The 69,891-nt window shown below is 41.9% G+C and overlaps 5 protein-coding genes across 5 annotated transcripts in view; 2 read left to right on the forward strand and 3 right to left on the reverse strand.

The window, feature by feature from the left end:
* The first annotated feature begins 3,606 nt into the window (after positions 1 to 3,606).
* On the forward strand, positions 3,607 to 7,843 carry ankrd33ab (ankyrin repeat domain 33Ab). Its single transcript, XM_038964786.1, has 3 exons — positions 3,607 to 3,730; positions 4,853 to 4,993; positions 7,032 to 7,843. The coding sequence occupies exons 1-3, from the start codon at positions 3,610 to 3,612 to the stop codon at positions 7,841 to 7,843; spliced, it is 1,074 nt and encodes a 357-aa protein (XP_038820714.1). The 5' UTR covers positions 3,607 to 3,609.
* Positions 7,844 to 13,822: 5,979 nt separating this feature from the next.
* LOC120025260 (activin receptor type-1B-like) lies at positions 13,823 to 32,198 on the forward strand. Its single transcript, XM_038969754.1, has 9 exons — positions 13,823 to 13,940; positions 28,541 to 28,786; positions 29,009 to 29,275; positions 29,511 to 29,741; positions 29,902 to 30,069; positions 30,447 to 30,603; positions 30,707 to 30,831; positions 31,102 to 31,232; positions 31,590 to 32,198. Exons 1-9 carry the CDS (start codon positions 13,850 to 13,852, stop codon positions 31,713 to 31,715), a joined length of 1,542 nt encoding a protein of 513 aa, XP_038825682.1. The 5' UTR covers positions 13,823 to 13,849; the 3' UTR covers positions 31,716 to 32,198.
* Positions 32,199 to 34,808: 2,610 nt separating this feature from the next.
* On the reverse strand, positions 34,809 to 49,334 carry LOC120061295 (5'-AMP-activated protein kinase subunit gamma-1-like). Its single transcript, XM_039011008.1, has 13 exons — positions 49,119 to 49,334; positions 47,115 to 47,166; positions 38,724 to 38,824; positions 38,544 to 38,625; positions 38,369 to 38,427; positions 38,094 to 38,139; positions 37,949 to 38,003; positions 37,676 to 37,802; positions 37,250 to 37,415; positions 37,106 to 37,143; positions 36,798 to 36,944; positions 36,457 to 36,562; positions 34,809 to 36,278 (listed from the first exon to the last, which is right to left on the reverse strand). Exons 1-13 carry the CDS (start codon positions 49,125 to 49,127, stop codon positions 36,268 to 36,270), a joined length of 999 nt encoding a protein of 332 aa, XP_038866936.1. The 5' UTR covers positions 49,128 to 49,334; the 3' UTR covers positions 34,809 to 36,267.
* A 7,118-nt stretch (positions 49,335 to 56,452) lies between these two features.
* On the reverse strand, positions 56,453 to 59,912 carry LOC120061304 (GTP-binding protein Rheb-like). The gene is made up of 8 exons (XM_039011020.1): positions 59,514 to 59,912; positions 58,948 to 59,019; positions 58,460 to 58,527; positions 58,129 to 58,211; positions 57,748 to 57,804; positions 57,594 to 57,641; positions 57,288 to 57,369; positions 56,453 to 57,182 (listed from the first exon to the last, which is right to left on the reverse strand). The coding sequence occupies exons 1-8, from the start codon at positions 59,563 to 59,565 to the stop codon at positions 57,090 to 57,092; spliced, it is 555 nt and encodes a 184-aa protein (XP_038866948.1). The 5' UTR covers positions 59,566 to 59,912; the 3' UTR covers positions 56,453 to 57,089.
* Positions 59,913 to 62,276: 2,364 nt separating this feature from the next.
* LOC120021155 (limb region 1 homolog-like protein) overlaps positions 62,277 to 69,891 on the reverse strand; it is an 18,163-nt gene continuing 10,548 nt past the window's right edge. Inside the window, exons 4-16 of the mRNA XM_038964797.1 lie at positions 69,701 to 69,840; positions 68,939 to 69,042; positions 68,174 to 68,297; positions 67,897 to 67,965; positions 67,726 to 67,790; positions 65,312 to 65,384; positions 65,066 to 65,149; positions 63,524 to 63,600; positions 63,330 to 63,407; positions 62,920 to 63,084; positions 62,766 to 62,832; positions 62,468 to 62,629; positions 62,277 to 62,362 (exon numbers count right to left, since the gene is read on the reverse strand). Coding sequence (XP_038820725.1) covers positions 62,277 to 62,362; positions 62,468 to 62,629; positions 62,766 to 62,832; positions 62,920 to 63,084; positions 63,330 to 63,407; positions 63,524 to 63,600; positions 65,066 to 65,149; positions 65,312 to 65,384; positions 67,726 to 67,790; positions 67,897 to 67,965; positions 68,174 to 68,297; positions 68,939 to 69,042; positions 69,701 to 69,840 — 1,294 coding nt within the window. The remainder of the gene's footprint in view (positions 62,363 to 62,467; positions 62,630 to 62,765; positions 62,833 to 62,919; positions 63,085 to 63,329; positions 63,408 to 63,523; positions 63,601 to 65,065; positions 65,150 to 65,311; positions 65,385 to 67,725; positions 67,791 to 67,896; positions 67,966 to 68,173; positions 68,298 to 68,938; positions 69,043 to 69,700; positions 69,841 to 69,891) is intronic.

Consider the following 69,891-nt stretch of genomic DNA (forward strand, 5'->3'; position numbering starts at 1 on the left):
GGCAATGCTTCAAGACACTCGACTGCATATCAGTCTCTGCTGCGGACATCAAAGACAATGTAAAACAAATCTGATATTATAAAAAAAATGTTTTTGTTGCAAATAGAGTGTCTTTAATCTTGCATAAAAGGATTTGGAACCCCAGGGACTCTGAAACACCTGTCTCCCTGGGTGACACTATGTCCTCAGTGGACCTCTATCTATCTGTTGGTTTCTCAACCCTCCATTTGTTCTTTAACAGTTTGGCATGATGTGGGGTCATTGGGGTCGCTGAAACACTTGCACTAATGTGATTGGCTCAACTGAACCTCTAGTGTGAGGATACATGTATCAAATCAAACCAAATCAAACTTTATTTGACACATGCGGTGGCAAGTGTAGACCGTGAAATGCTTACTTAACCAACAATGCAGTTCAAGAAGAAGAAAATATTTACCAAGTAGGCTAAAATAAAAAGTAATAATAAAAAGTAAAACAACAAGAATAACAATAATGAGGCTATAAACAGGGGGCACCGGTACTGAGTCAGTGTGCAGGGGTACAGGCTAGTTGAGGTAATCTGTGCATGTAGGTGGGGGCGAAGTGACTATGCATAGGTAACAAACAAACAGCGAGTAGCAGCAGTGTACAAGGGGGGGGGGGGGGGGAGGGGGGGGTCAATGTAAATTGTCCGGTTGCGATTTTTATGAATTGTTCAGCAGTCTAATGGCTTGGGGGTAGAAGCTGTTGAGGAGCCTTTTGGTTCTACACTTGGCACTCCGGTACCATCTTGCCGTGCGGAAGCAGCAAAAACAGTCTATAACTTGGGTGACTGGAGTCTATGACAATTTTATGGGCTTTCCTCTGACACCGCCTATTATATAGATCCTGGATGGCAGGAAGCTTGGCCCCAGTGATGTACTGGGCCGTTCGCACTACCCTCTGTAGCGCCATATGGTCAGATGCCGAGCAGTTGCCATACCAGGCAGTGATTCAACCGGTCAGGATGCTCTCAATGGTGCAGCTGTAGAACCTTTTGAGGATCTGGGGGCCCATGCCAAATCTTTTCAGTCTCCTGAGGGGGAAAAAGTTTTGTCATGACCTTTTCACGACTGTCTTGGTATGTTTGGACCATGATAGTTTGTTGATGATGTGGACACCAAGGAATTTGAAACTCTCGACCCGCTCCACTACAGCCCCGTCTATGTTAATGTTCGGCCCTCCTTTCCTGTAGTCCACGATCAGCTCCTTTGTCTTGCTCACATTGAGGGAGAGGTTGTTGTCCTGGCACCACACTGCCAGTTCTCTGACCTACTCCCTATTGGCCATCTCATCGTTGTCGGTGATCAGGCCTACCACTGTTGTGTCGTCAGCAAACTCAATGATGGTGTTGGAGTCGTGTTTGGCCACGCAGTCATGGGTGAACAGGGAATAAAGGAGGGGACTAAGTACACACCCCTGAGGGGCCCCAGTGTTAAGGATCAGCGTGGCAGACGTGTTTAGTTTAGGTGTTTAGTCCCAGAGTCCTTAGCTTAGTGATGAGCTTCGTGGGCAATATGGTGTTGAACGCTGAGCTGTAGTCGATGAACAGGATTCTCACATAGGAGTTCCTTTTGTCCAGGTGAGAAAGGGCAGTGTGGAGTGCGATTGAGATTGCGTCATCTGTTGGTCTGTTGGGGCGACATGAGAATTGGAGTGGGTCTAGGGTGTCCGGGAGGATGCTGTTGATGTGAGGCATCTGTAATGCTTTATGCATCAGTAATAGGTACAGTGGGGAGAACAAGTATTTGATACACTGCCGATTTTGCAGGTTTTCCTACTTACAAAGCATGTAGAGGTCTGTAATTTTTATCATAGGTACACTTCAACTGTGAAATCCAGAAAATCACATTGTATGATTTTTAAGTAATTAATTTGCATTTTATTGCATGACATAAGTATGCAATAAAATAAGTATTCCCCACTGTATATCCAAAAACTCAACATCTCTGAGGCTTATCCTCTTAAGAGAAAAACAACAAGAGTAGTTTCAGTGGCCAGGATAACAGAAATGCCTCATACAGGTGTGGCTGGATTTAAAGCCCAAACACGAGCGGCTGAAGTCCCACGTGTGACTCAGGTTATTCTTAATGTGATGTTGCCTGATTTAGCATTGTGTTCAGAAGGGCTTTCAGATGCTGATCCAGTTATTCAACACTGATGGCACGTTGAGCATGCTCAGCCACGACCGTTCCGTTGCCATACACAGAGATTAAACAGGCAATCTGGGATTCAAACAACAACAAACCGGACATCCCGCCACTTTTTTGGTAAACAGCTGACCGATGGGGCTAGAGAAATGTAACCACTCTCAAAGAGATTAACTATCATGATCCCTGACGGAGCCTTACGTTACATTATCTTCAGTCAAACTGTCAATCATATCAGAGATGTGTTGTTGATCTACAGATCCCTCTAAGAGCTCCTTGAATGGCTGTGTGGGTGTGCCCATAGAGATAGATCGAGGACTCTAGTGCCCAAAAGCTTGTTTGAGCATGTGCAGTGACATCGAGGACTTTCACCATTTTGAAGTAATCAACTCAATGGAACTTCCTATGTGTTAAGGAAGGATCACATAATTCCATCCAAGTCATCAGGAGGGATCAGCCAATGAATTACACTCGTGAGGAAACATTCCATAACTGCAGGTGGCAGTAAATCGACAACCTTGGCTTTATACCTGTTCAAACACACTCCAGGTGGCAATATGCACTCTTTCAGTTTGTTAACCAACTCATAGAAGTAGTAGAAGAAGAAAATTGACTACTTCAAAATGGTGATGGCCTTAATGGTGCTCCCCATGCTCTCACAGACGCCATAATGGGACAGATTCAATGTTGCGTCCTCTATCTATCTTTATGGGTGTGCCTCAACTTCAATGCTAACACAATGAACAAACTGGTCTGACCACTGGTTTAGTTCCCTAGATCTCTAGGTGTGGGCCCATGCCAGACTGTGTTTCAGTCTTTGACCTTTGACCCCTCTGGTTCTATTCCTCAGAGCTCCAGTTGGGATGTAGACTGAGGGTCCAGTTCCGTCTCTTCCACTCTGCTTTCGGGTCTCTCGGAGCCACAAGATGGCCACCGTGAAGAATTCTGTGTCCGAGGACCCCCTCCTAGGCAAAGGGCCTGACGAGGACGCCTCAGAGGTGTCTTTGTCAGAAAGTGAGTCGGATTCTGGGAGTGTCCTCTCAGATGACTCAGTGCTTCCAGACTACCAGCAGGAAGGTGGTTCACGGGGCACAGCCAACACGCTGTATGAGGCGTGTGCTCAGAACAACACCCTGGCGCTCCGGAAGGTTCTGGAGAGAGGGGTTACCAAAGAGGAGGTCATGAAGGTGGACCACAATGGCTGGGTATGGGTCTCTTGTTATTTCACATTTGGGATGCCTTTTGGTGGTGTATGATCCAGTGTGTCCTGAGGGTTACTAGTTCAAATACCAGGAGCACCATGCCCTGTATATAGACACTGAAGGCTTTCATTAAAGCCATGCAGAATTGGTTTGGATTTAATTGCAGCCTTGAATCCGTTGCAGTGTGATTTTTTGAAATATCATTCTAATCCTAATTATTCACCCAATAGACCGGTCTGATGGTGGCGTGCTATAAGGGTTTTTTGGAAATTGTGCAACATCTTCACCACTGTCCCTACCTGGACATAAATCACCAGGACAACGATGGCAACACTGCACTGATGATCGCTTCACAAGCAGGTTAGCCACTCTCACCAGACCTATTACTAAATTCTACACAGTAAAACAAGCCTCACTAGCAAGATTTCTAGGTTGCGTCCCAAATGTCACCACCATTTTTAGAGTACTATACTGAACAAAAATATAAACGCAGCATGTAAAGTGTTGGTCCCATGTTTCATGAGCTGAAATAAAAGATCCTAGAAATGTTCTATACACACAAAAAGCTTAGTTCTCTCAAATGTTTTGCACAAATTTGTTACATCCCTGTTAGTGAGCATTTCTCCTTTGCCAAGATAATCCATCCACCTTACGGCATGATCATTACACAGGTGCACCTTGTGGTAGGGACAATAAAAAGGTCACTCTAAAATGTCCAATTTTGTCACACAACACAATGCCACAGATGTCTCAAGTTTTGAGGGAGCATGCAATTGGCATGCTGACTGCAGGAATGTACACCAGAGGTGTTGCCAGAGAATATACATATGTATTTGAATATACATTTCTCTACCAACGTCGTTTTAGAGAATTTGGCAGTACGTCCTACCGGCCTCACAACCACAGACCACGTGTAACAATGCCAGCCCAGGACCTCCACATTCGGCTTCTTCACCTGCGGGACCATCTGAGACCAGCCACTCTGACAGCTGATGAAACTGTGGGTTTGCACAACCAAAGAATTTCTGCACAAAATGTCAGAAACCATCTCAGGAAAGCTCATCTGCATGCTCATTGTCCTCCCCAGGGTCTTGACCTGACAGCAGTTCAGCATTGTAACTGACTTCAGTGGGCAAATACTCACCTTCTGACTCAGATACTCAGATACTGACTGGTTTTCTGATCCACGTCCCTACCTTTTTTTAAAAGATATCTGTGACCAACAGATGCATATCTGTAATCCCAGTCATGTGAAATCCATAGATTAGGACCTGATGAATTTATTTGACTGATTTCCTTATATGAACTGAAACTCAGTAAAATGTTTGAATTTGTTGCATATTGCATTTATATTTTTGTTCAGCATACTTCAAAAGAAGTGCATAATATAGGGAATAGTGTGCCATTTGTGACAGGCCTTTAATCTTTTCAATGGCATCTCATGATCTCCTAAACCCATTCTCACCCTGTGTCCTTCTCCAGGTCACACCATTACAGTGACCTACATCCTCAACTACTACCCCGGAGCAGACACAGAGATCCGGGACTGCCGTGGCTTCACTGCACTCATCAAAGCTGCCATGCAGGGCCGAGACGATGTGGTGTCTTCCCTCGTCATGGCCGGTGTGTGAGAGGCCTCCTCCACTTCAACACTACTATACACCCTACTGTATACATGAGGGAATATCTTAGATGTGTTTAGACAACCAGACAAATAGATGTTAGAAGTACAAAACTGTAATCTACCTACCTGTGTTTACTGGGTATAAGCCTACATTATATGTTTGTGCATCGTTCACAATAGCAAATCGCTCACATGTATGTATTATCAGAGGCACCTCAGTGTTCGTAGTAAACAGGGGCAGACTGGCCATCTGGCATTTCTGGCCAATGCCAGATGGGTTGGTCCATTTTTAGCCAAGTAGGCCTGTCTAACTTGGGTTTTTTGCTCAAAATTATAATTATCCTTCTAATATGGGTGCCTCAAGGAAAAACATTAGCTGATGTGGTGGGCCTCAAGGAAAAAGATGGGCCGGTGGGGGCATCAAGGAAAAAATGGGCTGGTGTGTTATAGATGCCAGGGACGATTTCTGGTCCCAGTCCGCCCCTGGTAGTGACACACAACAGTTGATTGTGTCCACTGCCATCTATTAGGTCCCACTAGGTGAAGTAATTCAATTACTCCAGATTCCAAAGGGCATACCTCTAAGCAGATTTGGAAAAAAGGACCAGAGAAGGAGAGAGGAGGAAGAGATAGTAGTACACACAGAATAATGGGATTACCCTATGCTTTGCTCCCCAGTCAGCAAATTTGCAATTAGGGTCTTAATTAATTTCTGTTCCATTTCGGGCTTGGCATGAACATACTGATTGAAGGCCTAAGGTTATAGGAAGTATGTAGTAATGTAGTTGGGTTGGGATGGATGGATGTACCTGTGGTGTGTCTACCCATGTTTGAGGTCAGCTTTCCCTGGTTGATTGAATGTGTTATTGATGGCTGCCAGGTTTAAGGGATCAATTTGGGGACATCAGCCTACCTTAATTCACTCTGCCATAATCTTTGATTCCTTCGTCTTGGTTACCAGGGGATTATCCAGGGTTATTTAGCTATTTTGGCCTCTGCGGAAGATCAGTAGTATCCAACGGAGTCACAGTCTCTCAATGCCAGTTCACATTTACCAATATTCTGAAAGAGTTGAGGAAAACATGTTCAGCTAGCTGTAGCCTTCAAATCAAATAAAAAATGTATTTATATAGCCCTTCTTACATCAGCTGATATCTCAAAGTGCTGTACAGAAACCCAGCCTAAAACCCCAAACAGCAAGCAATGCAGGTGTAGAAGCACAGTGGCTAGGAAAAACTCCATAGAAAGGCCAGAACCTAGGAAGAAACCTAGAGAGGAACCAGGCTACGAGGGGTGGCCAGTCCTCTTCTGGCTGTGCCAGGTGGAGATTATAACAGAACATGGCCAAGATGTTCAAATGTTCATAAATGACCAGCATGGTCAAATAATAATAATCACAGTAGTTGTCAAGGGTGCAACAGGTCAGCACCTCAGATGTAAATGTCAGTTGGCTTTTCATAGCCGATCATTGAGAGTGTCTCTACCGCTCCTGCTGTCTCTAGAGAGTTGAAAACAGCAGGTCTGGGACAGGTAGCACGTCCGGTGAACAGGTCAGGGTTCCATAGCCGCAGGCAGAACAGTTGAAACTGGAGCAGCAGCACGGCCAGGTGGACTGGGGACAGCAAGGAGTCATCATGCCAGGTAGTCCTGAGGCATGGTCCTAGGGTTCAGGTCCTCCAAGAGAGAGAAAGAAAGAAAGAGAGAAAGAGAGAATTAGAGAGAGCATACTTAAATTCACACAGGACACCGGATAAGACAGGAGAAATACTCCAGATATAACAGACTAACCCTAGCCCCCCGACACATAAACTACTGCAGCATCAATTGTCCCCATCAACTGAAATATAATTGATTCTCCCCTCTCTCCATCATAAACCAAGAAGGATCTTTGTTTTCTATTATTCATGTAGCACAAGATCATCATTATGATACTATATTACAGGGCTATATGCAATGTAACATCAATGACAGTGTTTCAATGGATAAATATTGTGGCCTGAAAGCAATTGTTTTCCTTCTCTGATATTTCTCTCCCAGGTGCAGACCTAAATGCAGTAGACACCACGAAGCAGAAGTGTGCGAGGGACTGGGCACTAAAGACGGGCCGCTACGAGACGTTGAACCGCCTCCGCCGCCTCAACCTGCGGCCTAGAGCCGAGCAGTTCGCTGAGAGCTACGTCCCCGAATGGCCAGAGCTGAAGGTGCTGGTGGCCAAGGCCATGGCCAACAAGAGCGCCAGCCAGAAGATCACCCAGCGCATCAAGTCCACCTTCGGCTTCAACTTTCCCCGAGATCCCCAGGAAAACGGGGTCTTGGACCACATGGTGCGTATCACCACCAGCATCCACAGCCCTCTAGTGGCCACCGGCTGCCGGCCCCTCTGCCCCACCAGCCCCCCTGAAGTGGGGAAGAGGCGCCTGGCCGTGCCAGAGCTGGTGAAGAAGCATTCGGAGAAGGAGCTGGGGGAGAGCTCTGTGTGCCACAGCAATGGCTCCGTATCCTCCATCATTCCCCACATCCACTCAGCCGAGACCATCGCCACGTCCTGCTGTGTGGACACAGAGCGCAGGGGCAGCATAATCTCTATAGCTTCCACCGGGGTACGCACCTTCATCCCCAGGCACATGGCCCACAGGAACAGTGTGTTCCCCTCTGGCTGCATCCCAAAGATCCAGATAGTCAAGTCTGGAGAGCCCACGCCTAAGAAGGAGAAGAAGAGGAAGAGGCACAAGGGTCATCTGGAGCCGCCCATATGGAAGTACAAGGCAGAGAAGCAGGAGAAGAAGAAGGCAGTGAAAGAAAAAGAGAAGACCAAGAAGGAAAAGAAAGAGAAGAAACAGAAGAAGTGAGGTGTCTAACACTGCCAATTTATTTTAATTCCGCCCACTTCCAATATTTTTTTCCTAGAGTTACACTTAAAACGTTATGCAACGTTCACACTGTGAGCTTGACTGTATCTGAATTCTGAAGTACTGCTCAGTACTAGAAGGGCTGAATTCTTTCCAGATCATTTGGCCAACGCAGTGAAAGTTTTTCTTAAAGCCATATCATTCATACTGCTTTGTAAATATTCCGAAAACTGTTTTAGAAACTTTCTTTGACTTTTAGGGGATGGATGAAACTACACTGCTCAAAAAAATAAAGGGAACACTTAAACAACACAATGTAACTCCAAGTCAATCACACTTCTGTGAAATCAAACTGTCCACTTAGGAAGCAACACTGATTGACAATAAATTTCACATGCTGTTGTGCAAATGGAATAGACAAAAGGTGGAAATTATAGGCAATTAGCAAGACACCCCCAATAAAGGAGTGATTCTGCAGATGGTGACAACAGACCACTTCTCAGTTCCTATGCTTCCTGGTTGATGTTTTGGTCACTTTTGAATGCTGGCGGTGCTCTCACTCTAGTGGTAGCATGAGACGGAGTCTACAACCCACACAAGTGGCTCAGGTAGTGCAGCTCATCCAGGATGGCACATCAATGCGAGCTGTGGCAAGAAGGTTTGCTGTGTCTGTCAGCGTAGTGTCCAGAGCATGGAGGCGCTACCAGGAGACAGGCCAGTACATCAGGAGACGTGGAGGAGGCAGTAGGAGGGCAACAACCCAGCAGCAGGACCGCTACCTCCGCCTTTGTGCAAGGAGGAGCACTGCCAGAGCCCTGCAAAATGACCTCCAGCAGGCCACAAATGTGCATGTGTCTGCTCAAACGGTCAGAAACAGACTCCATGAGGGTGGTATGAGGGCCCGACGTCCACAGGTGGGGGTTGTGCTTACAGCCCAACACCGTGCAGGACGTTTTGGCATTTGCCAGAGAACACCAAGATTGGCAAATTCGCCACTGGCGCCCTGTGCTCTTCACAGATGAAAGCAGGTTCACACTGAGCACATGAGCACATGTGACAGACGTGACAGAGTCTGGAGACGCCGTGGAGAACGTTCTGCTGCCTGCAACATCCTCCAGCATGACCGGTTTGGCGGTGGGTCAGTCATGGTGTGGGGTGGCATTTCTTTGTGGGGCCGCATAGCCCTCCATGTGCTCGCCAGAGGTAGCCTGACTGCCATTAGGTACCGAGATGAGATCCTCAGAGCCCTTGTGAGACCATATGCTGACACATGCACATTTGTGGCCTGCTGGAGGTCATTTTGCAGGGCTCTGGCAGTGCTCCTCCTTGCACAAAGGCGGAGGTAGCGGTCCTGCTGCTGGGTTGTTGCCCTCCTACGGCCTCCTCCACGTCTCCTGATGTACTGGCCTGTCTCCTGGTAGCGCCTCCATGCTCTGGACACTACGCTGACAGACACAGCAAACCTTCTTGCCACAGCTCGCATTGATGTGCCATCCTGGATGAGCTGCACTACCTGAGCCACTTGTGTGGGTTGTAGACTCCGTCTCATGCTACCACTAGAGTGAGAGCACCGCCAGCATTCAAAAGTGACCAAAACATCAGCCAGGAAGCATAGGAACTGAGAAGTGGTCTGTTGTCACCACCTGCAGAATCACTCCTTTATTGGGGGTGTCTTGCTAATTGCCTATAATTTCCACCTTTTGTCTATTCCATTTGCACAACAGCATGTGAAATTTATTGTCAATCAGTGTTGCTTCCTAAGTGGACAGTTTGATTTCACAGAAGTGTGATTGACTTGGAGTTACATTGTGTTGTTTAAGTGTTCCCTTTATTTTTTTGAGCAGTGTATTATCCAGGGTATGCCGATAATACAATGCTGTCTTTTTGTCTTATTGGCATGGGTGTCAATTGAGAAATACGATTTTGCTGTATCTAAAACAAATGTACGACTCAGGGTTTACTGATTTACTATCACAAGGAACTTTCAATTGCCTTTGGTCTCTTTCAACAGTGAAAGAGACAGTCATCCTACTAGATGGTAATTTCTCTTTACACATAGACCTACTGTATGTACAAGTTTATTGCGGAAAAGGATAGGCTTAGTCCCTTTCTGTAAATTCTCAGAAATTCTAAACACACAAAAACACACGTATACTAGACCTACACCTCAGGAATAACTTAAATCAAATCGCAGTGCTAAAATGATCATTTTTGCAAATGTTTAAAGGCTTATGCAAGTGTGCAAAAATATTGTGTTTTGTTGAATGCTTATATAGAAACGAAGGCACTTTGGGTGGTGTTGCAGTTGGACATTTCTGCAGTCTGTATTTTTCCAAATTTGGATGCCATTTTCAAACAATAGCTATCTTACTATTGATATAATGAATTGATTTAGTTGATAAATGTGTTGGTCCTTTTATTTTGTAAATATTGTAAATAAACCATAGTGAGATGATGTGATTTTATGAAGAGATTTGATTATGTGCTGTTTACTGTGGTGCTGGAGATATTTTAAGACAACTTGGGACAACTTAAAGGAAAACTCCAACCAAAAACTATCCTTTGGTAATTGTTTCATTAGTCCATTGTTGATATATTCCCAAAATGTTTTGCATGTCAGCAATCAAGTTTTCAAGATATGTAACTAGAAAATCTAGAAAATCTCAGAAAATCTAGAAAATCTCAGTCTGAGATGGGGAACGAAGTCAAAGGTAATGGGAAGTTAGTTCTGGCCATACCATCATTAAGTATCTAAAAAAAAATCTGATGGATGAGCCAGATATAAGCATGCGCTGGTGCAAAGTTGGCACCTTTTTATTTTTGTCGGTAAAAAAACAGATTTCACTTGGCCTACGTATTACCTCAAGCCTGCCAGCAGAGAGCAACCTTGTTTCTCTTTTTACATTCCTCATTGCTTTACTTGAGACTGTCTCTTGCTTAGTCTGTAAAAACGATCAGGGTAAGAGGGCCTAAGTACAATAAGTCAATACAAAATACTTTGAAGATCAGACTGTAATACACAACACTAATGAAAAAATTATACATCAAACACATTGGCTCTTTGGATTCTGCTTCATAGTTCTCTACTAAGAACTCAAACCCTTACATTTCTATTTTTAAAGTCTTGCATTTCAGTCTCACACTCCTATTCATCAGCCATAGTGTGTCTTTGTTGGTCAGTATGGGGTTGAAGGCAGTGTTTGCTCTCTACCCTTCTCTCTGTGTGGCTATGTGTAGGCCTCCCACATAAAAACATAGTACAGTTTACTATAGAATACTATAGTACTTACTATAGAATTCTATAGTATTCTGTAGTAAACTTTGATAAACTGTAGTATACTGTAGAAAACTATACTACACTCTGTAATATCCTTCGATCATGTGTAGTACTTACTATATAGAATGTTGTAGTATACAGTAGAATACTATACTGCACACTGTAGTATCCCTCGATTCTGTAGTGCTTACAATATAATTTTGTAGTATACTACAGAATACTATACTACACACTGTAGTATCCCTTGATCATGTACTGCTTACTTTAGAATGTTGTAGTATACTGGAGAATTCTATACTACACACTGTAGTAACCCTCGATCGTGTAGTGCTTACTATATAATTTTTTAGTATACTGGAGAATACTATTCTCCACATTGTAGTATCCCTAGATCATGTAGGGCATACTATAGCATTTTACTACAGTAAAGTCCACAAAAACACTATAGTGAATACTATAGTATAATACAGTCAAGTCCGCAAAAACATTCCAGTAAATACTACAGTAGACTTCTGCAAAAACACTACAGTGAATACTATAGCATACTACCGCAAAAACACTACAGTGAAAACTATAGTATATAAATATAGAAATACTAGTATTTAGAGCATAGTATACTAAAGTAATTTGTCTGGGGTATGGCTGTATATATCTGTACAGTATGTGTGGGATTCAGTGAAATTCAGAGAGATAATACCCCTTCAAAGACTCCACCTGTCTGGTCAGTCTGTCAGTCTGGCAACTGGGAGTTGACAGGGAGCCAGGGGCATGCGCATAATGTGCAGACCAATAACCCTATCAAGGTGGAGGACACACTATATTATGGTCTAGAGCTAATTCAAAAGAGTTCAACCTATAAACAAATACTTACAAATGTAATTAGTCTATAGTATGGTCAATAATCATGGATGACATTTAATTAAGCAAAGAGATTACAAACTTTATTTCCAGTAAATTGCTGCACTTTTTATTATTTGACTGCTGGACACATGGAGAGTTATAGAGTAAAAGAGAGTTTCCTTCTATTTAAAAAAATGAGAGAGCGATAAAGATCACGAGTGCTTCACTGTGTTTGTCATCTAGATGGTAATCGTATTTTGGGTTCCAAGAGGCATGTTGGGAGGATACATACAGCAAGACAGAGTTGCATTGCATTGAACACTATACTGTTCTTTATGACTGCATTAAATAGCCTAATACTGGATACTTTCTATGAAGTTAAAAACTATTTTTGAATGTGTGCAGCAATTGTGTGTGTGTGCGTGTGTGTGTGTGTGTCTGTCTGTCTGTTTCTGTGTGTGATAGATAGATAGATAGATAGATAGATAGATAGATAGATAGATAGATAGATAGATAGATAGATAGATAGATAGATAGATAGATAGATAGATAGATAGATAGATAGATAGATAGAATAAACTGGATAAAACTAGCATGGGTGACATACGTGAGCAGGGCCACACCCTCTTCTACTGTCAACGCATACATCAACCCAAGGTGGGGCTGAGTGGAAGGACTGTATGAGGTAACTCTGATGCCTCTACAATGTAACACAATACAATGAGAACGGACTAATTACTGTACTGCATCCAGCCTAAAGGCACGTTTCGGTGTCTAGGAGGAAGTGATGTCTAGGAGGAAAGATGGATTTGGTTTCTGTGTCCTCTTTTCTAAATGTATAGTGTCAATGTCAATACACTCACACTGCTCATTTTTCAGAAGTTCAGTAGCATAGTCTGCTAAGGGATGTGGTATAGGTATCATCAGGGGCACAACTTTGGTTTTAGACATGGGAGGGACATAACTTGGTGTGGGGTCTGGGGTCCTCCCATTTTTGGGGACATCTAAAGCTAATTTCCTGCATTTCTACACAATCTATTATATAATTTAATTATATTATATAATTTAATGAATTGCTAGTAGTTCATTCACTTCAGTCGAAAGGCAATGAAACGTTAGCTGAATTAAAATGTCAGTTACACTACTAGCTCAGCGCTGGGAATAACACTTTTTTTTCTGTCAAATTGCAGTTCCCTTGCCAGCTAGATCAGTCAACTAAAGAGTAGGCAGTTTCTACTCTCCTTGCTTTTTCAACTCGGAGAAAAAGCACAACACAGACAACAGCTGCCACTGTTCATCTCTCCTGTGCTGGTCCTATACGCCAGCCTTTCAGAAGCTTTGCCTTCACACAGGTGGTGTCTGTGCGGTCCTAAATCCATCCCGCTCACAACCTACCCGAGCGTTCTGAGGCGTCCACATGGTCCTAAAGTACACCTCCCAGTTTTGTATCACAAGTGGAATGATATAAAGCTAGGGGGGACAAAAATGCAATTTCATGTGGGGGGTCATTTCCCCCGTTCCCGTCCCCAGTGAAAGTTGCGCCCACCGTCCCCCATGGGTATCATAGAGATCATATACATTTATATTATGTGTGTGGTACATGGTGTATAGCTACAAGGTTAAAGGCATATTCAATATGTAAACCACCAGATTTTAAAAGTCTACGTTTTAAGCCTTGACCAGATAATACAAACTTTACATTGTGCTTTCTAGAGGGCCTACCAACTTTATTTTATCGACATACCTCATAATAAGAACTAGTTAGTCATTACTCCCCTTTAAATCCTCCACTCACCCCCTTTAACGTGTCTGTCTGCCTGTTGTCTGACTGGAGCTGTGTGTTATATGCCCGCTCCGCTGTCAATACCACACCACTAACCCAAATATTAATGCAATGCAATGGGAATATAGCGATCATGGCTAAGAATCTAATTTTGTTAATTATTCTCGTCCTGGTTTGCATATTCGGAACTTATGATGGTAAGTGTAATGTTTTTCCGATTAAGTTTTTATTCCGCCAGTGTGTATTTACTTGTTTGGTTTGTGAATGGAATTTATATTGCTTAGTAATAGCACAACATGGCGCACGGATTTGGTATCAAGCAAGTCGAGTTAGCTAATTTAACCTGATTGTTCACGGCTAATAGTATTGCAATAGAGATGAAAATAAGAGAATCAGCTAGCTAGCTACCTACACTGTTTGACGTTATGTTTAAATATGCTTTATAGCTAGCTAGCTAGCTAACTAACTAACTGTTTGAGAATAGCATAACGTTAGTTCTCTGGCCAGTTAGAAGCTAATTGGATGGATACTTGGATCGCGTTAGTAAACATCTCAAACATAGCACCATTTTTAGGATTTGGGATGAACAGCCAAGGTTGTCTACCAAGGACCTTCCACCATTCCTTGATACAATTCAAGAATCCAACAGCAGTGGTTTAACAAATTGCCTTGAGTCATCTAATCAAAGTTTAATTAATTTGCTGTATTCTCAAAAACGAATATGGAAATATTGGTTTATTTATTTATCATAAACTACCACATTCAATATCAAAGCATTTAAATCTGCTCGCTCAGATTCCTCATCAAGTAAGGTATGAGTTCCTTATTCCCAAATTTGACCTTATGTTTTTGTCATCATTTCCTGTGAAAATCTGTTTTTTAGCTGTTTATTTTTAGTGTGTGAACTGTCAACTCTGCAAACAAGACAGCTAGTGTCGTGGTTTTAAAGTGCAGCTCTAAACGCTTTTCCTGAGACTACAACACAATAGTTTAGCAAGCTGGAGTCTGAGGCTGACCTATTTAGCTTTGAAGAGCTGCAGTACATTGCGAAACGGGCCATTGTGTGTTGTTCTACCAATCAGCCTGTTAGTTTATCATTACTGGATAAAATATTAATTTATGAAAAGCATAAATGAGTAAACAGAACTCGGCCTCAGTTCTCCCTCTCCCTGGCCTTTAGCGTTTTTCGTACATGTAGAGATAAGAGGCTGGAAGGTCTATAAACACTCGGTCCTAGTCTCTTTTAAAAAGCCCTTGATCGTGAATTCATAATGTTTGAATAACATGGATGATATGGTTGGGCGCTTGTGTCTTCAAAAGAGTGTCCAACAGTGTAAATACAGATTGCATGTATATGGACTTTTTTCTCTGGGCAGGGCAGGGGGCTCGGTTGTATCCATGTATGGAGATTAAAAATGCCCAAACAATGGGGTAATGGAGATTTTCCAGTTTGTTATCTAATCTACTGAAATTAATGGTGTTAAAAGCATGGACTAAATTATCACAGCTTCTCTTTACAACTGTGACTTATTGTGAAAGTTTCAGCCTATTTCAACTTTTTAAATCGTGTTTCTTTCTGTGGGCCTATTTGATTGCTCTTCTCAACTTTTGTCACTTAGCCTAATATACCCATTTAAACATGTCCTTTTCTATATGCTTTTTCTGTTGAGTCTGCAAAGTTAAGTAACTAACTCTAGGATGATCTAGTTTACCATTATGAGTTGGATAAACCCATTGTTGATGTGATCAATGACATTAGGCATATTTTTCTCTATGCCTTCTCTGGAAAATAATTTAACTCTGTGGAAGGTTATGCCCCATACACATCGTGATGTATTTCATTATGCTATACGTCATCTTCACGCATTCTCGTTCCGCTACTACTGGACAGAGAGCATAGGGTTTCACAACAAGACAAGATGGAGGAGAGCCTAGTTTCTTGTCAGAGATTGCATTTATTTTGGGACATTGCAAAATATGACCTTTTCATTCAAGACAAACATTGTTTCAGGTGATAATAAAACATGTTTTGTTTAGTTTCCTCAACTTGTTTATCTAATTTTCTAGCAAGTAAAGCTAGTTTACAGAGTTGCTAGCTAGCTAAAGAGCTGCAAGACTAGGGGTGTGTTCGTAAATTCAATCTGGAGTGCCAGAGTGCGCACAGGGTGTTTGTAAATTCAGAGGTTGTCAGTTCTTAAATTCAGAACGTTTCGCTGTTGGAGCGTTCAGAGTGCACACTGGACGCTCTGACCGAGGAGTAGGTTTGATCCGCGTTCTGACCTCACAACAGCATTAAAGCACCCAAGCTAACGTTGTCAATCTGGCAACGCTCTGAATTGACGAACGACCAGAGCACACTCTGAGCACTCTTTGTCACTCCAAAGTGAATTTACGAACGCACCCTAGCTTGCTAGCAGAGCTGGTTAGGCTGTTTTCATGTTATCCAGAGCATTGGTGGCTATAACTGTGCTGCTGGCAACAATTTTAATTAAGCTTTTTTTCCGATGTTTACTGACACCGGCCATATTCAATGGGTGTTGAGCGTTCGTAAATTCATCAGTTATTCTGCACTCTGGCACACTCAGACGAGAGTGCTCTGAAATCCAAGTAGATAGCCAGAGTGAATTTATGAACGCACCCAAGGTTGAAGATACTGTCGCTAGCCACCTCAACCTAATAATCATCATCAAAAACAAATGTAATTACCATCACAAACTAAAACGAGAGGCAACAGTCATATAATGTGTATTATTTAACTTTACTATTCCAATAGGCCTATCCATTCCTATAAGTGAGTACTAATTGTTTACAAGTCACTAGTTATTCCATAAATTCATTGCCTAAAACCACATTTTCATCTTGTTCTGTGGTTTGGTAACCTCTTTTTCTATTGACAGACTCTGGCGGCACTAAATACGATGCAAAGTTTGGAAACATTTTAAGTATACGGCATCCGTTTCGCCACGGAGCCTTACACTGCAAGGGGGAGCTGTGATACCACACCAAGAATCTTTTTAAAAATTCGCCGTCTAGCAGGAACAGTGTTCAGAACCTGGTAATATCAGAATGTAGGATTGGATATAAACCTAACAATGTCAATTACTAATTCCTCTGAACAAGGGGAAAAATTCACTCGGAATAAATACTAGAAACAATACTCCAAGCCGCAGCTCCATACTGATTGGTGTGGGTGGCTTTTGACCATTTATTTGTAATCCCCATGTCTTATCCATTAACCAGGTTTCCATCCAACATTTCTTTAGCCAGTAAAGTACATGTCGGATAAAAAAATTTATGACTGGCCTAATGGTAAACTTTCCAAATGTCGACAAAACAAAACACAGTAGACAAGATGACATATTTTTGTGTCAGTAAAATTAATTATGGGAGAAATGTCGGTGGAAAAGCTTTTATGCGCAAATATTGAAATAATAATCACATCGAAATATAATTAGAGGCATGCGAAAATGTGTGGACCTCCCACTACAACTTGTTGGAAAAGGATGCAGTTTATTAGGCTACAGATGGCACATGTGCTCTAGCCCAGAGTTTCAATACCAGAGTGGGCACACTCACTATATAACAAAACCTTTTCTTTTTTTTAAACCATGAAAATGCGATGGAAACACATTTAATTGCAAAAGGTGTTTGTGTGCACTAGGTCATCACGCAAAGCCTTTTATCCTCAAGTCAATTTGATGGAAACGCATTTCCGGTGGGAAATTTTCACATGAAAATCTGTCGCCAATTTGATGGAAACCTAGCTATTGTTAAATGCTTTGGGTCCAAATCAGATATTATGTACAATATTTATTGAATGTTATATGAGTCCTATAATTACCAATTTGGGTCCAATCAATTAGCTTAATTCCTCAGATCAAGTTATATTTCAACAAAATAATGTTGCAGGAATGCTAATCTCAATTGTTTCTAACTACAGAAACAATTTCAGAACAATCTGAAATGGAGGGGCCTCCCGAGTGGCGCAGCAGTTTAAGGCACTGCATCGCAGCGCTTGAGGTGTCATTACAGACCCGCGTTCGATCCCTGGCTATGTCACTGCCGGCTGTGACCAGAAGACCCGTGAGGCGGCTCACAATTGGCCCAGCGTCGTCCGGGTTAGGGGAGGGTTTGGCCAGCCGGGATTTCCTGGTCCCATCGCACTCTAGTGACTCCTTCTGGAGGGCCGGGTGACATCAAGCTGACTTTGGTCGCCAGCTGGACGGTGTTTCCTCCTACACATTGACGTGTGGCTTTCGTCCTTGGCCTCTCCCGAGTCCGTAGAGGAGTTGCAGTGATGGGACAAGACTGTAACTACTAATTGGATATCACGAAAAGGGGATAAAACAAATTATAATTTCTTTTAAACATCTGAAATGGTGAGTGTCTTTCTTGGGCTTTTTGAGGTGGAATGACCCTAATAAAAGTTCACAGAAGTAACAAGTAAAGGTAAACCTATCAATTAGTTATAGTGTTTTTACTGATATCAGTTGTGTTTATGAATTATTAAGTGATTAAAACTCAACAGAATTTATGAAAACATTGGTAACAGAATTTCTGCAATTGAGTGGCTACAATGGGAAATCATAGTAGTCACAAACCACAGTTGGGTCACTACTGTCCTCCCTTTCACTGGCATACTGTTTTGTTCATATCTCTCTCTCTCCAATTAATGTCACCTTTTCCGGCTCTGACTGACACCTACCTACCCATGAGTCCCATCTTTCCATTTACTGTAACCTGCATCCTCACCCACTGAGCACCAATCGACACCGGACGCTGAAAGTCCTTCACTGTAGGGTGGGGTATTCAGTACAGTACACAGAAGAGCACATTAGAGTTGAGTACACTATAATGTACTGAACTATACACAACTTTACTGTACTGAACTCTACTGTACTGAAGCTCCCTGCCCATTCAGCCTGTCTTTTCAAACTACCTGGTAGTATAGGAAAAAAAGTTATTTTCAGAATGACAGTTTAGGACCTTTAATTTTCAACCCCTACAAAAAAATGTCCTGTTCCTGCATGATTATTTTCCAGGTGTAACAAACTGGCTGAAATGAAGATCCTACATCTGTAGCTGACACCCCATTCTTTCTGCAGACATCTTTGAATCTTAATTCGAAGCAGATAGGCCTATTTAACAGTTTTGGGATAATGTGGTCGCATAAAAAAACAGAGGGCGATTTTACTGAAATTATGTTACCCAACTTTGCATCTGCACAGTTCTTCCAGTAAAAGTGTTGTAAAATGTTCAGTGTAAATTGTTTAAAGTAGTCATTGTAGTCAACAGAGTTGTATTTTTTTGTTTGCCATACATTTAAAGTGAAGTGTCCTTAGGCTACATCACAATGTACAAAGCAATACAATGTGCACAGTTAGCCTTTTTTCTCCTTCTCTCTACTGTACCCTTTTTCTCCTCTCTCCCTCCCCCACTCCCTTCAGAGCCCTGTCGCCAAACAATACCTGTACTGTGCTTGACTTTAGTAACAAGCCAAACCCCCGCTTTTAACACAACCATAGTCCTCAAGGTTTTGTTCTGCCACACTATTTCTTCAACAGTCTTGACACATCACAGCATTCTCTAAAAACTGAGCAAAAAAACATGTTGCTGTTAAACATTTCCTCTCACTTTACTTCTACACCACCTCCTTTCTCCCAAGTCAGGCCTAGCCAGCCTGTCTGTGTATAAATTGTAAGTTGTATAGCCTATGTATTATATATGTTTTACTATAGTGCCAGTGAATAACCTTGCCACACATTCAGCACAGGGCCACTTGACGTGTGTACTTGTGTGGTGTGTCTGTGTGTACTCAGATCTGCGCTCAGATCCGGTACAATAACACAGATGCAGTTTGTGGTGTGTATTTGAAATCTCATCAAGGTCCTCCCATTTTATCTAAAATACTTGCATCTATATTTATATAAGCCATATTTCCTTTTTAAAGTGCTTTAAACTTAATGGCAAAAATACATGTTGTGAAACTTTCATCAAAAATTATACAAATTCAATAACAACATAAAATAACAACCTTGAGTTCATGTGTGCTGGATCACGGCATGTGTGTGTGTGTGCAAAAAAGGTCTGAGGTGTGACTGGATGTCAAATGTCCAAAAGGTGCCATGGCACTGTCCAGCGTCGTAATCACCCCAATGGTAAAATAATTGACAGTACCAGTCAAAAGTTTGGACACACCTACTCATTATAGGCTTTTTCATTAGTTTTACTATTTTCTACATTGTAGAATAATAGTGAAGACATCAAAACTATGAAATAACACATGGAATGATGTAGTAACCAAAAAAGTGCTAAACAAATCAAAATATGAAAGCCCCCCCAGCCTTGATGACTGCTTTGCACACTCTTGGCATTATTTTAACCAGCTTCATGAGGTAGTCACCTGGAATGCATTTCAATGAACAGGTGTGCCTTGTTAAAAGTGAATTTGTGGAATTTCTTTCCTTCGTAATGTGTTTGAGACAATCAGTTATTGTGACAAGGTAGGGGTAGTATACAGAAGATAGCCCTATTTGGTAAAAGACCAAGTCCATATTATGGCAAGAACAACTCAAATAAGCAAAGAGAAACGACAGTCCATCATTATTTTAAGACATGAAGGTCAGTCAATTCGGAAAGTTTCTTCAAGTGCAGTCGCAAAAACATCAAACGCTATGATGAAACTGTATCTCATGAGGACTGCCACAGGAAAGGAAGACCCAGAGTTACCTCTGCTGCAGAGGGAAAGTTCATTAGAGATAACTGCACCTCAAACATTTTATTTAATTTATTTTTTATTTATTTCACCTTTATTTAACCAGGTAGGCTAGTTGAGAACAAGTTCTCATTTGCAACTGCGACCTGGCCAAGATAAAGCATAGCAGTGTGAACAGACAACAACACAGTTACACATGGAGTAAACAATAAACAAGTCAATAACATGGTAGAAAAAAAGAGAATCTATATACAATGTGTGCAAAAGGCATGAGGAGGTAGGCAATAAATCGAATAATTACAATTTAGCAGATTAACACTGGAGTGATAAATCATCAGATGATCATGTGCAAGTAGAGATACTGGTGTGCAAAAGAGCAGAAAAGTAAATAAATAAAAGCAGTATGGGGGTGAGGTAGGTAAATTGGGTGGGCTATATACCGATGGACTATGTACAGCTGCAGCGATCGGTTAGCTGCTCGGATAGCAGATGTTTAAAGTTGTTGAGGGAGATAAAAGTCTCCAACTTCAGAGATTTTTGCAATTCGTTCCAGTCGCAGGCAGCAGAGAACTGGAAGGAAAGGCGGCCAAATGAGGTTTTGGCTTTAGGGATGATCAGTGAGATACACCTGCTGGAGCGCGTGCTACGGGTGGGTGTAGCCATCGTGACCAGTGAACTGAGATAAGGTGGCACTTTACCTAGCATAGCCTTGTAGATGACCTGGAGCCAGTGGGTCTGACAACGAACATGTAGCGAGGGCCAGCCGACTAGGGCATACAGGTCGCAGTGGTGGGTCGTATAAGGTGCTTTAGTAACAAAACGGATGGCACTGTGATAAACTGCATCCAGTTTGCTGAGTAGAGTATTGGAAGCTATTTTGTAGATGACATCGCCGAAGTCGAGGATCGGTAGGATAGTCAGTTTTACTAGGGTAAGTTTGGCGGCGTGAGTGAAGGAGGCTTTGTTGCGAAATAGAAAGCCGACTCTAGATTTGATTTTGGATTGGAGATGTTTGATATGAGTCTGGAAGGAGAGTTTGCAGTCTAGCCAGACACCTAGGTACTTATAGATGTCCACATATTCTAGGTCGGAACCGTCCAGGGTGGTGATGCTAGTCGGGCGTGCGGGTGCAGGCAGCGAACGGTTGAAAAGCATGCATTTGGTTTTACTAGCGTTTAAGAGCAGTTGGAGGCCACGGAAGGAGTGTTGTATGGCATTGAAGCTCGTTTGGAGGTTAGATAGCACAGTGTCCAAGGAAGGGCCAGAAGTATACAGAATGGTGTCGTCTGCGTAGAGGTGGATCAGGGAATCGCCCGCAGCAAGAGCAACATCATTGATATATACAGAGAAAAGAGTCGGCCCGAGAATTGAACCCTGTGGTACCCCCATAGAGACTGCCAGAGGACCGGACAACATGCCCTCCGATTTGACACACTGAACTCTGTCTGCAAAGTAGTTGGTGAACCAGGCAAGGCAGTCATTAGAAAAACCGAGGCTACTGAGTCTGCCGATAAGAATATGGTGATTGACAGAGTCGAAAGCCTTGGCCAGGTCGATGAAGACGGCTGCACAGTACTGTCTTTTATCGATGGCGGTTATGATATCGTTTAGTACCTTGAGCGTGGCTGAGGTGCACCCGTGACCGGCTCGGAAACCGGATTGCACAGCGGAGAAGGTACGGTGGGATTCGAGATGGAATTTATTTAGACATTGCAGCCTAAATAAATTCTTCACAGAGTTCAACTAACAGACACATCTCAACATCAACTGTTCAGAGGAGACTCCTTGAATCAGGCCTTCATGGTCGAATTGCTGCAAAGCAACAACTACTAAAGGACACCAATAAGAAGAAGAGACTTGCTTGGGCCAAGAAACAGGAACAATTGACATTAGACCGGTGGAAATCTGTTCTTTGGTCTGATGAGTCCAAATGTGAGATTTTTGCTTCCAACCACCGTGTCTTTGTGAGATGCAGAGTAGGTGAACGGATGTCTTTTGCATGTGTGGTTCCCATCGTGAAGTATGGAGGAGGTGTGACGGTGTGGGGTGCTTTGCTGGTGGCACTCTGTGATTTATTTAGAATTCAAGGCACACTTAACCAGCATGGCTACCACAGCATTCTGCAGCGATACGCCCTCCCATCTGGTTTGTTTTAGTGGAACTATCATTTGTTTTTCAATAGGACAATGACCCAACACACCTCCAGGCTGTGTAAGGGCTATTTGACCAAGAAGGAGAGTGATGGAGGGCTGCATCAGATGACCTGGCCTCCACAATCACCCAAACTCAACCCAAATGAGATCGTTTGGGATGAGTTGGACAACAAGTGCTCAGCATATGTGGGAACACCTTCAAGACTGTTGGAAAAGCATACCAGGTGAAGCTGGTTGAGAGAATGTAATGAGTGTGCAAACCTGTCATCCAGGCAAAGGGTGGCTACTTTGAAGAATCTCACATATAAAATATATTTTGATTTGTTGAACACTTTTTGGTTATTAGATGTATTTGATGGTTTTGATGTCTTCAATATGATTCTACATTGTAGAAAACACTAACAATAAAGAAAAACCCTTGAATGTGTAGGTGTGTCCCAACTTTTGACTGGTACTGTACATAGATTGCCTTTATGGGTCTATTTGAAGTCATATTTAGGCTAACTCATATTTTTGCCTTTTGAAATGTACACATTGGGGTCGAATTGAAATGCTCATGTATAAGATAACAAAATATATATATATATAATAGGCTCACACCAATGCATAATCTAGTGATGTCCTTTTACAGTGTGTGTGTGTGTGTGTAGTCTGTATGAGTCAAGGCCACATGTCATTAAGAAATGTTTTTTCCCTTCTGACGTAAATGAGAATAGTCCTACCACAGCATAGTAGCTGAAACTGAAAGACCCCTCAGACACAAACAGGCAGGTGGGTGTGCGTGTGTTAATTTCTAAACCACACCAAATAAAAGCCCTCAAATTAATTATTACTTCGCTCAAGCCCAGGGGAAGCTTTAAACCACAGCTGTTCCTTGTGCCAAGGTTGGGAGGTGAAAGGGTTCATTCACTTTTTTTAAAGAAAATATTAAAAGGCCAGGGATTTTTTTATTTGGCATGTACGTGCCTGTTGATAAACCGCATCAGAGTAAGGAAGCTTAAAGGCAAACAGGATATTGTGTGTGAGAAACAGTATGATTGAGATGTTTGATGAAGAGAGGTTACAGTGAGTGACCAACTCACGTTCCCTGGGTTTGATATTTGGAAAGGGATTTAGACAGAGGATGGGAAGGGAGGAGCTGGACAACAAGGGAGCTGGCCTAGGCAGTAAGATAAGAAAACGTAGTTCATGGGATTTGGGAAGCGGCCATGTAATTACATTGAGACATGCATTCGTAAAATGCTTGCAGCATTATCTTTTTACTACATGAGTCATCCAGTCATTTAAAGAGGTCTGTTTTTCCTTGTCTGTTTTTCCTTATCTCATTTCTATGAGTATTATCTATAACTGTATTATCGAATCTTCTGTAGTCACTCATTGATTTTTCAATGTTTTTTTCCCCCCTAAAATTGAGACTATGCATCCTGTCTGAACTCCAAGTACACCTGTGTTAGGGAGTCCTTGGAGTATCTGAGGCCAGACTCCCATAGGCACTATAACTAAGGGGGGAAATCTAATCTGGGTGTCAGGTAGCCTAGTATCTAGAGCATTGGGCCAATAAGTTACAAGTTTGAATCCCCGAGCTGACAAGGTGAAAAATCCACCAATATGCCCTTGAAATAGGACAATATAAACACTCACCTAATAATAATAGTAATTATTATAACCATATACAAGTTTGGGCCTCCTAGCTATTAACTATCAGGTTTTACTGTCTGTTTTAAAAATGGGAACTCTTTGAACAGACCTCGCTATGGCCTTGATTGATCGACATGGAAACATATTTTGTTCCAGCATAGCACTACATGTTCTCACCGATCTAGTATTAGAAAACATTCTAATCAGAGTTTCTCAGGATTGTAGTCTTGCCTCAATGGGCAATCCAACATGTGAACATAAACATGCCTCCAAACATTCTCACGGATTAAGTACTGTTTGAGAAACACACTGCCTGCTTAAGATCACTGAACCTGTGTCTAGAAAGCCAACTAGCTTTTGCTATAGAATCAGAAGACTGGGAGCCCAGATGCAGAAGCATGTGCACCGTGCATGTGCACAAGCACACGCACACACACATACTTCCTGTGTATCGATCGGAGTGGGATAGTCGGGGAGGTAGGGGATGGGGTGAGTACAGTGGTGTGTTTTTTGTCTTCTGCCTGGTGGAGTCTGGGTGTCTTAATCAGTTTTCCCTGTCTGAGTGCTGCCTGCTTCGTGCAGAGCTCTTTCCGCCGCCCTCGTCTAGAGTAACACCTCCAACCTCAACCCCAGTTTACAGAATGTCAGCAAGTAATAATCACCTTTCATTTCTCACTACTTTACTGTAGCTATCCATGTTTTTGAAGCCTTGTCTTCACAGGGATCTGGTTGCTCTTTTAATTAGGCTCCTATCAACATTAAGCCTATTAATCAATCAATTTGCAAAAGGATGAACCTTCTGGAAACCAAAAAGCTCATGTTTCCTTCATTCCTGGGAATGTGTGTTGTGTGGGAAATACAAATGCAACAGAGGGTCTGGTGTTTACATTGAGGTCATTTACAGACTACGATGGAAGAAAACAAAATATTGGAATTTCACACCATGTCAGCCTCGGTGCCCTAATGAAATTCAATTATCCAAAATTTCACTGAGGCAGTCACTGTCTAGACTGGGTTAATGACAGCTGCAGCTGCTCACACAAGTCAACCCCCTCCTCTGTACAAACCACTACTACAACTCGCCCCAAAAGCCACCAACATTTTCTACCCCCCCCAAAAAAAGCCCTCGCCGCAGGGGTTTAAAACACATTGAACGCCCCTTCTCTGCCTTTTTTTTTTTTTTACCTCCCCTGTCCTAGTTTTCAGGACTAGGCTGCCTGGGACTAATCCCAAACCTCCAGTACAGACCACAAACTCCTAAAAACTTTAGAGGTTCCCCCTTTCGTCTTATCACCCCTCCCTGTACACAGGAAGCTGACCTGGAGGATGGCTTATCCCAACAACTACATTCTGGGTTCACTCCCCTACCCCCACTGATCTCAGCTCAGTCTGGGTTGGTCAAATTCCCTGTAATCGCCACACAAAGGACCAATGTGATGTTGATTAAGGATTATGAAATTGTATGGGCAAAGTCCACTTCTGATTATAGTAACACTGTCAGTAGAACACCACTATTTAAAAGCAAGCTGTCTGCACTAAACAGAGAGACCTTTTGTCTTTGAACCTCACTTCCCTCCGTGTATGTCTACCATTATAGAGCCTGTATGTTGAGAGTATCAAATTACCCAGATGTCTTTGAGCTTTCTTGTGATGTCTGCAATGTGCAATAACTTGTCAAATTGCTTCTCATTCAATGTGTGTGTGTCCTCTCTGATCTGGTTCACCCAAAGAGACCTCACTGCCTGCTGTGCTGAAACTTGCTGTCTGACAGAACTGTGAATCTCTCATGCTCCCCATACAAGTCTACTGAACTGGGTTGATATTGTGTGATTTTTATCCAAACACCTGTTTCAGGCTAGGAGTTCAATGTGAAATAGTTACATGAGGTGCAGGTTATTAACAACAGTTTATGGCAGTGAAGGAAAGTCAGTCACAAAAGTAAGCTATCTCCATTTTAAAGTAGTACATTTTCTTATTCTTTTGCTGTTTGGAAAAAAATGTAAAGCTAATATTTGTGATTTACTGGTACTTGCAATACTGGAGTCTTGAACCAAATCTTGTGTGTCACCAGATGGCGGTGATATAGCTTAAAGCCATTTACAAACTAGGCAAACCAATTTTAAAGAAAAATACAATTCTCTTATCATTGGCTGATCACTCACAAGTTAGGAATCCCCACCTAGTTTTCTACTTTAAAATAGTGGAAGCCCTCAATGTGAAATCAAATAAAACTTTATTTGTCACATGTGCCGAATACAACAAATATAGACCTTACTGTGAAATGCTTACTTACAAGCCCTTAACCAACAGTGCAGTTCAAGAAGAGTTAAGAAAATATCTACCAAATAAACTAAAGTAAAAAATAGAATACATTTTCAAAAACAAAGTAATAAAGTAACACAATAACGAGGGTATAGACAGGGGGCACCGGTACCGAGTCAGTGTGCAGGGGTACAGGTTAGTTGAGGTAATCTGTACATGTAGGTAGGGGTGAAGTGACTATGCATAGATAAACAGCGAGTAGCAGCAGTGTACAAAACAAATGAGGGGGAGGTCAAGGTAATAGTCCGGTGGCCATTCGATTAATTGTTCGTCTTATGGCTTGGGGGTAGAAGCTGTTAAGGAGCCTTTTGGTCCTAGACTTGGCGCTCCGATACCACTTGTCATGCGGTAGCAGAGAAAACAGTCTGACTCTCTGACAATTTTATGGGCTTTCCTCTGACACCGGCTATTATATATGTCCTGGATTGCAGGAAGCTTGGCCAAAGGGATGTACTGGGCCGTACGCACTACCCTCTGTAGCGCCTTACGGTCAGATGCCGAGCAGTTGCCATACCAGGCGGTGATGCAACCTGTCAGGATGGTGCCGATGTAGAACTTTTTGAGGATCTGTGGACCCATGCCAAATCTTTTCAGTCTCCTGAGGGGGAAGTCGTGCCTTCTTCACGACTGTCTTGGTGTGTTTGGACCATGATAGTTCGTTGGTGATGTGGACAGCAAGGAACTTTAAGACTCTCGACTCGCTCCACTACAGCCCCGTTGATGTGAATGGGGGCCTGTTTGGCCCGCCTTTTCCTGTAGTCCACGATCAGCTCCTTTGTCTTGGTCACATTGAGGGAGAGGTTGTTGCCCTGGCACCAGACTGCCAATGTCCATGCAAAATCGGGTTATTTCCAAGTAGAGATCTCAATCCATCTCTGGAATGGTTATAATTGTTTCCCGGCCTGCCGCTGAACGTGTCTTTTTGAAATGGCCAGCTTTGGCGCGCAGTTTGATTACCGTTGATACTCTATTTCCAGGATGAACCACCTCTGTAGGGTAGGGGTGTTGTGCTGTCTTGTTGTACTCTTGTGATGTTAAAAACACCATTAGCTAATAGGGTACATTTTGTCACCGTTTGGGTTAAAAACATGTTTGTCCCCATCTGGAATGGTTTCAAACAACACACTGCATCTGCTTTGTTTTGTGAAATTATACCATTTGGGGCATGGTAAATAATTGAAACATTTCTGAGAGGTATAGTTCAAAAGATTGTTAAAGGTTCATCAAACTAAAGGGTTGTTTACCTCTTCAACGACTAGAGATTTGTACAATGTCAACTTAGTCCTAGTCCCTGCGACCCAAAATACTCAAGATGTTGAATCACTCTCTGGTGCCTTCTCTATCCTGATGGAGCATGCTACCAGCTTTATCAAAAGGAGATATATTTCTCTTTAAAATCTCAGGCTATTTTCTAATAAACTCACTGGCTATTATTTCAACGTGTCCTTAGAAATGCAATGTGTGTGGCTCGAGGTCAAAGAACAAAAAGTAGTGTTGACGTCTGTCTGATTTTCTCCAAGAGAAAAGCTGAAATTGTTTGGGTATTCTCTGGGAAATGGTGTTGTTCATTTGGAGGAAAAATGTAATAAACACAGTGAATCTTTTTTTTTTTTTTTTCTGTAGTCCAATGCTTTATCTTACAGGGGTATGATCATAGGACAAGTTGGTGTCAGTATAAAATAAATAGAGCCAGCACACTGAAGCTCCACCACAAAACAACATTTTGATCCAGCAAGGATCTTCATCAGGTCAAAGGGCCCCTGTGTGGTACTGCTGCTGTCTATGAGCGCCCTCTGCTGTATATATACTTGCATCTCATACAGTGGAGTGAAATTGTCTTGAAATGTTTTTTTATGTGGCAGTGCCAGCACAACTTCTTATGAAATTACAGCTTTGAGCGTGTTTTGAGTTTACCCAAACCATTATTCCAAAATATTGAAATCATCTCTCTCTCTGTCTCTGTGTACAGCTTTGTGGTGTAACTGCACCACAGCCCAGTGTGAGAAGACTGGCTCCCGGTGTGAGACAGACGGGGCCTGCATGGCCTCCACGTCCTTCATCAATGGGCTGGAGCAGCACATCCGTATCTGCATCACCCGGGACAAACTGGTGCCCCCGGGCCAGCCCTTCTACTGCCTGAGCGCTGAGGGCCTCCTCTACACACACTGCTGCTACACTAACTACTGCAACAGCCTCGACCTCAAAGTAACCTCTGGTGAGTGTCTCTCTCGACCTCGACCATGGAATATAAGCTGTATACCGCCACACACAAGCGCATGTCCCAGGTTGCACACCCTCACGTTACGAACCACAGGGCTAGGATGTCTGCTACAATAGAGGACAAGGGTCTCAAACACAGTTCAGTGAATTGTGTTATGTTCCCTCATGAAATGTGAAATATGTATTTAGTCTGATTTCTTTCTCTTCCCTCTCTCAGTGACGTCTCGGCCGGGCCTGGGGGGCGTCTTTGGCCTTGATGGTAAATGGGGTCCAGTGGAGCTGGTAGCAGTGGTCGCAGGGCCCGTCTGCCTGCTGTGTGTGCTGCTAATCATGGGTGTGTTCCTGTTCCAGTACCACCAGCGGGCCTACAGCCACAGGCAGAGGTTGGAGGTGGAGGACCCCTCCTGTGACCACCTCTACATGGCCAAGGACAAGACCCTGCAGGACCTCATCTACGACATGTCCACCTCTGGATCAGGCTCCGGTCAGTACTGCAACGCTAGGGCTCTGATCAATTCAAGCAGTCACAAAACAGGAAAAAAAGAGATTAGTGACTGTAGCTTTAATAATATCTTCCATAGAAGAAAACAAAATGCATAGGGGGAAATGTGGTTGATATTAGGCATGTCACAATGTGATTGTCTAACTGTATAGTCCTCTTTCTTTTTGTCTCTGTGTCCTGTATGCCTTGGTCCTCTCCGTCCTCTGTCTCTGTGCAGGCCTCCCTCTGTTTGTCCAGCGAACAGTGGCCAGGACCATCGTGCTGCAGGAGATTATAGGGAAAGGGCGTTTCGGGGAAGTGTGGCGCGGCCGCTGGAGAGGAGGAGACGTGGCGGTGAAGATCTTTTCGTCCAGAGAGGAACGCTCCTGGTTCCGCGAGGCCGAGATCTACCAGACCATCATGCTGCGCCACGAAAATATCCTGGGATTCATCGCCGCCGACAACAAAGGTAACAAAATACTGGCTGTCGTTCTATGACATCACAACAAATATTCCCCTTCGAAGAACACTGCTTGTAGATTTCTGGTGTTCAGGTCAGTTTTTCGTATTAGGTGTAGGGTCTGAACATTGGTCTCTGAACTTATTGTCCAACAATCTTTCTGTCATAGATAATGGCACATGGACCCAGCTGTGGCTGGTGTCAGACTACCACGAGTACGGCTCTCTGTTTGACTACCTGAACCGCTACTCCATCACCATCGAGGGAATGATCAAACTGGCACTGTCTGCTGCCAGCGGCCTGGCACACCTGCACATGGAGATCCTGGGCACACAGGGTGAGGGTGTTCCTCTGTAAATATAGGCCATGCTTCATAGCTGGTAGGAAATGCCAGCTCTCCCATTCAGCCTGGTCAGAGTCTGGGTTATGGATCTGCCCGATATGACTTACACAGCAGCCCCTCTAAACTAAAGCATCTCTGTTGAGTGCACTGACTCAGACCAACAGAGATGTTCCTTGATAGGTCAATTATTGATGTCATTCTGGAAGAACATTGGTATACTGCAGATATCCATGATTGTTTGATTCAAATGAATTGGACAACATAAAACACACGTTTCACATGAACATGTTAATGATCAGTTACATGACTTCCATTGATTGCCAGGAATGCAGTAATTGTCAGGTAGGCTCACTCTCTCGGCCCTCCTCTAGGTAAGCCTGGTATTGCCCACCGGGACCTCAAGTCTAAGAACATCCTGGTGAAGAAAAACAGTACCTGTGCCATTGCTGACCTGGGGCTGGCCGTGCGCCACGAGTCCACCACCGACACCATAGACATCGCCCCCAACCAGAGAGTGGGCACAAAGAGGTGCAAACACACATGTCCTCAACCTTAAGAAGTACTTGGTTTCTCAACTTACAACCCTCATGCCACCCCAGCTTAATAAAAACACACATATTCTCTGTGTCAGGTACATGGCCCCTGAGGTTCTGGACGAGAGCATCAACATGAGGCATTTTGATTCGTTTAAGTGTGCAGACATCTACGCTCTGGGCCTGGTGTACTGGGAGATCGCACGCCGCTGCAACGCTGGAGGTCAGACAGGCTCCACCTCAGCACACTATGGCTGGTCACAAATGGCACCCTATTCCCTATATAGTCAACTACTTTTGACCAGGGCCCATAGGGCTCCCTGTATAGTGCACTATTTTTGACGAGGGCCCATAGGTCTCCAAGTGGTAGTGCACTATATAAGGAGAATGGTGTCATTTGGGATGCATCTCTCAATGTAGTTAAAAGTTAAATTCACAATTGATTAGAAACACAGATATTGGACCTTACCTGACCTTTGACCTCTGCCCCTAGGTATCCATGAGGAGTACCAGCTACCGTACTTTGACCTGGTGCCCTCTGACCCCTCCATAGAGGAGATGAGGAAGCTGGTGTGTGACCAGAAGCTACGGCCCAACGTGCCCAACTGGTGGCAGAGCTACGAGGTAGGGACACTTGGATATGCATGTTCATTTGAGGTCAATCAAACAATCCTATTATGATAACACAGCAGTCACTCACTAATATGAAAGTGTCACTGGTTTCTTATAAGTATTAAATTGTATGCTGGTGTATTTTACATGAAGTATGTTTATTTGTCAAGCTTGTTCTCTGGGGATGCATTGGTGGTTTTGATAAGCTTATTTATCCTTGTGCATATCTGCACCATATTTTCATGTATGACTTCCTCTAACCTCATTTTCCTCATGTTCGCTCAACCGTTGGTCCAATTTTCCTGAGCTTTATATAACACTGTACTTAATCTATCTTCCTATTTTCTCTCTCCCTCCCCATCCCCCAAGACCCTGCGTGTGATGGGGAAGATCATGAGGGAGTGTTGGTATGCCAACGGAGCTGCCCGCCTCACCTCCCTGCGCATCAAGAAGACCCTGTCCCAGCTGAGTGTCCAGGAGGACATCAAAGTCTGAGAGGGCCCTATCCCAAAGAACTGAGGAGAGCACTGGGGACTCTGTCCTGCACTAAAGAATACTGAGAGAGATAGATAGAGGGACAGGGTCTTTTCAAAGAACTCACAAGCTAACGAAAGAAAATGTAAACAAAAAAAAAAACATTACATAACTCTCCTGACAGTTTTTGTTTTTAAAGCCACCACCGCCTGAGTTGTGACAAACCCTACCTCGTCTATTCAGCCAAAACTACTGACAACCCCTGTCCTTCCCTTGCCCCCAACCTATCCCACCATTCTGACCCCCAAACCTGTCCCTGCAGCCCCCCTTCTCCGTTCTGTTCCTACTAAAATGGCTGACTGCAATTACTGATATTACTACTACTACTACTACTACCGATAATGCCCATGTTAATGTCAATGGCAGGATATACACTGAGTGTACAAAACCATTAAGAACACCTTCCTAATATTGGGGAGGAACCCCCCCACCTCTTGCCCTCAGAACAGCCTCAATTCATGTTGACTCCAATGCTTCCCACAACTGTGTCAAGTTGGCTGGATGTCCTTTGGGTGGTTGACCAATATTGATACACACGGGATAAACCCAGCAGCGTTGCAGTTCTTGACACACTCAAACCGGTGCGCCTGGCACCTACTACCATACCCTATTCAAAGGCTATTCAAAAGCCTTTGTCTTGCCCATTCACCCTTTGAATGGCACACATACAATCCATGGCTCAAGGCTTAAAAATCCTTCTTTAACCTGTTTCCTCCCCTTCATCTACACTAATTGAAGTGACATCAATAAGGGATCATAACTTTCCCCTGGATTCAGCTGGTCAGTCTCTCATGGAAAGACAATGTTTTGTGCACTCAGTGTATACTGTATACAACTGTAGTTAGTAAGAGGATGTGTGTAATTTAATTTTATACAATATTTTTTATTCGATTCACAAGTACCTATGTATTTGTTTGCCTTTATACTGTATTGATGCCATGTTAAATCACTGTTGGCAGAGGTCTGTTTTTCAATTGTTTTCTTTTGTCAGGGAGTGTGTGTGTGTGTGTATATATAGGGGGAAGATGAGGTCCGTCTTTGAATACTGTATACTAATCTCTCCGTTGTACATACATACACACTGAGAAGTTGATTTTAAAATCCATGAAGACCAAGTCTTCCTCATTTATGTGGGCATGTTATGTATCATTTATGGGAGCAGTGGTCTGTGAGTCACAGAGATCAGGTTACCAGTACATAGGTTTACAGCAACTATGTTTCCCATTACAACAACCAATGTTGTGTTTTGTAACTCCTATTGCCTACTTAGGCAGGAATGGTCGATACAAACACCTGGCTCTATGGTTTTTCATGACGACGGACTGTATAGACATTTTTTTTTTTGTGTGCGCACATACACACTAATGGTGGGTTGCTGTTATGAATTATATTTTATTTCCTCACAATACCTCCATGTACGTTTCCCCTCAGGTTATATTCTCTCGGGCCAAGCTTAACCACAGTCTCACCTTATGGTTAGTGTGGTTATCTGTATAGATTACCCTTTTTGATTTGAGTTTCCATTGATATTTGAATAATGTTTTAGATTCATTTGCAACAGTTTAACACTGGTAACTGTTCTTGGATGGGAGACAACGGGAGGGGCTTATTTGTGCTGTCAATCATCCACTGATTAACCAATGGAATATATCCTACTGTACTGTACACTGTCATTGAAAGCGCATACTGAGTCCCTCCAATTTGATGTCTCACATTACTATAGAGCAGTATTTGATTTTGAGTCAATATTCCACTCCATATTCTTAAATTCTACTCCACCTATTTTATGTCCTTGATATGCAAATTGTAAATAGTTTGTATAATGATTTATTTCATGTCAAATCATATCACCAAATGTTTTCAGGAAAACTATGTACTGTTAATTTTTGCTTTTTGTTTTGTTGACCACTATCTCAAAAAGGTACTGCGGACCTAAAGCCTCTTTCCTTGTGTTCTTAATCCTGCCAGTTTGCTGTGAGTTCCTAGAAAAGGCTCTGCAGGGCCCATGTGTGCACTACTAACTCCACAACTGTTCAAGTTCAACACCCCTCACTGTTTTACTGCAGATTATACCAGTGAAAGCAGAGGGTGTTTAATATGTTCAGTAAGCATTTTAATCACAGTTCCTCATTTAGTGATAGGTAAATACCTCTCCCAGATTTCACATTTTCAGAAAGCTAAGTAAGAGTGAGGGTTCACCAGACCCTCTGTAAAGGGTGCTTATTCAGTATGGCTATAGCACATAGACAGGGGTTGAACCGTTGAAGAAAGAAATACTACTGATACTTATCACTGCTGTTCCACAGGAAATACTGTATGTATTTATTTGATTTGTGTTAGTTTATGACCATGTCACACTCACCTGTATCTATTTTTTTTTATATATATAGTTCTTGGGAGATGTCCAAGAGGACACGGCCTGTGTACATGTTCTTCCTGAAGTTTATGGCTGTGAGTGGGAGGCAGGACCTGGGTGTTTGTCTGCATACTGTTAGGCGGATGTGTGGTGAGATTGTCTGTCTTTGGTCAGGGAGTGATCCTATGCAAATGTCATAGGCCATGGTTGGGATGTGTCTATGGCCTTGTTTTGAGCACACACTGTTATTAAGGGGTGGTATGACATGATATGCTGTTGTATTGCACTGTGTTTAATGAAGCACTGAATTATGAACACCCAGACATCTGGACAGAAATCAAGCTTTTAAAACCATGAACCTTTTCAGGACTTGTTTCCAATCATGTATATAGCCTAGAGTAATAATACAACTGTTTTCCTAAGTTTTGTGTTTATTTTACTCACACATACCAGTATGTACATCTAATGCAAAAACTATTTCCATTAGTGCCTTTTGGTGCGTCTTCCAATGCAACCTTTCTACCCCTCATTCAAATCAGAACAAAGTTCTGGTTTAATGTCTATCCCCTGATCCATGTTCACATAAATGTGTGGCCATCCCATCACCCTAAGTTAGTGTTGTATCACATCCTGCTCTTCCAGCTAACCTACAGCCCCAGTTGCTCCACCAAAACACATATATAAAACCAATTACAGGAAACTGCAGAAAAACTATTTATTGCTCATGCATTAAATTACAATTAACATTAGGAAGAAAAATCATTTACATACTTGTACACATCTTAAAACCAGTGAGCAAAAGTCCATTTTGAAAATGTACTGAGAAGCCCAAGAAAGTTCCTTTCATACATGGTTTGCCCTCTGGGAGCGTGAAAAGGAAAGCACAGGTAGTAATAAAAGGCTAAAATGGAATCCTATAAGGTAATAAAAGAAAATGGAATAAAGTCACAGCAAAAAAGAGACTGTCCAAAATGTCAACTGCTTCACCGAATTACCCGCAACACAATCAGGATGAATATCTCAGAAGCACTCAGATACATCAAATCAGAAGACATGCAAAAGTGACTGAATCCATCATGATCAATCCACACACTCACTGCATGTTGTTGAAAACCTTCTAAAAAAAATCTTGAGTAAAACTTCAAGGCAAAATAATCTCATTTAGCGCTAGAAGGATTTTGAGGAACACCGCTAAGCAAACCCTAAAAACACAGACTTGTGTTACTGCCATAAAAATGTCTCCAGTCTTCTGGGTCAGACAATGTGGGTGTCAAATCAAACAAGGACACACTGAGCAAAACCATAACACTCCAATTCACATGACACTTTACAAACTGAAGAGGCAATAAGAAAACATTGTGAAATGTATGCTATGCCAAACAGCAAATCAGAAACAACTCGTGATAACATAAATCAGTGGTTGTGCATCGATATTAGAAATAAAATTAATTACATCTACAGCAGTGCCAACTCGGACATTCCAGACTTCACCTACTGTAACCAAAACAGCAGAGTTGCTGTGGTAGCTTCCAGTACTAATATATATAGTTCCACTGTGACATACATGATCTTTTGATCCATGATTGGCTTGTTGTGCTTAATAGACTCCAGCCCTATAAGGACGATGGGGGGAAAAGGAATGCTGCTCAGTTAAGGGCCAGGGTGGAAAGTTACCGACTCCTCTCTCCAGTGTCTACAGACCAAATGGGAGATAACGGGTAGGGAATGGATCTGTCTGAGAAGTGGATAACTGATCCCCTTCACATAACTAGACATCATTCCTGCACTGTATCGGTCCATCACCTGCACCAATAGAGGGACACTAGGTTGTGTTGGGCCGCTCAGAGTGGACAATGGACATACAGCTCCACTCCATTGGCCACTTCTTGTCCGGCTTCTTGTTTGGTTTTGGCTTGGTTTAAAGTGTCCCTTGGTACTGTATGTGTCTATATTGCTGAATTGAGAAGGTCAATGGGATTCACATTTTTGTGCAGACAGAGATCCTCGTGTTCAAGACGTACATTTGTACAGGAGGGGTTATGTTGACAGATTCCTATCTTTCCCTCTCCCACATCACTCCTATTTCTTCCTCTCCTCCAGGATCCTCCTCTCTATTTATCCTCATCTTTTTGGAGGAGGCTTCCCTTCATCACTCCCTCAAGCAGTTCCTGAAATACAAACACCAGATAAATCACTTTATTTCACCTTGAAAAGTATTTCATTCCTTTAAAACCACAAAACAATTGTAAGATATTGCTTCCCAGGGAGTGAGTTGAAACGTAATGACATTCACATTGTTTTCATTTGATTCATCAAGGTCAGTGCATAGCGCAGGTTTGTGTTTACCCTTGTCTCCGTCTCCATTAGTGAGCACCAGTGCCTGGAGGATGTCTGAGAGAGAGACGATACCCTTCACCACCTCCTGCTCATCAACCACCACCAGCCTGTGCACCTGAGGAGACAAACCATAGGTTACACAAACTAAAGGCTTTAGCAGTTGTTCCACCTTCAAGTAAGGTGATGTTGACTTAGTAATGGCAAGGTTAGATCTCAGCACCGGTGTATATATTACATTATGATTGTGTGTACTACTTGTATTGACCTTGACAAACTCCCAAGAAACTGTTTAAATTGTGGACCTAAACAGTAATAGAATGTGTATACACAGGCGTCTCCGTCTCTCTCACCTCTGCCTCTACCAGTCTGTTGATGATGGACTCCAGTGTGTCGTGTGTGTTGCAGGTGAGCACTCCCTCAAAATACTGAGAGCGGTGCTGCAGGGCTTTGGTCACAGTCACATCCAGGTTGTTGTACGTCTTCTCTGCAGCTAGGTTCTGTGTGGGGGACATTATTACTTCTCAATGCTGCTTGTTTTCAGTACTCTTCGCCTGTCTCTCAAACACCCACAATGAGCTAAAACAACTATATTTTCTGCTGATCAGTGACTATACTGTTTAAATACGGCTCATTGGTAGCACAGCTGTCCAGTACTTACAATGACATCAAATTTGGAGTAAATGTCCACCACTCGTCCTGTGTGTTGAGAGAGAAAGACATGAACACATGAGTACTACATACCATATCAGGGTCAGAAGTCATATTTAACCCTTCATTCAACAAACTGTCCCCCCTTACTCACCATTGTCATCGACGACAGGCAGGGCAGACACTCTCTGCTCCACGAAGATGCCCAGTGCTGTGTAAAGAGGTGTGTCAGAACGCACCACTGCAATCTTATGGAATGTTCCGATGCCCAGTTCCTCTAGAGTCTGGCCTAAGAAAGCAGGTTTCGGCATCTCCGATATCTGGGAATAACACAAGGTTACACTAATGTAAGTGGCTTGGAAAAAAAATCTAATTAAACACAGTATATTACCTCACCACAATCAATAAACATTGGGGTGTGGATTTCATTAACAAGGCCTACAACTCCTAGAACTGCTCGTCTTAACTTCTCTCCTGCCAAGAATGCAACCTTGAGATGTCAAGGAACAGCGGGTGATAAAACGTGGTGAGAGAGATGAACGGGGAAAGCGTGAGAAAGAGGATCACAAAAGAGACTCACAAAGAGCTTGAGGAACTTGAGGATCCTCTTGTGAGTGAGGATGTAGAGGGTGTTCCCTGTCAGAGGGTCGATCACAGGCAGTCTGTGGATCTTATTCTTCAGCAGAGACGACACGGCGTCATACAGGCTGAAACAGGGAAGGAAATTAAAATACCTTTGTGACCGTATCAGGGCTCTTTCAGACAAACATTAGTGCCAGTCAGTAACTGAATTGAGCTCTGGCTACTTGGACCAACTGTCCAGTGACAACCCTCACCAAGGCAGTAGACCTACCTTTCATTGGGGGATATGCTGACTAGGGGCTTGAAGGAGTCTTGAAGGTAGACTTCTATGATGAAGGAGAACAGAATAGGCATTAGTTAGCCTTATGCCAGTAGATGATCAGTCACTTATTATTACAGTTACTAAATGCCCTTACCTCTCCATGTCTCTATCTTGTGCTCCTCCAGCTCATATATCTGCACCTGAAACATTAAAACAGGTGAAAATGCTGACTAACAGAGCAAGGGTAGTGAGAGGCATGAAGGTCAACTGTTCATTAGATATGATGTAAGTGCTGCAAATCACTTGTCGCACCTTTCCAACCTCCAACACCACTGATATGATTAAAATGTGAATTGAGATAGGGAATGCTATAAACAAGCAAGCATAGAAACAGTGGAAGACGAGGGCAGGCTGAAAGCTAGGCCTTACCAAAGGAGACTTGTAGTAGCGATGGAGGATGTTGATGAAGTCTGTGATGGTCAGCATGCCTGCAGTGAGAGACCAGCAGGAGAACAGAGTCAACTCCACTCATTGTGCATTATTAAAAATAACAATAAACACCCAAAAGCCCAGGCAACAGGTGACAATGGACTGTCTTTCTTACCTACAAAACACTGCTTCTTACAGTCCCAGAGTGGTGCTGCTCTCACCCCATTGGACACCAGAGCGAAAAATGCCTTCTTTACCTACGGAGCGATCAACCAAGTTATACACAAACACAAAGCAGCGTCTTGGGTCTAGATTCATTTGACAGGAAAGAGTTAAAATCAGGATGTGGTCTTGCCTGCAGTGAAGTATCGAACACCACCAACTTGGAGCTGGTAGGGACCAAGTCATAGCACCGATGAGACTTCATAAACCGGGTGTAGACATTATAATCCGAGTCTGAGGAGAATGAGGACAAGAGGGAAACGGGTTCAATTTACTGTGCATTCATTATATGCATTTCAATTGTCATATTTTTTTTTTTGAGCTGCCTCAATAGATTCCAAAATTTGTCACAATGTAACACTTTGAGGATTCCTTCCTACACAGGCAACATAATACTTTCTACAAACTCAAGTATATAAAAAAAAAATACATAAATAAGAGCAATCCACTCAAAACCAATGATTTACATTCCTGAATAACTAATATATAAGAACAACATTTTTGGTGAACATAGGTTTCATTTTGTCGTTATAATAAAATTGGGGGCAATGTGATCGTTGTGGAAATGCTCTCTCTCTCTGGTCAAGCTGTAGAGCTAACATAGCTACACACATGAAAATTTTTTTGGATCCCCTGGTTTAGATCACGTGTCCCTCGTGAGTGGGTGTTGCCTTGGCAGCGACACTTTCTCACAAACACACAGTACAAGGAGGACTAGTCTGGGTACCAGTCTTTTTTAGCTAACATTCCACTCCTGTCATTTGCCAGAGAGGCTGCCTTTCAGCAATTTCAACGTTCAATATGCAGCCGGATTTACGGCGCAGTTGCTGATTGGTAGTTGGAAACAATATTTTCCATAACAACGTTACGGAACATGGGGTGCGCACAAATTTGGCGCAATATAGAATTTGAATTTTAAGAACAATAAACGATACTGTAACGACCTGCTGCAGTCATTCTCGTCAGAAGGCAGTGTCAATGGAAGATCATGTCGTTCAAAGTGGCTAGAAAGGCCTAATTATGAGAGAAAAGAAAAGTAAAACTGGCACCTGTCGTCATTCCTCGCACATAAAGCTGATCATCAGGATTTGCTTAGATTTGTTTAAATGTTGTGCTAATTTCAGTTATATTATTTGTCCCTCCTCTCTTAAGTGATGGAGTCCAGACAGGCTACTTGAGGAAACTTTCTGAAGGGACATTAGAGAACTAGCGAATTCACACACACCCTAAAAAGGGCTCAAAGCTACCAGCACATCTCAAACACACATACACTTTCAACTTCCATAAAACGTGTTCTAAACCTAGGCTCACCTCAAATCTTGGCTGTAGTCCATCAGAAAGTAGCCCGATGCTACATTATAGCATAATGCTATAACAGCCAATGTTTCATTAAATAGGCCGTGGCACTATACTTTATTGCACATTTAATTAAACTGACGCATTTGGCGATGTTCAACTTCAACTCATTGGCACGTGCGTCAGACAAAATAATTTTTGGGTCCCTAGCTTGCATAGCACAGGTGGTAGTTCATGACAAGTCTCTGATTTTCTTGAAGGTCTATGTCCCTAGAGTTGGAAAATGCAGTGCAGCAATGGTAACTGTGTGTATTGCTCTCATCCCTCCATCCCAGAAATGATTTCCCCATACGAGATTCTACCCTATGACAAATAATGTCAGTACACTTATATCCTTTAATCACATAGCTTTGGAAAGCTTTAATTTACAGCTGTCAGTCACAGAACCTTGACCTCTAGGGTACATATCATAATTGCCTGTATAGATTTTTTTTTTTAAAGAAAACCCTGATACATTTTAATCTTTGTTTGACACATGGTTCTTCTGAAAGGTCACAAAATTACCTACATACAGTGCCTTCGTAAAGTATTTAAGACCCCTTGACTTTTTCCACATTGTTACGTTACAGCCTTAATCTAAATTTGATAACGTCCCCCCCCCCCCCCCCCCCCATCCATCCATCAATACTCCATAATGACAAAGCCAAAACAGGTTTATAATTTTTTTAAACATTTATTTTAAAAATATATATAATAATATCACCTTTACATAAGTAATCAGACCCTTTACTCAGTACTTTGTTGAAGCACCTTTGGCATGATTCTTGGGTATGATGCTACAAGTTTAGCTACCCAGACTAACTATTTAGCAGTTTTAAGGCTTGGGGGGTGGGGGGGGGGGGTTCCAGACTTGGTGCATCGGTACCGTTTGCTGTGCGGTAGCAGAGAGAACAGTCCAAGACTTGGGTCTTGAGTCTGACTATTTTTAGAGCCTTCCTAACACCGCCCCGTATAGAGGTCCTGGATGGCAGGGAGCTTGGCCCCTGTGATATACTGGGCAATACACACTACCCTCTGTAGTGCCTTGCGGTCAGATGCCAAGCAGTTGCCATACAAAGCGATGAGAAGCCAATCAAGATGCTCTCAATGGTGCAGCTGTAGAAATTTGAGGATCTGAGGGCCCATGCCAAATCTTATCTGTGTGAACCATGATACCTTAGGGATGTGGACACAGAGGAACTTGAAGCTCTCGACCTACTCCACTACAGCCCTGTTGATGTGGGTGTGCTCGACCCTTCGTTTCCTGTAGTCCACGATCAGCTCCTGTCTTGCTGATGTTGATGGAGGTTGCCCTGGCACATTACATTTTTCATTTAGTAGACTAATCCAGAGCGAGTTACAGTAGTGCATACATTTTTCATAGTTTAACAGAAAGTTCATGACCCTTTGCAACCCTAACACATGTTCATGTCATCGTTACCAATCAACTGCATTAAATTTAATAACGACTGACTACGACCACCGATTTCTGTATGCTAGCTATGCTAACCAGCTTATACGAACGGGAGTTAGCATTTAGCAGTTACTTCTAAACCTGAAAAGGGACAACTTCTACATGTTCAGCAGTGAAAATAGCCAAATCGGACTTAAGTAACCACATTGTGGGCCTGTTACAATACATAAATCATGATGGATTTTACAAATATCCACTTTGTTGAATGTGTGCCAATTTGGTCAATGGAACATTCCATTGACTACTTTGCTGAAACTATACGTGAGCAAGAACATGTTGTATACTGACATTGGGATTTTACACTATGATAAACAATTGTAAAAAATAAAAGAATAAATACAAAAATGGGCGGGAGGAACAAAACAGTGATAACACAGAAAGCTACCATTGCTGCACTGCTCTCAGACATTTTCCAACTCTCGGGACATAGACCTTAAAAAACAAAAAAAACAACAGACATCGTTAATTTGGGGGGGCTGGCTCATGGACTATAGCGGTCGCCTAAATTCACTGGAGTAGGCTAGGTCTAATATATAGTGCCTTCAGAAAGTATTCATAACCCTTGACTTATGCCACATTGTTGTGTTAGACAGAAAGAAAAAAAAAATGACTAAATACTTCTCACCCCAATCTACACACAATACCCCATAATGACAAAGTGAAAACATGTGTAGACATTTTTACAAATGTATTGAAAATGAAATACAGAAATATGTAATTTACATTAAGAAAATTTAAAAAATCCACCTGTGGCCAATTTAATTGTTTGGAACATCATTCAGAAATAAACACTGTCTATTTAAGGTCCCACAGTTGACAGTGCATGTCAACATACAGGGGCTCCCGAGTGGCACCGCTATCTAAGGCACTGCATCTCAGTGCTAGAGGTGTCACTACAGACCCTCAACAGTCTCTACAGCACTTCACCAATCTGGGCTTTATGGGAAAGTCGCCAGACGGAAGCCACTCCTGAAAAAAAGGCACGACAGCACGCCTGGAGTTTGCATAAAAGGCACATGGATGACTGAGCATAAGGCAAAATATTCCGTGGTCTGATGACAAATGTAACTCTTTAGCCTGAATGCAAAGCGCTATGTCTGGGAAAAAAATAGTCACAGCTCATCACCCATCTAACACCATCCCTACCGTGAAGCATGGTGGTGGAAGCATAATGCTATGGGGATGCTTTTCAGAGGCAGGGACTGGGAGACTGGTAAGGATAGAGGGAACAATGAATGGAGCCAAAATGTGACAGACCGTCTCAAATCGGTCTTATGTAGGAAAATTTGAAATTGTGTTTTTTTACATTGGATAACAGTAGAGACTCAGAGCTACAAAATGGTACAGCATACACTACAGTTGAGGAACAATTGGAAGGTAATTCTGATTTTAACTGATAAACTTGTAAACTCAATTTTGAGAATTTCCTTTTAATATTTTGGTACTACTATTGGAGAGACGTTCTTTGTCCTACACCCATTCAGCAACGTTCACACCCCCTTAAGGTTTAGCCCCACCCATCTCTTTAAGGGGGAATAGAGATACTAAGGGCAGGCATTTATTTCAAGTACAGAGGAAAGGACAGCAGGAAGGAACAGAAGAGGCTATATTTACAAGATTAATGGTGGAACACTGCCAGTTGAATAAGTCCTTAAATGTGATAGAAAAGCATCCAACAGGAAAGTGTGATTACTGCCAGGAAACCGAGACTGTGGAGCATGTATTGCTACAGTGTGGGCAGTATCAGAGGGAAAGAGAGAGGCTGAGATCTAGTATGAGGGAGAAGGGGATACAGGAAATTAGTTTAAAAATAGTATATTGTGTAGAATGTCATTAGATATAGTCTATATAGTTTCTTCCTGTCTCTGGCCCACACTCCAGCTGGCGGTAATGCACCATAACATTGCATGCCAACCGCCGATAAAGCCCACTGAAGAAGAATCTCTTTAAGGGTTGATCCAAGCATTCTGTACTAAAAAGCAGCAGTCAAGCACCCAAGCTAACTTTCTAGCTACTTCCAGAAACAAATCAGAGAACAGTTCACTGAACATTACTCGCCCTAGCAGAGCTGGTTAGGCTGTTATGTTATCCAGACCTTGGTGACTGCAACTGTGCTAACAGATTGTCCGTTTGTAAATTCAGAGCGCACACTGGACGCTCTGGCCGAGGAGTAGGGTTGATCCGAGCGTTCTGACCTCACAACGGCAGTCAAGCACCCAAGATAACTGGCTAACATTGGCTAGTTTGCTAGCTACTTCCAGACAAATGAGAGAACACCCCACTGACCAGTTTTCATGTTATCCAGAGTGTTGGTGACTAACTGCTGCTGGCAACAATGTAATTACGCTTTGTCAAAATTAGAAACGTGTAATATCTGAAAATGTAGCTAGCTAGACTATCATTCATGGATGGACTCGTCTCCTGTCGGATGCCAATGAACTATAATCCCAACTCATGACGTTACTACCTTGCAGGCAGCTAAACAACCAGGTTCAATGTTAGATAGCTAACATTAGGCTATAGCTAGCTAAGCAAACGGGTCTGAGATACGAATAATAAGATCCTAAACGTAACGTTAGCTAGCGAACAGTACACTAACTTGATATGAAACCACTGTCAAAATTAGAAATGTGTAATATCTGAAAATGTAGCTAGCTAGACTATCTTACCAATATACATCATTCATGGATGGACGCGTCTCCTGTCGGATGCCATGGTTTCCCTTAGTTTGAAGATGTAATGCACAGACAGGTGTTTTCTCCACCCCCTTAGCTATCATACTCAAATTCCACTGATTTCAAAACTGGGTCCTCCAGAAAGTGGAGAGCAACACTTATGCAGTTTTACTACACAAAAAAATAATTAAAAGCTGCGTTAGATGGGATTACCTACAAATACTGACCAGCTAAAATAGACAGAAGCGTGGTATATGGCACGCTTCTAGGCTCGTAATTTAACAATTGTATTTGTATATACAGATGGCATACGTTTGTTATTAAATTTGTTATTAAGGCACATGAAAGTTCACAACGTAGGTACATGACGTAATGACGCCACGTAAAATTTTGCACTACACGTGCCACACAGCATTCCAAACCTAGCCCAATGTCTGCTGTGTGGATCGAGCAGTCAACAAGTCGAGCAGTCATTTGAAAGAGTAAGAACATTTCAGGTAGACAACTCAATAGGCGAAATCGATTAATAATGCCAAGATTATGGAATTCATTGCCCTTGACAATTAACAGTTCTCTGTCGTGGGTGATGTTGGCTTTCACCGACTGGTCGAGCATTGGTACACACTACCAAGTGTGCTATTTTTCAGATGTTGCCCTACCGGAGTTACACAGTAATAGCGTCACTGCTATTAGCTTCACGACATACATATTATGGAACACCGTTTGGGTCTTTGTTTCAAAAAAGATACAGTAGCACTGTCAAAGCTGTACAGAAAAAGTCTGCAAATAAGCAAACACCGGCCACGAACGATGTGTTTACAATACCGCGTTGGTAATAAAGCATAATTTGTTCGACCGCAACTTCTGGGGTACCTAGCTAGCACCAATACAACCAGCCTGAAAACAATGACCAGTAGAAACTGCAGTCATTTTCATTATTCTTAGCAATGATTTAGGAATCCTTGTGAGTAAGTACTAGCTAGGTTGCCACTTGTTGTTCGCCTATTGAAATTGAACTTCAGTTCATGAAAATAAATAGCTAGCCAGCTACTTAACCCTGTTGCCCAAAGCTAGCTAGCGTCATCTTGCTAGTGAGGCTTGACCGGACCCTGTTATGTGTTGTGAAGCTAGCCACAATAAGGATTAGGCACAAGTGGAATTTGCGGTTTGCCTTTAAAATAAAAGCATGTCATTGACAGTGAATGAAGGAATACAAATAGAATAATGCCATACTTTTATTTTGAAGGCTAACCGCAAAGTCCACTATAGTGGCTAATCCTTATTGTGGCTAGCTTCACATAAATGGGTCCGACCACCATTAATCAAATAAGAACAGTCTTATAAATTAGGGTTATTTTAGATGACACCTAGCTATATAGTAAACTAGCTAACTATAGCTACTGAAACAGATTGTTGTTTTGCTATGTTTTTGGGGAAGAATATTGTCTGCATCCATGAGCTAGCCACCTCTTTTTTATGACCAGCACTGTAGGTGCGCGATACAACTTTACCAGCATCATATCATACGTATCGATGAATCGTTGCGACATATGAAATACAAGTGATAGTGTAATCAATGTGTAATAACTACATTAAAAAAATTATGAACGCGTTAAATTATTATGTGACGTGCAGTCATATTCAGGTCCTGATTGGTCAAATAGTGTTATTTGACATATATCTTTTTTGACACGCAACGGTGTTCCATAGAAATCCTGGTTGAGAATGAAACGACTGAACAAATTAATGAAACAGTACAGCAAGTAAATGAAATAAATAGGTTTTGATTATGTTTCACTGGTAATGGGGACATATGTAAATGCCAACAAAGTAACTTTTTGGTGTGTGTGTGTGTGTGTGTGTGTGTGTGTGTGTGTGTGTGTGTGTGTGTGTGTGTGTGTGTGTGTGTGTGTGTGTGTGTGTGTGTGTGTAACCTTTAACTAGGCAAATCAGTTAAGAACAAATTCTTACTTACAATGACGGCCTACACCGGACAACGCTGGGCCAATTGTGCGCCGCCCTATAGGACTCCCAATGACGGCCTGATGTGATACAGACTGGAATCAAACCAGGGACTGTAGTGACGCCTCTTGCACTGAGATGCAGTGCCTTAGACCGCTGCGTCCATGGGTGTGTGTTAATTATTTAACTGTACTAGAATGCTTAAAAAGGCCGCAAAATGTTTATATATCGGTATTGTTTTTTTAGGCAAGGAAAATATCGGATATCGGTGTCGGACAAAAATGCCATATCGGTGCATCACTAGTTAGAATGTTTCCAATCAAATGTATGAATTAAGTTAAAACGTTTTCCAATTAGACTAATTTGCATAAACATTGATTGGATGATAGCTGCGAGGGGTTTTGAAATCAGGATCAAATCCTCTGACCTCATCGAGATTATTAATGTTAATTTTTGAAAACTGCCGAAAAGGCAGTATCTTTGGCAAATGACAAGAGTGGAATGTAATAGCTGAACAGAGAAGGCAACCAGGCTAGAAGACAAGTAGTCTTGAAAACATGACAATAGACATAGTTCCTCTATGCCAAAAGAGTCCATCATTGAAACCAGACCATAGCCACTGTGTTGCCTAGGGTAGAGTTTAAGACTAGAGGACGAGCTGGGAGGAGGAAAAACACATTGCGCGATGGTACTTGAAGGAATAAATGAGCTGAATCATTTGCTCCACTGTTTAGTTGTCAGCAAATATATACTTTGTAATGCTGATCGACGGATAGATATGCCCATACCATCTTTTAACCGATTTGGCGATCTGGAGTATGTGCAGGTAATTGTTTTAAAGGCGTTATGAAATGTGATAGGGGATAACAAACAATCTCCATTGACGGGAACTTTATGACATTGCATGTCACATTTCATTTCTAGGGTGGATTATCCAGTTAACAATTTCTCACCATGCATAGGATTAAGATTGCTCCATCATGCATACCCTAGCTATTTATCCTAAAGGATAGCTACAGACAGCAATGAAAGGATAAATAGCTAGGCTATGCATTAAAAGTAAAATATGGTTCTTTACCTTCTAGAAGTGGCTCCTTTTTACAATCCACATCATCAACAGAAAGTGGAATCTGAAAGAGGGTCAGAGTATAGGTTCATTGATTCATTTTAACTACACTTAACAAAAATATAAATGCAAGATGTAAAGTGCCAGTCCCATGTTTCATAAGCTGAAATAAAAGATCCCAGAAATATTCCATATGCACAAAAAGCTTATTTCTCTAATTTTGTGCACAAATGTATTTACAACTCTGTTAGTGAGCCAAAATAATCCATCCACCTGACAGGTGTGGCATATCAAGAAACTGATTAAACAGCATCATTACACAGGTGCACCTTGTGTTGGGGGACAATAAAAGGCCACTCAAATGTAATTTTGTCACAACACAATGCCACAGATGTCTCAAGTTGAGGGAGCGTGCGGCATTTGACTGCAGGAATGTCTACCAGAGCAGTTGCCAAAGAATTTAATGTTCATTTCTCTACCATTGGCTGTCTCCAACGTTGTTTTAGAGAATTTAGCAGTACGTCCAAACAGCCTCACAACCGTATAGACCATGTTTAACCACGCCAGCTCAGGACCTTCACATTCGGCTTCTTCACCTACGGGACCATCTGAGACCAGCCACCCGGACAGTGGTTTGCTGATGTCAATGTTGTGAACAGAGTCCCCCATGGTGGCGGTGGGGTTATGGTATGTCCATGCATAAGCTACGGACAATGAATACAATAGCATTTTATCTATGACAATTTGAATGCATAGATATACCATCATGAGATCCTGAGGCCCATTGTCGTGCCACTCATCCACCACAATCATCACAATTCCAGGAAGCTGAAAACGACCCAGTTCTTCCATGGGTCTGCATACTCACCAGACATGTCACCCATTGAGCATGTTTGGGATGCTATGGATTGACATGTACGACAGCGTGTTCCATTTCCCGCCAATATCCAGGAACTTAGCACAGCCATTGAAGATGACTGGGACAACTTTACACAAGCCACAATCAACAGCCTGAGGCAAATGGTGGTCACACCAGATACTGACTTGTTTTCTGATCCACGCCCCTACCTTTTTGTGGGCATCTCTGAACAGATGCATATCTGTATTCCCAGTCATGTTTAATCCATAGATCAGGGGCAAATGAATTTACTTCAATTGACTGATTTCCTTTTGAACTATATCTCCGTAAAATCTTTGCAATTGTTGCAGGTTGCATTTATATTTTTGTTAAGTGTAATTGCTGCGAAATGCCAAGGAAATGAAATCACTTATGTTTCCGCTACAAGAACCCAGTGCTTTTTATATTACCACCAATGTGTTAGTCTTGGCTAATCATCGCCAGCCTTATATCAGGAATATGAACTAGCTTACATACTGCTGTCTGAAAGTGGTTCAATCATGTTGGTTTGCTATTCCTAACCCAATATGTAACAAACACGTGGGAGTCATTGCCTAACTGTCCTTGTCGCATTTAGATATAAGAACCTTTGGACAGAAAGGTAACGCGTTAACAAACAACAGGCTTAGCTGGATCACACTAAATGAGAACTTGTTCTCGACTAGCCTAACGTTACCTGGTTAAATAAAGGTGAAATAAAATTTAAAAAACACTAGTTAGGATAACGTTACTAGACAGTTCAGTTCCTGCTGTCAATGTAGCGTTAACTAACACAACAGTTACCCAACGTTAGTTCACCTAGCGAAGTTGAATAAGATAAAACTTCTGAACGCTGACATAACTAGTATGGCTTGACAATGTCAATAGCCAACGATGGCCACCAATTTGGTATGTTAAGTATCCATGATGTAAACTAGTTGGCGCTAAGAAGTGAACGTTACTGACTGAAATGTGACAACAACAAGGATACAACAAATTAACGTTAGCTAGCCACTACTAATGAGCTTGGTACGCTGACTAGTTACGAAACACAACCACAGATAACGAAGTTGATCTTGCTAGCTGTAGCTAACTAATATGTGTCAGCTTGAACGTTGCTCGCGGTGTAAACTACTTACACACTCCATTTTCCATTCACTGTCTCGTCCTTGCTTGGCCCTGTAAGGTAGCGAAGAAAACCACCAAACGTTCTTCTCACGCCGGACTTCTTCCCGAGGTATCTGTTTATTAAACTTAGCTGGACTGATAGCTTGAAATAAACGAGGAGAAAGATGCCTTGGAATGACTGGAACTCCCCCGGAAGCGCGAGAGATTGCGATTGCCCCCTCTAACAGTACTTCCTTCTGATTGCGCATGACCGTGAAGAAAGGGTGAGACGGGGTAAAAGGGGTAGCCTGGGTACCATTCTATTTAGCTAACATTCCATTCCTTGCCACTCCTTGTCATTGCCAATGAGACTGGCCTTTTGGCAATCTTCAAATTTGAACATTCTATCATTAATGAGCTCGAGGAGAGCAGTGGTTTTGATCCTGATTCGATAACCCTCCCTGCTTTCATCCAATCACAATGTTTATGGAAATAAGAATAAGAAAACGTTCTAACTTAATTCATACATTTGATTTGAAACATTCTAACATTGGGAATTCTAACGGAATACATTTCATTGTAACATATTGGGCGCGGGGAGAACAGAGGATTTACATTTATTGCATTTTTACCACCAGCCAATGTGATCACATAACACCAGAGAAGCTCTCATCCATTCAAACTTCCCCGCCAGTTCGCTGTAAGCAAGCGCAAGGTTAATTCATAGGCTGGGCTATTATTCCAGCATTCGTTTGCTATCCTATATATATGAGGCCTTGCCTAATACAGTGAATTTAGGCGACCGCCACATATGCCAGCCAGAAACAAAATACATATTCTTTTGTCTGACGCACGTTTTGTGACAATTAATTTAAGTTTAACGTCCCCAAATGCGATGCACTTTAATTAAATATGCAATAAAAAAATATCCTGACTACACCTCTTTAATGAAACCCTGGCTGTTGAAATAGGCAACAGATGCAAAGCAGGGAATCCCCAGACTACAGCCAACATTTGAAGGTGAGCCTAGGTTTTGAATAGGCCTACGGTTTTAGGAAAGGATAAATATGATTTGGTGTGCTTGTGGCTATGATTGATGGGACCTTTTCGGCCAAGGAGGGACACGAGACATAATTTAGTGGTATCAAATTGGTAGTTACAGTCTTGTCCCATCGCTGCAACTCCTGTACAGACTCGGGAGAGACGAAGGTCAAAAGCCGTGCGTCCTCCAAAACACGAACCAGCCAAGACGCACTACTTCTTGACACAATGCCCGCTTAATCCGGAAGCCAGCCGCACCAATGTGTCGGAGGAAACACTGTACACCTGGCGACCATGTCAGCGTGCATGCGCCCGGCCCACCACAGGAGTCGCTAGAGCGCGATGGGACAAGGAAATCTCGACCTGCCAAACCCTCTCCTAATCCGGTACAATGCTGGGCCAATTGTGCGCTGCCTCATGGGTCTCCCAGTCACGGTCAGCCTGGGATCGAACCCGGGTCTGTAGTGACGCCTCAAACACTACAATGCAGTGCCTTAGACTGCTGTGCCACTCAGGAGGCTCCCGCAAATTGATTTTAACAAACAATTGGTCCCCCCAAAAATGCGTCCCTCCATTGAATTTCAAAATCCCGATGTGGCCCTCGAGCCAAAAAGTTTGCCCACCCCTGTTTTAGGGTGTGTGTGAGTTTGCTAATTCTCTCTATGTCCATTCACAAAGCCTGTCTGGACTCCATCTCATAATAAGAGAGGAGGGATAAATATAACGTAAATGAGCATAACAAATTGTAAAAATGTAAGCAAGTCGTGTTGATCAGCAGCATATAATAATAAACATAATAATACATGGAATTTATATAGAGCTTTTCAAGGACACAAAGTCGCTTTACAATTATAGAAATTAAAAAGAAAAACAACAAAACAGCAGTCAAAACACAACATCAAACTAAACAAAACGTGAGTAAAGAGAGGGGTGGGCTCAAAGAAGGGAAAGAGTGTGACGTATCAGTGTATGGAGATGGTAGGGTTGGGAGTTTAGGGTAAGGGGCGGGATTGGGCGTATGTGTAGGGAACTGTGGCGAATGGCGACCCGTCATTTTGAGCCCCACCTGTTTTGCAATGTTATTTTGGCATTTATACATGTCACATATCAGTTTGCAAACAATGTAAAAACAAAAATGTATTATTGAGTTAATGAAGCGGCACACAAACATGGTCTCATTTTTGATTTCTTGAGTAAGGCAGCTCCAAAATGCAGGTGTTTCAGACTAGCTCAGTGCTTTCTGTGGTGGTGGGACAGCCAACGGAAAATACAGCGTGTAGGGGTTGGTAATGTTCTCTAGTTGCGCCGTGATTTGCTCAGTGTTCTGTCATTCACGGGGACACTACGTCACCGCAAAATCTACGGGTAGAGCTAGAAAATTCAAGCCCCTTGGGTGCTGCCATGGAGTTACATTAGAAATGCCCATCCAAGAAGGCTCAAGGTAATTGGCCACAGATAAAATGACGTCAAATCACATTATATCTACCGTAGCTTTGATTGGACTGATCATGTCAACATCATACTTTCAAAATCTTAGCTAGCAAGCTAGCAGTCATCATCATGAATCAAGTCGACAATCTACTGGCAAATCCTTTTCAAATGAAGGGAAATAATGAAGAGAAATTATAGATTAAACATACCGGTGCTCATCGGCCATTGGACACAACAAGTTGGAAATTGCTAATTCAACAATAAGTTGTTTGGAAGGAATCAGTGGCTAACTGCAAGCATTACAAAGCCTGCTATGCAGTGTAGTGGGTGTATGGTCGAATTCTGGATTTAAGGGTTTCTTTTCCAAGCTTAAAAGGATAAACATTCAACATTGGCCATGCTGTCAATCCAGCATGACTTCATCCGCGCTCAAAACAACTGGAAAATAGGAACTGGGAAATCTCAGACTTCAGTGAGTTAGGAACGAGCTCCGACTGGGAAAATACATTTTGAACGGTCATCTATTTCAGAATTGCAAGTCGGGAACTCGGGCCTCTTTCTAGAGCTCCGACCTGAAGATCACTGACGTCATCATGATTTGACCTTGTTTTTTCTTAGAGCTCACAGTTGTCTTGAAAGCACCATAAATTCAGAGAAAGCCAGACTTTGATGACAAAGTTTGATGACAAAATTTGCCCAAGGACCGCCGCGCCACCTTCCTGTTCAAGTGAGCACAGCACAGCAATGTGAGTCCAAAAATGTATTGTATGCTGCTGCATAAATTATGTAATACGCCAGGGATATGTATACTGTAGCTAAGAAAGTAATACTAAGTGTATGTTGTGTAGTAAGCTGTTAGTAGCCCATGTGCCTCACTCTAATAATTTAGCCTACTGTTCTGACTTGGTGGTGCACATGTAGCCTATAGCCTGTTTTAGAGAAATGTCATCATCGAATATTGTAAGAGCTTTCATTGTCTGCTTACAGTTGAAGTCAGACGTTTACCTACAGTTAGGTTGGAGTGTCACGCCCTGACCTTAGAGATCCTTTTTATGTCTCTATTTGGTTTGGTCAGGGTGTGATTTGGGGTGGGTATTCTATGTTCTATTATTTGTATTTCTATGTTTTGGCCGGGTAGGGTTCTCAATCCGGGACAGCTGTCTATCGTTGTCTCTGATTGAGAACCATACATAGGTAGCCCTTTTTCCCACCTGTCTTTGTGGGAAGTTGACTTTGTTTATGGCACATAGCCTTTAGCTTCACGGTTTGTTTTGTAGTGTTTATTGTTATGTTCGGCGTCTTTTCTAATAAAAAGAAAATGTACGCTTACGACGCTGCGCCTTGGTCCTCATCTTTCAACGGCCGTGACATGGAGTCATTAAAACTTGTTTTTCAACCACTCCACAAATTTCTTGTTAACAAACTAGAGTTTTGGCAAGTCGGTTAGGACATCTACCTTGTGCATTACACAAGTCATTTTTCCAACAATTGTTTACAGACAGATTATTTCACTTATAATTCACTGTATCACAATTCCATTCGGTCAGAAGTTTACATACACTAAGTTGACTGTGACTTTAAACAGCTTGGAAAATTCCAGAAAATTATGTCATGGCTTTAGAAGCCTCTGATAGGCTAATTGACATCATTTGAGTCAATTGGAGGTGTACCTGTGGATGTATTTCAAGGCCTACCTTCAAACTCAGTGCCTCTTTGCTTGACATCATGGGACAATCAAAATAAATCAGACAAAACCTCAGACAAACAATTGTAGACCTCCACAAGTCTGGTTCATCCTTGGGAGCAATTTCCAAATGCCTGAAGGTACCACGTTCATCTGTACAAACAATAGTACGCAAGTATAAACACCATGGGACCACGCAGCCGTCATACCGTTCAGGAAGGAGACGCGTTTTGTCTCCTAGAGATGAACGTACTTTGGTGCGAAAAGTACAAATCAATCCCAGAACAACAGCAAAGGACCTTGTGACGATGCTGGAGGAAAAAGCGACAAAAGTATCTATATCCACAGTAAAACAAGTCCTATGTTGACATAACCTGAAAGGCCGCTCCGCAAGGATGAAGCCACTGCTCCAAAACCGCCATATTAAAGCCAGACTACGGTTTGCAACTGCACATGGGGACAAAGATTGTACTTTTTTGAGAAATGTCTTCTGGTCTGATGAAACAAAAATAGAACTGTTTGGCCATAATGACCATCGTTATGTTTGGAGGAAAAAGGGGGAGGCTTGCAAGCCGAAGAACACCATCCCAACCGTGAAGCACGGGGGTGGCAGCATCATGTTCTGCGGGTGCTTTGCTGCAGGAGGGACTGGTGCACTTCACAAAATAGATGGCATCATGAGGTAGAAAAATTATATGGATGAAAAATGATGTGTATATGTTGAAGCAACATCTCAAGACATCAGTCATGAAGTTAAAGCTTGGTCGCAAATGGATCTTCCAAATGGACAATGTCCCCAAGCATACTTCCAAAGTTGTGGCAAAATGGCTTTAGGACAACAAAGTCAAGGTATTGGAGTGGCCATCACAAAGCCCTGACCTCAATCCTATATAAAATTTGTGGGCAGAACTGAAAAAGCGTGTGCGAGCAAGGAGGCCTACAAACCTGACTCAGTTACACCAGCTCTGTCAGGAGGAATAAGCCAAAATTCACCCATCTTATTGTGGGAAGCTTGTGGAAGGCTACCCGACATTTAAAGGCAATGCTACCAAATACTAATTGAGTGTATGTAAACTTCTGACCCACTGGGAATGTGATTCAATAAATAAATAATTCTCTCTACTATTATTCTGACATTTCACGTTCTTAAAATAAAGTGGTGATCCTAACTGACCTAAGACAGGGAATTTTTACTAGAATTAAATGTCAGGAATTGTGAAAAACTGAATTTAAATGTATTTGCCTAAGGTGTATGTAAACTTCTGACTTCAACTGTATATGCTCCCTTTATTTATCCTAAGGGTCTGACTTGGTGTACAGGGAGAATACTGTAACAACTGCCCATGTTCTAAATTCTGTCCCTGTACATTTCAAAAGTGCTAAAGAGTTATATTGACTACGTAAATCCTAGCTCACTCATGAATGTCTTAATCAAAATTACGAATTGCCTCTTATCCACTCGTCGTCCCCTTATGCCATAGTTGACAATCCTCTGTAAAGTCAGTAAAGACAATCAAGGTGCACGCCAGCTTGTAGTCCTAAAACAGGAAATGATTTACCTCTGGTTCCTTCAGCAATCATTCTTATGGGGAAAATTAATGGGGAAAGATTAGGGTTTTGATATAAAAGGCAAAAATAAGGTCTGAGGTTAACACAGGCTTAGGCGATCTTATTCTGAGATAATGTCAGTTAACATGACCTTTATGAATTATGAAGCCTTTAAGTGCTTTTTTGATAATATAAATGCTTAAAAATTCCAAAAAGTGACATTTGCTGATGAAGATGATCTCATTGAACAAAACATATAAGATCTCCTAAGCCTGTTTAGCAGAGACCTTATGTTCAGTGTTGATCCCAAAAATAAAATCTCCATTAATTCCCCATAAGCTTTAGCCAACAAACCATGGTGGAGTTAGTGCCTACAAAAAGACGCCATTACTATTGCGCTTTATGATAGTTTAGGTTTAGTACAGGGACAATTACATAATTGTTAGTGTCATAATTCATCTTTGCTCGGTTTTGTCAAACCAATAATTACTAATTTTTTGAGAGACTTGTGGAATTCTTATTCTTAGCCACAGATAGTTATTGAGCATCTACAGCACAACTAATCAATAAAAAAAGACAGACCTTTATAAAAAAAGACAGACTTTTAATGGAGTAAAGGATTTATTTATATATACAAAACTGTTTACAGCAAGATTTCTGAGTTAACATTGACCGTGGGGATATTGGTATTCAGGTGCACAACACCACCTGGTTTTTGCCCATTGGATCAAGGCAACAGAAGAAAGAAAAAAAACTAGAGCACCTTGAGTCAGGTAGGGAAGCAGGTGGGTTGAATAAAGGGGGTATTGAAGGGTAAGGTAAGGCACAAGACACAGCATCACCAGCTTCTTTTTGACCATCAATCACCTATCAATCAATCAACCTACTACTTACTCAAAGAGAAGCACTCTATCCCCAAAAAAACATAAAAATAACAAATAATATATACTAGGGGGTGGATAAATGAAAGTAATGTCAGTAAAAACCATTTGCTTCTAATTGATCTTCTGTTTGTAAGGTTAAAGTGGACACGCAAATCAGGTTATGTTGAGCACTATGTGTCCGCTGCTATTCCCTGACTCAACACTAAATGTATAAGTCATAATGGGTCATACAGCGTCCTTATTTAGCTTGACCAAGCCTACATCACTTCTGGAATCAAAACCCAAAAACTAAACGAGCAGATCCTGTGGTCCCCATGAACTGGTTTGCAGTCCACAGTGGTAAGGAATTATCAGTGAATGCAAAAACTGCAAGTCCATAATATTCTTAATTATAGTATAATTATATGCAGACATTTTATTAAATATTCTGCTGAATAAACAAACTTGTATTATCTCAGGATATAACCAACAACACTTTCGAACCTATGTATAGGATTCTAGTTCTCTGGGATCAAAAGGCCACAACTTTTAAATATAACTGATCCCTTCCACTCTTCTAATCTGAAACTTCATTCAAGGGTGCCTCATCCACTGGATAATTACAGCTCAATTATTAAAGTCAGATGACAGATAAATCATAGAGAGGAAGGGAGCGAGGACCAATCTGCCAACCAGAAGTGCTGAAGTTTTCTAAAAGACATGATTTACAGTTCAAGGATGAAGTGTAACCTGAAGTTGACTTGCTGAAATTTTTACAGTGAAACAATGTTAGCCAAGACCAATGCAAGAGGAAATGTATTTCCGCAACACACGTATTGTGTGAAAGAAAACTCATTCCAAGATACTGTAAGACATTAATCAGTTGTAAATCATAGCAACTTTCCAACGTCGCTACAACAGCAATGTGAACTGTGGCTCTCTGCCATGGCCGGTGTATTCATTGAAGTATACAGATGACCTGAGAAAAGGAGTCAAGGTGTACAAGGTGAAGCTAGCCAGTGAGAGTCAGGGACACTGGCCAGTCATTGCTCCATCTGTTGATGCATGGCTAGCTAGTTGATTGCGATTATCAGATTATCAGGGAGACGTTTTTTTCTGTAAAGTTTGAGCTTGTGGCTCATACATTACATTTGGCATTTTCATATGTTTTGTTTTTCCATGAGGTTTGGTTTAAGCCAACCAAACTTGACAGAGTTCAGTAAAACTGACAGTGAAACCCTTGTGTGACACCTCTCAGAGTTCTCCTTTGTCAGCCTTGAGTGTGATTGGCTGCCTTTGCAAAACACTATTGAATTATAAATGGCCACATTGCAACTGCAGCTCCTTGGTGCTGGGGAGGTCATGATTGGCAGGCTGGTGGTGATGTGTCTCCTGGTTTCGGCCAATGAGCTTACTGCTGTCCTGGTTAGACCCTCTTACATCACAGCACACTTCTTATCTTCTGAGGCAACGTTCCCATCCGCCCTTTCCATCTCCAGAATGATCCGCTTGAATAACTCTACAGCGGTCTGCAATGCAGAGATGAAAACAAATCAATAAATACCTTAATTATTTTGAATAAACACACAATTTTGGTAAGTAGCTCTGTCTGCAGAAAATATATATTTGTCTACCTCGTTCTCCTTGGCAGAAGACTCCATGAACGCTGCTCCCCATGAGTCGGCCAGCTTCTTCCCTTCTTCTGGCTTGATCACCCTGAGGGGAAAAGGACACACTGAGCATGATGTAATGAAATCACATACAGTATCTTCAGGGGGCACTTATGTACCTCTATAGTCACAAGGTCCAAGGCCTTGGCTGGATAACCAAGGTGAAACCATATATCAGGTAGTGTCATGGTTCTACACATACTGTACCAGCCATGCATGTGAGTGGGAGCACCATTGCTCTTCACCTTCATTCAACTCAAGTAAGTTTACCTTTCCATGTGGAGATCTTTTTTGTTCCCAACAAGAACAGTTGGCACCCTAAAAGAAAACATCCATTGATATTTCTTACATGAAAAACAAATGTTTTAAAACACACAAATCATCAAAAGCAGCATTAAACCTTTCATAATTTTGGTTAACTTACTGTATTTTCCCAACCATATCTAGAAGCTTGTCATGAAGAACCTGAACAACTTCAAAACTGCAAAAAGTGAAAGACAAAAAGAGATAGGTTACTAGGGTCCATGTGTGCATTGATGCACAGACAACCATCTATACACACAGTAGTCACAAGGGCAAAGATGTTCCCCCCTACTACAGTTATGCTGTATATTGTGCTATTTCTATTGTCATTTCTTTATTACCATTTTCATTATTTTATTTCACTTCATCCTGTATGTCGGAGCTTGGACCCTAAGCTTTTCACTGTACCCTGCAATCACACCTGCAACCCTGTACAAGTGACTATTGAACACTGAATCTCTGATGGATAAACCCAGAATGAAATGTACCCGTGACTACTCACCTTTTCATGGAAGTCACTGCGTAGACCAAGACATAACCATGGATGTCCATTGAATGAGACTGAGGGAAAATAGAGTATTCGTCCTGTAGCGATAAGGGGAGAAATCGGTTAGAGATGAAAAACAAAAACAACAGACAAGTGCTTCTGAAATAAATATCCACCATTGTTTTTTGTCAATATCCCAACAATTCTACATTTCATCGGCTCAAACTGCCACTGATCACCGGAACCCAACATTTTAGTATGTATATAGTGTTTTTATTTCAGAGAGCAGAGAAACTGAGGTAAATAAATAAAATGAGTAATGTAGTGCAATGTAAAGCATACATACCTGACCCGCAGTATCGACCAACTGAAGATTGAAGTCTTGACCGTTGACAGACACCATTTTGTTGAAGGCTGGAAAGAGGTGAAGAGACAGTGGTCAAGCGCAAGCCAGGGGTGTATTCATTAGTCAGATTCCGTTGCAAAATGTTTTGTAACAGAAGCCGTTTACCCTAAACGTACAACGTTCTGCAACGAAAACAAGTTTCTATTGGACAAACTGTGGTAGGTCCCTAGAGTAAACAATAAAAGGTTTCAGTTGCTAAATGTTTAGCAACGGAATCTGACTAATGAATAGGCCTACATCACAGGCAACATACAGGAGAAAATGGTAATTGCTGGATATAACATGGTCATGAATTGAGAATACATTCTGGATACAACCACCTATAACGTATTTTCATCCATGCATATTATTTGATCCTCAATGAAACCTTATAATGGGTGCAATTAGAAAAACAAAACTGATCCAACACATCAAAAATAAAAACTTACTGTTTTCAATGGTAGGGTCATATGAATCTACGAACTGTCCTTCCACGAACTGTATTGTGAGAGAAGACTTTCCTGTAGAAGTAAAGGAATAATGTATTGTTGTGGTGGCCGACGAGCAACAATTTCCAAAATCATAGAAAATTACCATTTGTTAATTAAGAAACTGAAAGTTATCGGAATCTGAACAACAGTTATAAATTGTAAATGCTTAACGTTAGCTGTGACAGGAGATATTTCACAATGCATATATCTAACTGTAAGTAGAGTGTGAGGTAGACGCGTTACAGTGCCACATCGAGGAACTAGTTACTTGGCTGCCGTTGTGGCAAAGTTAGCACACAACTTTGGCATGGTGAATAGAAATAATGATATCAACGACAACGTTTCGTCGACAACTTCTATACAAACTAACATATACACAATTCAGTTACACAGCTATGGCATTGTGTTTTGGTATTAACTAGCTAACATTGGCTAACATTGGCTAGCTTAGCTAGCAATAGCCTAGCTATGCAAACAAAAACAAAAGCTGGCTAACGCGTTAGCTAGCTTCTTATTTGACTCACCTACAGATCTGTACCCAATCACAGCAATCTTCCTGTATTTTGGTTGAGGCATTGTGTTAAAATAGTTACTTCAATAGATAGCCAATGTTGAAATGTATGGTAGTTTTAATAACGAAACAAAAACTTTATCGCCACATTCGTATCACGTCACGTGACAACAACAAACTTTACAGTGCAGCTAGAGCTAACACTCCGCAGGGGCCTCGAGTTGCAACTTCAGAACTGAAGCTGGTTGAACACGTATTTCGACTGATAATTGCAATATATCGGTTATCGGTACAGTTATGTTTGTTGATAATTAGTTTGAAAGTATCTAAAGATTAGTTTTTAGAATGTAAAACAGGAAACTAAAACAGCTTATTCACAGCGGTTACGCTTTGCGAGTCACACTGTCGGAAACTGGACAAGCACACCGTCGTAAAAAGACATACGTCAGAGCTTGACATGAGGGTGCCATTGGGTTTCCACTCGTTACAACAGCCACAAAGTCAATATATCGTCATTCATGAAAACAAAAATGTGCCTTTTGGTCTTAATTTAAGGTTAGGGAAGGCATAAACTTAGCAGTGTGGTTAAGCTTAGGGTTAGGTTTAAAGTCATATTTTAAGAAGAGAAATTGTAGACATAGGCGGGGTTTATAACTTTGTGGCTGTGGTAGCTAGTGACGACAGTGGTATTGAGGTATAAGGAGGTTGCCCCATTTTGTACAGCAGATGTCACTCTGAACCTGAATTAGTTATCTACAAATGTGAGAGATAGACACAAGCTAGGCCTTTTTAACACATTAATATTGCAAAACACGTTCATCTGTTTTTATTATTAAATGCTCAATGACAATACAAGATTATCATATACATACCTTTACAGAAACGTGCTTTTTAAAAATCTGTTAAGTAGGCCTGTGTGTATGGTGGGCCCTGTTATGATTTGGAAAGTGATCACTCCAAAATGTGTCTGTTAGACACTTTAGGCAGCTATGAAATGTTTATGTTAGGTTGAGTGCACTTACATCATCTTTGTGTAGATCCAGCAACACCTTCAATTTCATCATTGAGAAAGTAAGAATTATGACAGACTTATCTTTACCATACCATGTGGTACTTAGACACATAACAGATGGTGTGGGGCATGGATTTGTCTCGACATAAAGATTAGCCAATTTGAGGCTCTAAAAACATCAGGCAATCTTCCAAGTGAGTGAAACAGGGTTTCCAAATCAATACATTTTCTTAGTATGCTATGCAAAAAAAAGCAACAATGGTATAAGAAATAGACTGAAAATATTTATTATTCCAGTAAAGAGTCCTTACAAAAACTATTTTCATATACTTTTAACCAGTTCAAATGTATAGCTAGCTAACAATCATACATCATAGTAAAGCATACAGTTTTACAAGACATACAGACAATTTAACATGTAGTAGCCTACTGTTCTGGCATTTTAATGGCAATACATTTGGACAATTCAGGAGAGGTTGAGGAGTGTTTTACCCCTGTGAGACAAACACATGAACATTCACTTGATGTCAAAATAAATCTATTGACACAAACTCATAATTAAAAAACAAAAACATGATTTTAAAAAATGAAAGGAACTTGAGATATTGGAGAAAAATCTCCATGCATTAATGCAACATTACACAAAAAAATGAATGTACACGAACGGACACAAACACACACACAGGCACTCTTTTACTCAAACACAGGCACATAAACACACACACACACACACACACACACACTGTAAACACATCACAGTTTAACTTGGTCTTAACTTCCAGGCCATTGTTTCCGGTCTCTACCTTAAATTTCCTTTAGCGCCATGGTGCTAAGCATTGTATGTTGCTGTTCTCGTCACAAAAGGCAGCTGTCCAACTTTTCAGTCCAACAATAAACTGTCCCTATTACACGAGGTTGTGATACAAATGTGTAAATGAGAATGATATACTAAAAAGGAGTATAGTAGAATTGGCCATATGCATAGAAGTAGAGTTACTGTACCCGTCCCTTACTTTCATTACTGTTAACCGATTTACTGTTATTCTTTGACACCATGCAGACATCTTCTTCTTTCCAAAACATTCCATTAAAGGACAACAGAAAGAAGTGATATGATGTTCACAAGATGACACAGCAGAATAAATCATTTGAATAATAAATAAGGTCATAAGTGCTAGAGAGGAAAAGCCAGATTTAAAGAAGTACATAGAGCTGATGTTCTTGTGGAGTTCCTTCCAGTCAAAGAGTCAGGGATCAAGATGTTTTGAGATTGGCAGACATTTCAGCAGAAGTCACTTTGGATGTCTATGAAGTGTTCATATATTGGGAATGACCTTGGGACTCGAAGATGACCATCTCCATACTCTACGCATAGAAACCTAAATTCTTGCTCCCTTTCTGTTCATTTAGTTTTCACCATCGTCTCCCTCTTCTTTTTTATTTTATTTCTCACTTACTCCGTTATAGACCTGACAGAAAAGGAGACAAATTGCATTGGTCCCCTATGGCGCAGTACCTGTACCTATTCTCTGTAAGTATGATCATGTCTGAGGTCCAAGTCCATTCCTGATCAGACGATATGTTTCATCTAACCAAGTTTCCTCCTCTTCTCATATCAGTGGTGACAGGATCACCAGTCGTCCATCAGCAAACAGGTCAATCTCTTCTCTCTTTCAATGAGAGTTTACATCAGCTCAATATTTGGGGACACTGATTTTTGGTAAACTCACTTTGGTTAGCCAAGGTCATTGGCTTGTTCAAGTGTCACTGAATCTTTGAGAGTCCATTAGCTAATAGGAGCCTGAGTGGGATGGTGGAGCGGGACACAGTCGACGGCAGTTTATGCAGCCCTGTGAAGAGATAGAGGACCAGATTAGGGAATCAGCCTATCACAACGTGTGTGAGCATGCGTACATGCATGCAGGATTGTGTATCTGTGTGTGACCCCAACATACCGAATGCTCTGATGAGTTCCCTCTGTACAGTCCATGTGAGAGTGTTGATCAGACAGGCAGAGGTCAGCCCGGCAAACAGTATGTTATACAGGAAGACGATGTGGAAGTTTCCCAGCCAGTTAAACCGACCAAAGTCTCCCAGCAGATCAAACCGGGTGATCCCTGAATCATCAAGAACAAAGGACCAAACCATTACATGGTTAATGTTTAGAAAAAGCATCTATTTGTTGGTATTTTATATGTATGTCAGTCTATCATACAAGAGCACCTGACACCAAGTCCTCCTCTGCAGACTTACCCAAAGTCCTAGAAAATACAGGCAGAGCTGAGCTGAGCACCAATAGAGACACACAGTTCCCAATAATCTGAGAAAAGACAGCAAGAAATTGGGTTATTATGAGAATGCCCCACGGAAGAGAGAGTGAGCAGTGTGTGTGTGTGCCAGTGTGTACCTGTGTCAGTGTGGTGTCCTGTGCACGGGGGCGTAGTCCAGTGAACAGTGGGGAGCTGTAGAAACCCACTACTGAGGAGATCATGAGATACAGGATGAGGATCACCTGCACTGCAGCCCCTAACGAACCAAACATGGAGAACGAGGCAGCGCCCAGGAGAGGGTCCTTCAAGAGGAGAGAGAAAGTTAATACTATTTACATCCTGTGATAATACAATTAAAATGTCAGTAGTACACACATTTTATAAACTCTGTTTCATAGTGTATACAGGTCTACTATAGCTCTACTATGCTATACAGTGTCACTTAAAAAGTTACTAGGCAAGAACTAGTAGCGACAACATATCTTTGTTTGAATTAAATATTTGCTGAATTATTAGTTATTGCTTGTAAAGGAAAGCATCCCCTCACCTCCATCCCTCGAGGCATAGCTGTATCGTCAAACAGCAACTCCACCACATGGTAACACACAATGAGCACACACACCACCTGGGAAAGAGAACAACACTCACAGCCAATCAAAACACACACAACATTTTGAATGAGGATGTGATGTCAGGTGTGTGCCAGCAGGCGAGGTGAGTGGTGAGTCTGCCTCTCCTCACCGTTACAGCCAGCAGCAACAGCATGGCCAATGGGTATCCTAGGTTACGCTGCCATGGTGACGCTCTCTTCCGTATCTCTGAAGGCAAAAACAGAAATCCAGAGTTAGTGTCTGAGAATCAGTCTTTTTATCGTTTGGAGTTTTTCCTGACCACTTGACCTGACGGGACAAACTCTAGGCCCTACTTATAGCCAGTTTTCCTGGCCAGGCCTCGAAGCGTAGGACATGTTCTGTGTTTCTAGGAAAGTCAATGGTTCTTACTAGAGGTCGACCGATTAATCGGAATGGCCGATTAATTAGGGCCGATTTCAAGTTTTCATAACAATCGGTAATTGGCACTTTTGGACTCCAATTATGGCCGATTATATTGCAATCCACGAGGAGACTGCGTGACAGGCTGACCACCTGTTATGCGAGTGCAGTTGCTAGCTCGCATTAAACTTATCTTATAAAAAACAATCAATCTTAACATAATCACTAGTTAACTACACATGGTTGATGATATTACTAGTTTAACTAGCTTGTCCTGCGTTGCATATAATCAATGCGGTGCCTGAAATTGTGTCACTTCTCTTGCGTTCAGTGTAAGCAGAGTCAGGGTATATGCAGCAGTTTGGGCCGCCTGGCTCGTTGCGAACTGTGTGAAGACCATTTCTTCGTAACAAAGACCATAATTCATTTGCCAGAATTTTACATAATTATGACATAACATTGAAGGTTGTGCAATGTAACAGCAATATTTAGACTTGGGGTTGCCACCCGTTCAATAAAATACGGAACGGTTCCGTATTTCACTGAAAGAATAAACGCTTTGTTTTCGAAATTATAGTTTCCGGATATTACCATATTAATGACCTAATGCTCATATTTCTGTGTGTTATTATATTATAATTAAGTCTATGATTTGATAGAGCAGTCTGACAGTGGTGGTAGGCAGCAGCAGGCTCGTAAGCATTTATTCAAACCGAACTTTCCTCCGTTTGCCAGCAACTTTTCGCAATGCTTGAAGTACAGCGCTGTTTTTGACTTCAAGTCTATCAACCCCCAAGATTAGGCTGGCAATACTATGGTGCCTATAAGAACATCCAATAGTCAAAGGTCTATGAAATACAAATGTTATAGAGAGAAATAGTCCTATAATAACTACAACCTAAAACTTCTTAACTGGGAATATTGAAGACTCATGTTAAAAGGAACAACGAGCTTTCATATGTTCTGAGCAAGGAACTTAAGTTAGCTTTTTCACATGGCACATATTGCACTTTTACTTTCTTCTCCAACACTGGGTTTTTGCATTATTTAAACCAAATTGAACATGTTTCATTATTTATTTGACACTAAATTGATTTTATTTATGTATTATATTAAGTTAAAATAAAAGTGTTCATTGTTCATTCAGTATTGTTGTAATTGTCATTATTACAAATATATATTTTAAAAATATTTTTAAAACGTCTGATTAAATCGGTATCTGCTATTTTTGGTCCTCCAATAATCGGTATCGGCATTGAAAAATCATAATCGGTCGACCTCTAGTTCTTACCCAGAGCAATCCGCCGGGCCTGAATGTTGAGGAACCGGTTCCTCAGAACCTCTGCATTCACATTAATCCATAACAAGGTCCCACCTACAGAGGAAAGAGAGAGTTGTAATTTTGTGATAAGCTTCTATTAATTCCCTTTAAAGAGAATTATCATCACTTTAATTATGCATGAAAGGGACAAATTATGGCATAAAATTGACATATGTTATATCATGGATATACAGTACGTTATGTCATGAGACTTACTAGTGAGGTTCCTGGATAGAGAGGCCTCTTCAAACTCAGCACAACTCATTGTCTCATCAAGGTCCTCCAGCAACTGATGATGGAAGACATTAAGGGAGTCACACCAGCACACACATACAATGGGGTACACCGATACACAAAGCTATATACAGCTCTGGAAAGAATTGAACTGCAAAATTAGCAGTTTCTCTGGTTTTACTAAAACTTGCTTCCTTCTGCTCTGACAATGTTCCCCAACTCTGAGGATTGGTTTTTCCAGCAGGACAATGCTCCATGCCACACAGCCAGGTAAATCAGGGTATGGATGTAGGACCAGATCAAGACCCTGTCATGGCCAGCCCAATCTCCAGACCTGAACCCCGTTGAAAACCTTTGGAATGTGATTAAGACTGGTGGAGAGCATGCCAAGACGCATGAAAGCTGTGATTGAAAATCAGGGTTATTCCACCAAATATTACTTTCTGAACTCTTCCTAAGTTAAAACGTTAGTACTGTGTTTAAAAATGAATATTAACTTATTTTCTTTGCATTATTCGAGGTCTGATAACACTGCATTGTTTTTGTTATTTTGACCAGTTGTCATTTTCTGCAAATAAATGCTCTAAATGACAATATTTTTATTTGGAATTTGGGAGAAATGTCGTCAGTAGTTTATAGAATAAAAGAAAAATGTTAATTTTACCCAAACACATAGTGGGGCAAAAAAGTATTTAGTCAGCCACCAATTGTGCAAGTTCTCCCACTTAAAAAGATGAGAGGCCTGTAATTTTCATCATAGGTGTACACTTCAACTATGACAGACAAAATAAGATCAAAAAATCCAGAAAATCACATTGTAGGATTTTTAATGAATTTATTTGCAAATTATGGTGGAAAATTAGTATTTGGTCACCTACAAACAAGCAAGATTTCTGGCTCTCACAGAGCTGTAACTTCTTCTTTAAGAGGCTCCTCTGTCCTCCACTCGTTGCCTGTATTAATGGCACCCGTTTGAACTTGTTATCAGTATAAAAGACACCTGTCCACAACCTCAAACAGTCACACTCCAAACTCCACTATGGCCAAGACCAAAGAGCTGTCAAAGGACACCAGAAACAAAATTGTAGACCTGCACCAGGCTGGGAAGACTGAATCTGCAATAGGTAAGCAGCTTGGTTTGAAGAAATCAACTGTGGGAGCAATTATTAGGAAATGGAAGACATACAAGACCACTGATAATCTCCCTCGATCTGGGGCTCCACGCAAGATCTCACCCCGTGGGGTCAAAATGATCACAAGAACGGTGAGCAAAAATCCCAGAACCACACGGGGGGACCTAGTGAATGACCTGCAGAGAGCTGGGACCAAAGTAACAAGGCCTACCATCAGTAACACACTACGCCGCCAGGGACTCAAATCCTGCAGTGCCAGACGTGTCCCCCTGCTTAAGCCAGTACATGTCCAGGCCCGTCTGAAGTTTGCTAGAGAGCATTTGGATGATCCAGAAGAAGATTGGGAGAATGTCATATGGTCAGATGTAACCAAAATATAACTTTTGGTAAAAACTCAACTCGTCGTGTTTGGAGGACAAAGAATGCTGAGTTGCATCCAAAGAACACCATACCTACTGTGAAGCATGGGGGTGGAAACATCATGCTTTGGGGCTGTTTTTCTGCAAAGGGACCAGGACGACTGATCCGTGTAAAGGACAGAATGAATGGGGCCATGTATCGTGAGATTTTGGGTGAAAACCTCCTTCCATCAGCAAGGGCATTGAAGATGAAACGTGGCTGGGTCTTTCAGCATGACAATGATCCCAAACACACCGCCCGGGCAACGAAGGAGTGGCTTCGTAAGAAGTATTTCAAGGTCCTGGAGTGGCCTAGCCAGTCTCCAGATCTCAACCCCATAGAAAATCTTTGGAGGGAGTTGAAAGTCCGTGTTGCCCAGCAACAGCCCCAAAACATCACTGCTCTAGAGGAGATCTGCATGGAGGAATGGGCCAAAATACCAGCAACAGTCTGTGAAAACCTTGTGAAGACTTACAGAAAACGTTTGACCTCTGTCATTGCCAACAAATGGTATATAACAAAGTATTGAGATAAACTTTTGTTATTGACCAAATACTTATTTTCCACCATAATTTGCAAATAAATTAATAAAAAATCCTACAATGTGATTTTCTGGATTTTTTTCCCTCATAGTTGAAGTGTACCTATGATGAAAATTACAGGCCTCTCTCATCTTTTTAAGTGGGAGAACTTGCACAATTGGTGGCTGACTAAATACTTTTTTGCCCCACTGTACCTATAAATAGTAAAACCAGAGAAAGTGATAATTTTGCAGTGGTCTCTTAATTTTTTCCAGAGCTGTACAGACAGCACAAACTAAAGGACAAAAACACCCCGGCATGAGTCTTACACAGACACACTCACCCTTGGTTTGACCAGTAGCCTTCCTGTGACGCTGAACATGCGTGATAGTCCCAGAGGAGTGCATACTGTGGGAGACACAGGGGATACAATCATATAATATAGAAATACAGTCATCCTCATATTTATGAAATGCCCCCAGCCCGGCGCTGGGTAAACATGTACTGTACTTACACAACAGCAGCAGGACTCCGAACAAGGATATGCAGGAGTACAGATAAGGCAGGTAATACTCCCACAGATCTGAGAGACAAACGATTTCACACATTACAGATAAATTTAGGAATTAAACTTACATTTCACATTTGCAATTAACAATGGCAACAGACAAAATATGAGAAGAGGTGGAAGGTAAAAGACGAAAAGCACATAAAACAGTTTGAAGGATGTGAAAGTGAGAGAAAAGGGGGAGAGATCGAGAGAGAGAGAAGGAGAAGAGGGGTTGTTTTACCGTAAAGACTCTGTCTGGCCATGTTGTCATCAAGGATGGCTGATGCCACCCACACCATCCCCAACACGAGCAGGGTCAGGAGGGAGAGGACTACTGCTGTCTCATACAGACGGGCCATCACACCCTGTGTAGAGGGTATACAAACGTTATACCACATGTTATATACACTGAGTGTACAAAAACACTAGGAACACCCTCCTAATATTGAGTTGGACCCCCCTTTTCCCTAAAAGCCTCAATTCGTCGGGGCATGGACTCTACAAGGTGTCGAAAGCGTTCCACAGGGATCCTGGCCCATGTTGACTCCAATGTTTCCCCACAGTTGTGTCAAGTTGGCTGGATGTCCTTTGAGTGGTGGACCATTCTTGGTACACACAGCAAGCTGTTGAGTGTGAAAAACCCAGCAGCGTTGCAGTTCTTGACAGACTCAAACCGGTGCACCTGGCACCTACTGCCTATCCATGTGTCAATTGACTCAAGGCTTAAAAATCCTTCTTTAATCTGTCTCCTCCCCTTCATCTACACTGATTGAACTGGATTTAACAATATCAATAAGGGATTTTAGCTTTCACCTCTATTCACCTGGTCAGTCTGTGTCATGGAAAGAGCACTCAGTGTACATATACATGATGCTCTTTCATTAGCCTGGTCCAAGGTCTGTTTGTGCTTCAGCCAACTCATCCCAATCATCATGTCATCACAACACTCAGTGGATTTGGCTCGAGCACATCTGCTACCAGTCTGCTCTGTCACTGAAGCAGGTACCTTTTTGGATCCAGCGAAGCCCTCAGACTCAGTGAAGAAGTAGGCAAAGGGCAGGAGGAAGACCAGGGATAGGTTGGAGAAGAGGAAGACTATATTCCACAGTCCTGTATTGAGAGATGGAGACAGACAGTGTTACAGACAGTGTTAGAGACAGTGAGAGGTTCACTCTCTACATGCTATACACTTATAGAAAAAAAGGCGCCATCTAGAATCTAAAAGGGTTCTTCGGCTATCCCCATAGGAGTACACTTTGAAGAAACCGTTTTTGTTCCAACTAGAACCCTTTTGGTTCCAGGTAGAACCCTTTCCACAGAGGGTCCTACATGGAACCCAAAAGGGTTCTACCTGGAACCAAAAAGGGTTCTCCTATGTGGACAGCCGAAGAACCCTTATGGAACCTATTGTTCTAAGAGTGAGGTCTCTAGTGGAGTTTCATAAACGTTTGTTTTAAAAGTTCAAGGCTCTGAGGAGCTCGTATCTGTAGTCTTATCATCACCACTGAGTAAAGGTAATAGCTACACCCTTAGAAACCTGTGGTGGACTGCAAATTCTCTGAACAAATTAAATGGGAAAGCAAATATGTGAAGCATATGCACTGAACCAACTACCTGCTGAGAAGATCTTTCATTAGCACATGACTTTAAACTGTCATTCATCCTTCGCACAAACAAAATGTCTGTATGCATTAGGTGTGTCAGTCAGGTGTGTGTGTGTGTGTGTGTGTGTGTATGTATGTTAATGTAGCTGCTTGTGTGTGTTTACCGTGTATAAGGGATCCGTTAAGCCACTGCATGTAGTAGCTCTGTGGGAAGGAGAGCAGGACCTCGTTGGACAAGATGGAGAGTGGTAGGAGTAGAACAGCGCCCACAGAGACAGAGAGAGTGAACGTACAGAGCCACAGCCTAGAGAAAGACAGAGAAAAATAGATTTTTTACAAAAGAAGCAGCAGTCCC

This window comes from Salvelinus namaycush, chromosome 2, assembly GCF_016432855.1.
Source record: "Salvelinus namaycush isolate Seneca chromosome 2, SaNama_1.0, whole genome shotgun sequence".
Classification (NCBI taxonomy): domain Eukaryota; kingdom Metazoa; phylum Chordata; class Actinopteri; order Salmoniformes; family Salmonidae; genus Salvelinus; species Salvelinus namaycush.

Bases quoted from the DNA above. Each gene is read 5' to 3' on its own strand.
- LOC120061295 (XM_039011008.1), bottom strand. The intron at 36,945-37,105 runs GTAAGTACTGGA...TCCCCCACACAG, and splicing joins ACTCCAAATTTGATGTCATT to AACCTAGCTGCAGAGAAGAC. The intron at 36,563-36,797 runs GTGAGAGAGACG...TTGTCTCCTCAG, and splicing joins ACAGACTGGTAGAGGCAGAG to GTGCACAGGCTGGTGGTGGT.
- LOC120061304 (XM_039011020.1), bottom strand. From the start codon at position 59,565: ATGCCTCAACCAAAATACAGGAAGATTGCTGTGATTGGGTACAGATCT. The intron at 58,212-58,459 runs GTATGTATGCTT...TTATCGCTACAG, and splicing joins TGGTCGATACTGCGGGTCAG to GACGAATACTCTATTTTCCC. The intron at 57,805-58,128 runs GTGAGTAGTCAC...CACTTTTTGCAG, and splicing joins GCAGTGACTTCCATGAAAAG to TTTTGAAGTTGTTCAGGTTC.
- ankrd33ab (XM_038964786.1), top strand. From the start codon at position 3,610: ATGGTGGCGTGCTATAAGGGTTTTTTGGAAATTGTGCAACATCTTCAC. The intron at 3,731-4,852 runs GTTAGCCACTCT...GTCCTTCTCCAG, and splicing joins GATGATCGCTTCACAAGCAG to GTCACACCATTACAGTGACC. The intron at 4,994-7,031 runs GTGTGTGAGAGG...TTTCTCTCCCAG, and splicing joins GTCTTCCCTCGTCATGGCCG to GTGCAGACCTAAATGCAGTA.
- LOC120025260 (XM_038969754.1), top strand. From the start codon at position 13,850: ATGCAATGCAATGGGAATATAGCGATCATGGCTAAGAATCTAATTTTG. The intron at 30,070-30,446 runs GTGAGGGTGTTC...GCCCTCCTCTAG, and splicing joins GGAGATCCTGGGCACACAGG to GTAAGCCTGGTATTGCCCAC. The intron at 30,832-31,101 runs GTCAGACAGGCT...CTCTGCCCCTAG, and splicing joins ACGCCGCTGCAACGCTGGAG to GTATCCATGAGGAGTACCAG.